Source organism: Lepidochelys kempii, chromosome 13 (genome assembly GCF_965140265.1).
Source record: "Lepidochelys kempii isolate rLepKem1 chromosome 13, rLepKem1.hap2, whole genome shotgun sequence".
Lineage (NCBI taxonomy): Eukaryota > Metazoa > Chordata > Testudines > Cheloniidae > Lepidochelys > Lepidochelys kempii.
This window is the reverse complement of record NC_133268.1, coordinates 7,746,715-7,818,803: the sequence shown is the minus strand read 5'-3', so window position 1 is coordinate 7,818,803 and position 72,089 is coordinate 7,746,715. Positions and strand designations below refer to the sequence as shown.

General features: G+C 44.4%; 1 protein-coding gene across 1 annotated transcript; it reads right to left on the bottom strand.

Annotated features, from left to right (window-relative positions):
* Positions 1-31,003: 31,003 nt before the first annotated feature.
* GATA5 (GATA binding protein 5) lies at positions 31,004-53,770 on the bottom strand. The gene is made up of 6 exons (XM_073308984.1): positions 53,245-53,770; positions 48,923-49,098; positions 35,250-35,375; positions 33,808-33,895; positions 32,582-32,706; positions 31,004-31,159 (listed from the first exon to the last, which is right to left on the bottom strand). Exons 1-6 carry the CDS (start codon positions 53,768-53,770, stop codon positions 31,004-31,006), a joined length of 1,197 nt encoding a protein of 398 aa, XP_073165085.1.
* Between the last annotated feature and the right edge of the window lie 18,319 nt (positions 53,771-72,089).

Below are 72,089 nucleotides of genomic sequence, written 5' to 3'. Positions count from 1 at the left end.
CGGCACTTGGAACAAACCCCCCAGGTACAAAATAATCCTTTAACCACTTTCAGGAATAAGTCACTTAGCAGCTGCCCTTTCTCTGGTAGATCAAGTATTTGGAGTACCTGAATCTAATACCTCTATATACCTATTGAAAAGAGGAAGATCAAGAGACCAACAGAAGGAGAGAAAGTCCATCAGAACTTCAAAACAGGTGGATTTGAGTGTATTTGCCTACCCCTTCCAATGCTGACTCCCACTGTGTGTGCCCCTTCATCACTGTCATGAACTCTTATGCCCCTGTGTTAGCTTTAGTCCTCCTCTTGTTTGTCTGGGGTCATTGGCTCACCTGTTTACCTACAATAGCTTTAAAAATACTGGCCAAAAAGACGGAAATATAGAACAGATGATATAATCAAGTAAGCCCTAGGTGTGTTCCATCTTCCTTTTATTATTACATGTATGTTTTTATTATGCTGTCAAGAAGAAGGGTTATTGCCCTTTTCTCTAGGTTATTTGTTCTCTGTCTTTTTCTAAAATTGGACTTTTTTTTCCCAAACAATTTGGGGGAGAGGGAATTTGACTTTTTCTGCCTTTCAGCCAAGAGCACAAATGTCTTCTCCAAGCTCACAGATCCACGTAGGATTCAAAAGAGAAATGGGCTTTACAACGCAAGTGTTGGTACCAGTATTTTTGCATACAAGGTATGATGATCCAGAATACTATATTATTATACAAGGTCACTTTAGCCAGCAATGTGCTGCAGTTTCACACACAACAACAGCAACAGTGAAGTGGTCCAAGCTTCACACAGCATATATTTCTCTGTTAAATATTGCAAACATCTTAGTGTGAGGTCTGGCTCTGAATTTCAGAGTCCAGGTTAAATATTACTGTATGCGATGGGGCATGTGATAAGGTGCTATAGGGAACAGACTGCAATGTATAAACACCTTGTATTCTCAACAGCTGGCAAAACCTGCAGCCCACACTCAGGCTCCGATCCTGCAAAGGCTTATGCATGTTAGCTTTACGTGCTGTAAGTAGTCCCATTGACTACTCTACTTAGTATAATGACAGGTTTCAGAGTAGCAGCTGTGTTAGTCTGTATACGCAAAAAGAAAAGGAGGACTTGTGGCACCTTAGAGACTAACCAATTTATTTGAGCATAAGCTTTTATGAGCTACAGCTCACTGCATCCAATGAAGTGAGCTGTGGCTCACAAAAGCTTATGCTCAGATAAATTGGTTCGTCTCTAAGGTGCCACAAGTACTCCTTTTCTTTCTACTTAGTATGTGTAAAATCAAGCATGTGCTTAAGTTTTTGCAGGATCAGGGCCTCGGTCAAAAGTCTCAATGAAATCAGTGGGAATTTTGCTTGGGTAGAGTCTGTATGATCTGGCCTATCGCTTTTACTGCAAAGAACTGTGATAACAATTCAACAATTGCTGCCAACGTTTTTGCTTTAAGAGTTACACATTTCTCTCTAAATGGCTTGAGGTAACACCAGCAAACCATTTATAATGAAGCAAGTGGCCCTTAAAATAGAGCAAACACAATTCTAGAAGCTGTTAGCCATCTATAACTGTAATAAACCATTCCTAATAAATTTCACCAACATATAAATATTATAGAACTCTTTAATAAGCCATTAACAATAAAATGTGTAACTCTTAAGCTCAAGTAAAATCACTAGCTGTGTGGCACCATTGTCTTTTCCTGATTTGTTGTTAGGTAACCCTTAAATTCAGGCATTATTCCAGTAGAAGAGGCTATTAAAGAGGCTGCAACAGCTATCACCACTTAACCCTCAAAGTGTGACACCTTCTTGGATATTGGTACCTTACCTCCCAAATTATGACTGGGTACTGGGCAGTAAAGGACAGAGATGAGCCAAATCTCAATACCTAAACACCTCGGTCTATGGGAAAGTCTGTATGAGTCTGAACTTCACATACAGTCTTCCCCATCTCTCGGACCTAATATTATTGTGTGGTTTTCAGATCAGATCCCTTTTTGATCCTTGAGTCCCATTTCTATGTGTAGGGGCCACACCTTCATTCTTTATCCAGTGCTCCCTTCTATACAAGACTGGGCTAATATTGGATAATTGCCCTGGGTCTTCACTCTCCACTGTGTGAAGGGAGGGGAGAAAAATAAGTAAACAGAAGCAAAACGGTCCCTGAAGCTTCAGCAAGAGAGGAGCAGAGTTAACACTGAATGCTACCCCACTTCCATAGGCGTCTACAGAAGACCCTCCATATGGCCACCACATGGCCAAGTCTCTGTGGGTATGGGGAGGCACGTAGGGGTGGGAGGAGGCTAGAACCAGGGGAGCAGCCCTTCTAGTCTACAGATATCTTGGTGGCTATCCAAGCAGAAATTCATGCTGCTCCTATTAGCATGTTATCAGGCTTAATTAATTCTTCTTTATAAAGCACTCTGAAATCCTCAGGTGGAAGGAGCTATAGAAGTGCACATTTGTTACTGGCTTGGTGAAATCTAATTATAGAACACATTACCAGTTTGGGGTGTCTTCCCTGCTTGGACCGTCTGCCCTGAGGTTGGTACTCATGGCTGTGAGCTGCTCCAGACAGCATGACAGAAGCATCCTTGATTCTTCAGTGGCATAGACTAGTTATAGGGGCTCCTAGGTCACCCACCTTCCTGTTGATGGCGGAAGGGGCTTGGATGGACTGAAGGAGACATGGCTTCCTTTTGTCCCTTGACTGCTCTTGTGACCCCTTACACGCTCACAAGTCAGACACTCACAAATTTACACTTTTAGGGTTCCGATCCTGAGAGAAGTTGGGTGCCTTTTATCTCTCGTTAATATCAGCTTAATTAAACTTACCTCCTTTGTCAAGTGCTTGAAGATCTACAGCTGAAAGGGGCTCTGGAAGAGCTAGGTATTATTGTATTATCATTATTATTATTATTATGCAGTGGGCTCTCAGCCCTTTTCCAAACCCTAGATGAACTACAACGTGAACCAAATGATCAGGGGTCAGTACATCCCACTAGCTCTCTCATTCCATATGGAGGTGGATGTTTACATCTTGACCTGTTTGCATGGGCTTATTTAGTCCACTAACACAGGCGATTGCTTTGCCTGTAAGGTGGTATATAAAATGACAAGACTGGTATCCTAAGTGGTAAATACATTGCACATAACTGTTTTCGTAACTCCCATATATCTGCAAGTGAATGGAATGGCTGCAACTCTAGTGGCTCTGTGGATATTTATTGTGAAAAAACAGCAGGGGAACAATCAAAGTAATTGCTCTGGGCTGATGTACATGTTTCTAATGAGTTCTGCTGCAGAGGGACTGACTCAGTGTGTCTCCATTATTTACACAAGACACCCATTATCAGTAAGAGGCCTTATTAGCTACTTTATATTGGTTTCTATATCTTTCAGCTCAGGGAGTTTTTGGATTTTCTTTCTTTCTTCTCAGTTAGTGATATGATCTTGTAGTCAATAAAAATCCTTATCCATTTGGTCCTTATCCATCAGATTCTGCTGGCTGCACTATTCATATTTCTGAAAATGCCTCCAAGCAAATATAAAAGTCTGTTTGAATCAATTGGGTTTAGTATTGCCATATGTACTGCCATTCATTAGGAAATAAAATAAGCTCCATTTTATATCACTCATAATCAAAATGTTACAGTCTGAACACAAAGCTTTCCAAATGGGGAGCCTGAAATTGGACTCTTCTTTTTTGATAGGCACAGCAGAAAAGGAATTAGGAGATTTTAATTCAAAAATCATGGCCCAGATCTTCACCCATATATTCATGAGTCTAAACTGTGAGCATAGTCACCATGACCATGCATGCAGTCACAGTGATTTCACATGCAATTTTGTAGCTAGATATCTAACTGGGCATTCACACGTTTCTGCTGCAATTGCATAATCACACTAATTATGGTAGTTGACCAACCTGTAATTATTAGTTCAGTTCCTAGTTTATCACAAACACCACTCCCGCAGCTGGTATTAAATGATGCCCTTTTAAGTAGAGCTGATTAATAGATTTCAATTTAAAGTTTGTTGTTTTTTTCACCACTGTGGAGAATGGCTTTTAGATTAAATGGCAATTTTTGCCCCAAAAATTTTGTGTTACCAGAAAACAAAATTGTATTGAAAAAAGAAAACAAAATCTGCAGTTTTTTTTTATTTTTTTTCAGTGAAAAGCCAAACTATTTCCAAGCAAATTTTCAATGAGGGCCAAAATAATTTTTTTCAGGGGGAAAAGGCATTCCCTAACCAGCTCTATTTAAAGAATCCAAGGAATGAATGAGCCATTATGGTTAAACTATCTTTTTACCCTCTTAGAATGCTGGTAAGATGCTTTGTGCTATTGTTAACCCAGAACTAGTCTGTAGATAAACAGAGCTCTCCAGTTACCAGTGCTGAGTATGGGATATGTTTCATGAGCACTGCATTGACTTTAAATATAAAAGCAAGACAAGAGAGGGCAAATCAGCTTGTATGTTTCGTTTGGATTCAGGGGCCAGATTTACAAAGGGATTTAGGCACCTAAAGATGCAGATAAGTGTCTAGCAGAGCTTACAAAAGCTCCTAAGCAAGGTAATCTGGCGAGGTGCTTTTGTGAATCGTACAGGGTGCTTATTTGTCTCTTTAGGTGCCTAAATCCCTTTGCAAATCTGGCCCATACGAACAAATTGGTGGTGGAAACATTTTAGAAGAACATTTGCCATCTGCATGATTCAGATACCCAGACATGTACATAACCGAAGCAAAGATTAACCATGTCTGACGGAGCTGATGTGTCTCCAGCTTTGTGTATGTATAAGCGATAATGAATCAAAACTCTGTTTGCCTTCGAATAATGCATAGCATGATTAATTATATGGAGGAGCGTGAGTAATAACAACAATATTGTATGCTCCACCATAATGGAAACCTGCTCTCTTCTTGCTTTGTTCCTCTAATCTTTGAGAGCCAAATATCCACAGGGTGTTGCTGATTGAGTGGCAAGGAGATTGCAGATGGCTACAGTTTATAAGGAGTATTTCTCTTCCATTGTGTTCTCACGCTGAGTGGATTTAGACAAAAGCTTTTTAGAAAACACAGATTGTTGCTAAAGGATTAAAGGGATCTATAGAAAAAATACAAAGAACCGAGCTAGACATTATGAGCTTGAAAAAAGAAAAGGAGTACTTGTGGCACCTTAGAGACTAACCAATTTATTTGAACATAAGCTTTCGTGAGCTACAGCTCACTTCATCGGATGCAGTATGAAGTGAGCTGTAGCTCACGAAAGCTTATGCTCAGATAAATTGGTTAGTCTCTAAGGTGCCACGAGTACTCCTTTTCTTTTTGCGAATACAGACTAACACGGCTGCTACTCTGAAACCTATGAGCTTGAACTTACCCCTAATAAACGCAGTGGCAAAACTCCCATTGATATCAATGGTACTGTGCTGGACCATAGTTGATCATTATTGATTGGCATTGGGACACTCTCAGGTAAATATCTATCACTTTGTCACTAAGAGACTTTTAAAAAACCTCTGTAGGCAGGTTAATCATCTCCTCCTAAGACAGGCAAAATCGCACCTTATGAAAACCTAACACAGTGTTCAACAGTAATAGCCTCCAACCCAAAGGTAACAGCTGCAGCAATTTGAACTGCTTCTGTAGGTTACTCCAGCAATCTTTCCAAAGAAGCCCAACACTTACTTCAGTGGGCGCAGGGAGGGTACCGGCAGAAGACCTGCAGGGTGAAATTGTGAAAGACTGGGGCCTCATTTGCAGGCTGCAATAAGCACAGGCTGCTCATTGTGCATGTGTGAGCAAATCTAGTACATGCTTGCGAAGCCATTCGCACACACGGATGGCCTGACTGGCATGGGCATATGTTGCACCTGCGATTTAGGCCTCATTCATGTGGAATTTGCCCCTTGCAATTTCACTCTTTCAGACAGAGTCAGCAGAGGGAGCCGTAGACCCTGTTTGGTTGGTTCATTTTTTGTCCATGGGATTCTCCTGTGTTTCCAGCTAAGCATCCAACGCTTGCTGAAGGCTGAAAGGTGAGTCCAGTCCACAAGACTTGCTGTACGTGCTGTGGGGCAGAAAGGAAAGGAAGTGGAACAGCTAAGAAATCTGAACTGGGAAGAGAAATGAGTCTGAGTGACACATCCTCGTCGAAGTTTCCTGACTTGCTTTCAGAATCAAAGTCCTGGGCACCCCCTTCTCCCACACAATTAAATGGGAACTACAGAGGGGGCTAAGGGAGGGAAAATACTTCCAATTAACAGGTCAGTTCCCCTTGGAATTATATTAGTGTTTTCCTCTATTTATCCTTGTGGATGTCTGTCATAAATATAAAGGGAAGGGTAAACACCTTTAAATCCCTCCTGGCCAGAGGAAAAACCCTTTCACCTGTAAAGGGTTAAGAAGCTAGGATAACCTCGCTGGCACCTGACCAAAATGACCAATGAGGAGACAAGATACTTTCAAAGCTGGAGGTGGGGGAGAAACAAAGGTTCTCTCTGTCTGTGTGATGCTTTTGCCGGGAACAGAAAAGGAATGGAGACTTAGAACTTAGTAAGTAATCTAGCTAGATATGCGTTAGATTCTGTTTCGTTTAAATGGCTGATAAAACAAGTTGTGCTGAATGGAATGTATATTCCTGTTTTTGTGTCTTTTTGTAACTTACAGTTTTGCCTAGAGGGATTCTCTATGTTTTGAATCTGATTACCCTGTAAGGTATTTACCATCCTGATTTTACAGAGGTGATTCTTTTACTTTTTCTTCAATTAAAATTATTCTTTTAAGAACCTGATTGGTTTTTCATTGTTCTTAAGATCCAAGGGTTTGGGTCTGTGTTCACCGATGCAAATTGGTGAGGATGTTTATCACGCCTTGCCCAGGAAAGGGGGTGTAGGGTTTGGGAGGATTTTGGGGGGAAAGATGTTTCCAAGCGGGCTCTTTCCCTGTTATATATTTGTTAGATGCTTGGTGGTGGCAGCAATAAAGTCCAAGGGCAAAAGGTAAAATAGTTTGTACCTTGGGGAAGTTTTAACCTAAGGTGGTAAAAATAAGCTTAGGGGGTTTTTCATGCAGGTCCCCACATCTGTACCCTAGAGTTCAGAGTGGGGAAGGAACCTTGACAATGTCTATAGAGAAATCCTATAGAAATCTTGCACAATGTACTTAACACATACAGCACCATGGAGCTTCCACAGGAATCTTTAGAAATCCCTCAGGAGATACTTCCCAAAAGCACATGGAGGAGGTGTAGTGCACAGCAATAAATATTTGTGTTAACTAGTTTAACCTATTTAAAATTTTATCTGGCAAAATGTTGCTAAAAATATGAGTTTCATTCATATAACTAATCCCATTTGCCTGTATATACTATATATAACTTATCCATCTACCGAGCTTAAAAATATTACTGGCAAATTCCTGTCTTTGGGATATTTTTAGTTGCTATTGTCTCCTCTGTCATTTTGGTGGATAGTATTGACGAGGACGTGAAAAGGTTTAGCAAAGCTTTTAGAATGAATGATTTTCAGTAGGAAATGAATGTGGAATGTTAACCGTGATATATTTTTGCATTTTATTTCATGAGTTAATTAGAACTCAATTCAAAAAGAGCTATTATATGCTAGTAAGATATGCACTTTATCTCCTTCTTTAAAGTTCCTTTGGTTTTAATGGAATTACAAAGCAGAATTAATGTATCAGTTCCACTAACTATGCACCAAAAAATCATTGTATTGTGAGTAGAGCTGGGCAAAGAATACATAAGGAATAATTTATCAAGGATTTTGCCTCTTTTGCCAATATTCTGAAATGTCTTTTACTATTCAAAATTATGCCCCATATAATTTCTGCAAATAAGCCTTGGTTTATGGATTGCTTGTGAGTTGTTCACACCCCCGGTGCATCTACCAAGCTCCCCTACATGTTTCATGGTGCCCTAGGGGCTCCTGCTCCACAAAAGGAGTTTCATTTCTGTGCTCCAGCTGTACTATTTGCACATGGGCTCCTATAACTGACCTCTCTAGAGTGAGAGTCTGATGCAGAAGGGAAAATATTCCCTTCACTTGACATACCGTACGTGTTAAAATGAAACGGACTGGTACAGAAAAAAGTCTCCCCTTATCAGTGACACATTATACTGTGTAATGACCATAATCCAATATTAGCGTAAGATAGCGATCCTGGCGTTTGTACAGAAGGTGCTGGAGGTGAGGCTGCACCTTGGGAGTGACCTCTTCTCTGCCCCCACGTTTCCTTTCACCTACTATAATGATTCTTAACACTTTCCAGCTCTGGTCTACACTGTCTGACTGGGCTATTTTGGGGGGGCAGGGGGAGGAGTTTGTACCCCAGTAATTCTCCCTCCGAGTTTTGCATATGGATAAATGGTGCACATGTTTTCCCTAACGAGAGAAAGGAGCAGTCCAGCAAGAACTAGCCAGATGCTGGCTTCATAGAAGAATGACCAAGAAGGCCAACAAGAGGGGGAAAGCGCCTTGCTGGGGAATTGCAGAGCTGCCTAGGGGGAGGAGATGTGTGTAAATGAATTCTCCTATATCTCACCACACCGTCTTCTACATCTCCCTCACTCTTCCTTTTCCCTTGCTGAGTCTCAATGGAGCTCCTGCTATCTATCTTTGGTACTTATGTGGCCCCCTATTACCATAGTACCTGAGCACAACCCAAATCTTTTACTGGATTTATCCGCACAGCCCTCATGTGCGATAGGAAGTGATTTTATCACTGTTTTTTTTAATAGTTGGGGAACTGAGGCTCAGAGGGGCTAAATGACTTACCCACAGTCACAGAGGGAGTCTGTGGGGGAAGCGGAGACTTGAACCCAGATCCCCCCGGGTCTTAGCCTAGTGTCTTAACCAGTGGATGGTCCTTCCCATTACCACAGTAGGACCCCTGCCTAGCGTCAAGAAGGCCTGCCCTACAGTGATCTCTCTCTCTCTCTCTCCCCGTACCACTGCTGCCCCTTTAAATTAAAAGCAAGAGAACAAAGAAAATAAACATTGATGTTGGAGGAGCCTTTTCCCACTCATTCCAATCCTCACTAATTAGGGACGGGGGAAGTCTTCTGCCCAATAGAGCACTAGCTTCATCTCCTTCAGTGCCAAGAGGCCTGCTGTCAGGAAGGGAGATCCGGCTGCACCAAGGATTCCTGCCACCCATATGGAAGCCTCCGGGGGCATAATGACGTTCCCCCCCATGGTCATTCCGATGCGTCTGGCTTATCAGGCTGAGTGTGAAACTTTGGGCCACGCTCTGCTTTCACACTGGTGTACGACAAGAAGGGATTGCTAACCTCGGGTGTTCAAAGATCATGCGCCACCTGCCAGAAAGAACAGCAGCCCTACTCCAGCATCCAGCCTCCCGGCCAACGAGGCATGGTGGAAGGATGCTGAGATATATATTTTTTAATATATAAAGCTATCTGTCAAAGTGTTGTATTTGGACATGAATCCAAAATATCCCACGCCGCATGATGAACTTATAAACATTAAAGCCATATGCCCCGGTGAGGGACGCCGGCAGCCAGCTCATTGCTGCATTCCAGCCCCAGCCTCGTTTACCCAGGGAGCTCTGCTTTAGAATTGGCAGCCAGAGCAGAGAGCGGCAGCACTGGTGACCTTCTGTGCATCGTTAGCTGAGCAGCAGGGTCGGGGAAGGAAATCCAAACCATTTACATGTGCCTTTTAATATTTATCATCCTATAATCTCTCTGGCTCAAGTCAGGATATTTAACGTGTCAGTCACATTACTGTAGCTATTCATTATTACAGTGGAATGAATGCTGAAGAAACTCGTGGCCGGGCAGGGAAAGCAGTGTGGGTTGCACAAGGCTAATTCACTCTGCTGGGTTTTTTTACTTTTAATTCAAGTAAAATTTAATCAAATTGGCCAAGCATTTCTAACCAGAAAGTGAAATATGTCAGGTGCTGATATACTGCAGGAGTGGATGGAGGGGGACTAAAGATGGATCAGAACTGCAGTAAGGAGAACCAAAACTGGATCTGAATTCTTCCAAAGGTTGGGTGAGGGGAACTGAAATGCTTAGGAACTGGCTGGTGTCCCTTACAATAGTTATGACCCCTTAGTGAACCTATGCACCACTTGAGCCCTATTGTGAAGGCTTAATGGGAGGTAAGCAGTGCATAGGCCTCATGGATAAATGTCACCCTAAATGCATTTTTGGGGCTTCTGAGCTTTAGCTTGTGTCTGCCTGTGAAACAGAGAAACCCTCCCCTGAAATACTGCAACATCTCTGAGCCAGCACTGTAAAATATTTGCAATGAAACTCACCCATTTCCACTGCATGCATCCGATGAAATGGGCTGTAACCCACGAAAGCTTATGCTCAAATAAATTTGTTGGTCTCTAAGGTGCTACAAGTACTCCTGTTCTTTTCACCCATTTTCGTGTGTCAGCATAAACTTGAAAATCAGACTTGTTCCTTGAAAGGCCTGTTGGTAAGGGTCAGCTAGAGCCCAGTCCACGTGCTATGTACCAGCTGAAGTACTTACTAGCAGGTGTGCTTACCGCTGGCTATTGAGCTGACTACCAATTAAAGACTTCTCAGAGAGGTAACAGCTACACCTGGGATTAAGGGTTTGCAGGATTGGGTGAGTGCATGATAAGCTTATTGGGAAAAGAGATGCTGTCTCTGTTTATATTTGTCTCTCTCTCTATATATATGCCCTTATAGAAATGATAAATATGTGATAACAAAGTCAACAACATTTGGCTTAACATAAAAATTATGTTAAATTCATGATCTCCTGTGACTGCCATATAAAACCAGGTAAAACTCAGTCGTCTTGACTCTATTTAGATTTGTGGCCATTTGCACCCCAATTGCAAAATGAGATCAAAGGGTGTGAATCTCATATGGGAGGGACTGGAAGAAGACACGTAACTCACTCTACTAGGTTGTGGCTCCTTGTCCCCCTCTAGTGGCTACACCTTGAAGGTGTAACTGCCATGTCCTCAACCCCTGAAAGCAACATCATCATTCGTCGCAGGACTCTTAACAGGAGCCTCATGTTAAGATGTTGCAGAGAACACCAAGTTAAGGCAGAGGGACCATGGGGATCTTAGCACTATGTAAAGGTTTTTTTAGGTCATAAATTTTATTTAAAGGCTCTTTCAAGACGACAAGAAAATTTAAGAGGGCAGTTAGCTTCTGGCACGTAGCTGCATAACTTTATTTGAGTATTTCACTTCCTCCCTCGTTCATAAAGTAAACATCTCTGATTTATCTGAAAGTGGTTGTACCCTCCTGCAGTGTTTTCTTAAAAGAGTCAATAGGAGCAAAGAGACATAAAATGATTCAGAGAGCTTGACCCAGGAAAGCATAGGTTTTTCAATTATACACATTCAGGAAACGGTTGAATTCAGCATTTTAGATGGAAAGGTTAAAATGTTTGTGCTGAATTGTATTAAGTCTTTCACCAATAAATCCTGTAGGAAGCTGAAGGAACCTACTCATTCTCAGAACCACGGAAAGACTCCCATAGTTTCAAAGGAAAATGTCCATTAATCACACTGGACAAGTGCACTCTAATAAAAGCTGTTGTTAAATTAAGGCAACTTTTGTTATTAAACATTTTCCAAATTTAGTCTACTTTTTTTTTATAAAATCTCCTTTTTTTGCTACAAAATGATGGAGGATCTTTGTTGCCTTTTAACCTGAAACAGTATTTTTAGAAAGAAAGAGTGCCTGGCTGAGCATCAGGAAATCTAACAGCTTCATTTTTGACAGGGATTTCTTTGCTGCCAGTATGTTGGGGGTGTTTTAATAAGAACAGAATAGAACTTGACCTAAACATCACCTTTGTGTTTTTGAAACAACCCAAGGCACAGTAAGGGCCATGGAGAACTCCTGGTTTTTAAGCAGATCTCCCCATTCAGTCCAGGGAGAGTTCTGCTCCACAGCTGTTGGTACTAGGATAGGCTCCGGAGATACATGGGCTATAGGCCACTGACTGTACTGAGCAACAGCTCATACCCTGCATTCTAGAACAGTTTTTTGCCCTAAGGCAATGGGATTATTCCAGGCTCTTTGCTTGGCTGCTGAACTTCCATGTGCACAACTATGAACTGCAAAGCATTGAGCCCGTCCTAGCGCACCCCTGGAGCTATGCACCACCTCCTACTGTAGGCTGCGTGCTTTTCAGAGCTCTTCTGGCCTGAGTCTTTGATTCAGTGCCCGGAACACAGCAACAGGCAAACTGAGCTCTGTTCCAATTCCTGCCACTGACTTACTGTTTGACCTTGGACAAGTCACTTAACCTCTCTGTGCCTCAGTTTACCTACCAGTAAAACACAGATATGATCGAGAACTGTCTGTGTCAGAAGGGTCTTGTGGCAAAACTCTGACTACAGTAGGGTCAGGATTTCATCCCTTGTGTGAAAGGTACTGGCCATCTCAAATTTTGGAGCTTGCTTTGAATTTTGAATGTCCCCCCAACTTTGGGGTGTGTTTAGAGATGGGGGTGTGGTTCAGGCCCATCTAGTCAGATACTGTGGTGGTGGGCTGCAATAGCAGAACCTGGACAGACAGGCAGGCAGAATGGAATTCTAGTGACATTTCACTTTTTTTCTTGCCAGATGCTTAATTTCTTGCCAAGAATTCAAAATTCCCTTGCAAACCCCACTCTGAAATTATGGTGTCCAGGGCTGTGCAGAACACGGGGTTCTAGGGGAAAGTAATTGACTTTGACACTGTTATGTACCTTTGGCCTTGGGTAAAGCTGTCTAACTCACATCATGGTCATTTACCTCAGGCCAGAGCCCTTGATGGTGGGACCATTGTGATAAAAATCTGATGCTCAGAAGTGAGTTATTCACATTTAATATTTTAAATGGCTAATTATTTATAGCTGTATTTTCATATGAGGCAAAATTTCCTGGTTTAAAACTGCTGCCAGTTACACTCCTTGGTGTTGGAGTGGCTTGGGAACAAAAGCTGAGGGCTGGAATTCTGAAAAGAGTAAGATGGTAACTTTGGACCCAGGTCTGCAAGGTGCTGAGCATCTCTTAAAAGGTGCTGAGGGCCTTCACTCACTCCACTGGCTGCAGTGGGAATGGAGGGTTCTCCATGACTAACAGGGCTGGGCCCTTTGAAATTCTACCTTTATTACCACTAGAATGTGGAAATTCCTCTGTGGAGTTAATGGGGTCTGCTCTCCTCAGTCACTCTTGACTTGCCCAAGATTCTTACTGTATTTCAGAAAGAAGACAAACAAGAATAACTCAGTGCTGGGAACAGAGAATCAACCTATCCTGGTTCCTGATTCCTGAGAAGGTCTGAGAACCTGCAACCCCAGCTAAAGGCAAAGAGGTTTGTGGGTGCCCCTGGCTTGGAGGAGCTTGCAGATGGAACGATGATGAGCCTAAACCTCCAAGTTAAGATCCAAACCTGGGTCTATGTCTGCATTCGGACTTTGTTTAGTTTCAGATCTGGGGTTCTGGTTTTGATCCAGAATTGAGATATTCTGGGTCTGGCTTTGAGCCGTTACAGAGTTGCTATGGTCTGTGGCTCCAGAACTATTCCTAATTTAAAAGCAGGAGGGTTTTTTCCCAGCTGCTCCAGAACCATCAAGTAAATCCAGTTCAGATGGATGGAAAATTTTGCTATATTCCTCAGCTCAGCCTGCTGAGAACATTCAGCTCCTTTTCTAGCCAGGCATGGTACTGTGCATCCCAGTGTCTCCTGTCCATGGGGTGCCTGAAGTCACTCAAGAGACCACTGTCCTTGGAGCTGTAGAGGCACTAAGGCCCAGATCCTGAGAGGTATTTCGGCACCTAACTCCCATTGATTTTACTAGGCCTAATCCACATTATCTATCGCATGCACCAATCGAAGGCCAAATCCAGTGGTGTTCCATCAGCTGGCAAGTGCCAATGCAGCCATGGCCAACTGACTAGCGATGGGTTGCTTAATGGCCCTTAATCGCTGATGATATAATAGTTTTTAAATGCTCTCAGACAGCAGAAAAACAAACTTCTGCTCTTCTCAGTGAATTCCCGGGCAAGCTGGGAGGCTAAGAGGAGCACTACCATTTATTTTTGAATGCACGACATTAACAATCATCTACTGTAGAAATCTTCCACCCCTGTTTATTGCTGGAGAGTTACTAATCAGGGAAGAAAGATGACAAGGTCAGGCTCTGTGATCACATTCACACTGTGATCTCTGCATATAAATAATCACACTTTCTATAGACACAGCAGTGCGGGCTGGCACACAACAGAGTATTACCAGCAGCATACAGGTTATTCTCAGTGTCAATAGCACTCACAGGCCTATATTCGCCTACAAAACAAACAAAGGTGGATCCGAATGCGCTGCTCCCCCAAAAAGGCCAATTTATGGTGCCATATAAGCATTGGTTTTCCACATTTAAGGCTATATGCTTGTAGATCCTTATGCATACACCGCTTCTATTGCAGCCACTGTCCCAGACAGGGTAAATGATTAACCCCTTAACCCACCCCACCCCCACCCCCGATCATAGATTTGACCTGTCTATTTCAACCTAGTCTTTCTGATAAAGTAAAGAGGGGTGTGCTTTTCCCTATCAATTATTTTAATATCAATACTCTGTAAGGAAATATCACTTAAAGGCATTTAAACACAGATCACAAGTCAGCTGTTACACTTAATTCCTGTAGTTAAATGCTTACCATTTACATTAATGTCACAATCAGGAGCCATTCGTTTTTATTACACAAGAAGAGAGAACAGATGGAAAGTGATATTTACACCTGAAATAACAATAGCTTTAGGGCTGTTTTCCCCACCCCCTTTCTTTCCTTAATTGATCTTTCAGGCGGCTCTGCAGGGGTGTTCGCTGCATGCAATCTTGCCCTGCAGCAGGGTGGAATACTAATTTAAGCATGGGATAGGGACACAGGCTAGAAATTTCCTCCATGGTCTTGTTTTTAGGTTATAAAAAGGCTAAGTCTTAAGCTGCAAGATTCAGAACAGGATGCTGAACTTCTCAAAAATATAGGGAGGTTTCTTTTGGGTGGTGGTGGAGTTTGATTGGGGCCCATATCTAAGCACAAGTCAAAATCTGAGCAGGGACGATACTATAACAAATCAGAATAAAGTCTGAATTTCTTCCAGAGATAGTTTGGGCCAGTTTTGTTTGCTCTTCATGGACAGTTGGCTGAGAAAAATTTTCCCTGCAAGGTGTTCAACAAGGAAAAGTGCTGAGAACACTCATGAAAATATGTTTTGGCACATAAATGCTTGGGTGAATAGGGATTTACATAAGTGTACAGCCATCCTGCCAAGGCTTTATGGGATTGGGATTAAGGCCACATCTACACTAGTTAAATTGACTTAAATTACGTTGACGAACATAAACCACTGTAGTTACATTGCTTGTGCATGTTCACACAATGTTCCTTGTGTCGGCGGAGCACGGCCACAGCTTTTAAACCACCATCTCTGCCTGAAAGCATGGATCCTGCACTGCTCACCAGTCTTGTGATAAGCATTATGAACACAACACAGCTGATCCTGCAGTATGTCATGAGCTACAAATCTGAACAGGAATCTGTGCTGTCTGCCCTGCTGTGTGCCATAGAAAGGAACAATTCAGGACGGATGTTGGCATTCACAGAGCAGCTGCGCACAGTGGACTGTCACTACTGGGCTCGGGAAACGAGCACCAAGTGGTAGAATTGGATTGTAATGCAGTTATGGGATGATGAGCAATGACTGCAGCACTTCCGTACGTGCAAAGCCATCTTCCTTGAACTGTATGTGGGACTTGCCTCTGCCCTGCAGCACAAGGACACCAAAATGAGAGCTGCCCTAATGATGGAAAAGTGAGTGGAGATCACTGTGTGGTAGCTGGCAACTCCAGACTGCTGTCCATCAGTCACAAATCAGTTTGGAGTTGGGAAGTCCACCATTGGGGCTGCATTAAAGCAAGTGTGCAGGGCCATTAATCACATCCTGCTACAAAGCACTGTGACTCTGGGCAATGTGAGGAAAATAGCGGGTGGCTTTGCAGCAATGGGATTCCCTAACTGTGGCGGGGTGATAGATTGCATGCATATCCCAATTTTGACCTTAGGCCATCTTGCGATGGAGTACATCAATGGAAAGGGCCACTCCATTGTATTGCAGGTGCTGGTGATTCACCGGGGTCATTTCACTGACATCAATGCGGGGTGGTCAGGGAAGGTGCACGACACACGCATCTTCGGGAATACTGGCCTGTATAGAAAGCTGCATGCAAGGACTTTCTTTCCAGACCAGAAGATTTCAACAGGGGATGTAGAAATGCCCATAGTGATCCTGGGAGACGCAGCCTACTCCTTACTCCCATGGCTCACAAAGCCTTACACCAGAAACCTTGACAACAGCAAGGAGCGCTTCAACAACAGGCTCAGCAGGTGCAGAATGACCATAGAATGTGCGTTTGGCAGATTAAAGGGTAGCTGTTGCTGCTTTTTCGGCATGTTAGACCTCAATGAGGAGAATATTCCCATGGTCATAGCAGCCTGCTGTGCTCTGCATAACATTTGTGAAGCCAAGGGGGAAAGGTTTCCCTAGAGATGGAGCGCTGAGGTGGATCACCTGGTATCTGATTTTGAGCAGCCAAACACCAGGGCTATTAGAGGGGCTCAGTGTGTGTGTGTGTGTGTATTTGTGTGTGTGAGCTATTCGAATCAGGGAGGCTTTGAAGCAGCATTTTGACAATAAGTCCCAGTAATGTGTCTTTCTGTAATGATTTGAGCCAGGCACTGCTTACTTGCCACCTTGAATGACCTTGTAATGATTTCTGTCTGAGTGTTAACTGCAGTCTGCAAATGTGGCAATTGCCTCTGAGTTGCAACCAGAATTTATGTTGCAACCACCCCATGTAGATCACAAATAAAGAATCACTGTCTTTGTAAGACTCAATTTTTATTAAACAGCAATACAGAGATGAACATTTCTTACAAGGGACATGACAATGAGTAGCACTCTCTGAAATGAGGATCTCACCGCTGTGTGTAAGTCCAGCTGTCATTATGGAAAATGTCCCTAAGGGTGAAGTGCAAGGGGTACTGCAGTGGGCCAAGAACATGAGAGGAATGTTTGGGGGTAGTTTAGGGAGGGCAAGGAAGGTCATACTGTAGGAGCTGCAGGGGGAGTTGAGCATGCATGTGTTCTGCCTGCAGTACAATCAGGGACCTCAGTATCATAGAATCATAGAATCATAGAATATCAGGGTTGGAAGGGACCCCAGAAGGTCATCTAGTCCAACCCCCTGCTCGAAGCAGGACCAATTCCCAGTTAAATCATCCCAGCCAGGGCTTTATCAAGCCTGACCTTAAAAACCTCTAAGGAAGGACATTCTACCACCTCCCTAGGTAACGCATTCCAGTGTTTCACCACCCTCTTAGTGAAAAAGTTTTTCCTAATATCCAACCTAAACCTCCCCCACTGCAACTTGAGACCATTACTCCTCGTTCTGTCATCTGCTACCATTGAGAACAGTCTAGAGCCATCCTCTTTGGAACCCCCTTTCAGGTAGTTGAAAGCAGCTATCAAATCCCCCCTCATTCTTCTCTTCTGCAGGCTAAACAATCCCAGCTCCCTCAGCCTCTCCTCATAAGTCATGTGTTCCAGACCCCTAATCATTTTTGTTGCCCTTCGCTGGAATCATTTTTGTTGCCCTTGTATCTCTGTTTGGTTCTCCATGAGATTTACTATCCACTCCTGATCCTGTCTGCTCCCCCAGCTATCCATTTGTAATTTCTCAGTTATTGTCTCTCTCCATGCTTGGTGCTCACTATCATCCTGATCCAACGATTGCAGCAATTCCAGAGAAATGTCCTCCTTACTCCTTCTCGTTCACCTCCTGATCTGATGGAGGCGCTCTGCTGGTGTGTAGAAGCTGACCCTCAAGGGCACATCTGCGGAAGCAAAAGAAACAGTACACAGGGTCAGTATTGTGTGGGCACTCATGGTCTTGAATCATAAAAGTTACATGCACTTCTTTCTCATTTTTCCTTGGCAAATGCTCAACACGGTCAGAGCACTAAACATGGTGAGTTTGGCCCGAGTGTGTGTGCGTCCGTGTGTGTGCGCACATGTGCAAGACAGGACAAAGGCTCTGAGTGGTTTCAGAAGGGGATCAGTACAAGCACCTAGGGACACCATTCTGAATACTGGCACCGTTTTCCACAGATAGGGATGATCGAAGCTGAAATCACACTACTGAGGGTAATTGAAGATGCAAGGGTGCATCTCCTGCATATGTGTGACTTCAGACTGGGTCTGTATGGTGCTTGCCTGTGTGCTGCTTTGGTTCCTGCAGAAGTACTTGCCGATTGGCGCAGGAAAGTTTCCTATAATGGGGGAAGAAACAAAGCAGCTCTGCCAAGGAATCTTCGGCAGAGAATTGCAGAGTATCTGCAGGAAAGTTTCCTAGAGATCTCTGTGGAGAATTTCTTGGAGATCTTAGTGTGCATTAACAACTTTTCTGCAGGGGCCCCCACTGCGTAGCTGCACAGGGGAATGTGAAACATGCAAAAAGTACTTAGTGTTGTTTATTTCGATCCCTTCTCCCATGTGCACCATGTAACAAAATAAAGGGCACCTCTATCTCATGTAACTGTGCACTATCAAATTAAAATGATTACTTACTGGAGCTCCCTTCTCCTGCTTCAAGCATGCCAGAGACAGACTGCTGGCACTGGCTAGACCCTTCCAGAGTCAGAAAGAGGTCCTGTCTTGCCAAGTCACCAGACGAGCCTGTCCCACATCCTGCTCCAACTGGACTTACTCATCCATCACTTTGTCCAGTCCTCCCGAAGGATCCACAGGGCTCTTGGCAGCGGAGATGGGGTGGCTGCTGAGGATGGCATGCAGCTTCTTGTAGAAGTGGCATGGTTTTGGGCACCGCACCAGAGCAACAGTCGGCGTCTCTTGCCTTCTGGTACACCGGCCTCGGCTCCTTTATCTTAGCACACACTGCTGTATGTTCCTTTCATGCCTCTTCTCATCTATGCCATGAGCAATCTGCTCATACATGTACGATTGGATTGGAGCTGTGACTACACAGCCTCCCCTCTCCACAGCCCCAACAGCTCCAGCAACTGCAGCGCCCTCCGTACGGGAGCCTGTTTGCTGCAGCAAGCCGGCCTGGTCAGCTGGGAAGATGTGATGTGAGATGTCCACGCTGAGCAAAAAAATTTCCGCTGCTTCCCAGAGGAAGGGGTGTATGCCTGTGTACCTAGCTGCAGGGCAGCGGAGTAGAAACTGCTTACCAGAGTGGTCATGATGGGCATTGTGGGACACCTCCTGGAGGCCACTTAGGGCGACATGAGCAAGCGCAGTGTCTACACTGACACTATGTCGCTCGGACTTTGTCACAAAAAGCTTTATGGCACTTGTCGAGCTGGTAGCAGGAGAGTTCAATCGGCATGAGGAGCATTGTGTGTACACCTCCACTGTTTTGTCGACGAAACCTGACTTCTGTGGACAAAACTGTGTAGGGTAGACAAGTCCTTACCCTCTGAAACAACAGTAAATAAGCACTGGTGAGTGCTGAAGTCAATACATTTGAAGCCATAGTCAGGATGAATAGTCCAGGGACAATCCATAGGCTGAAACACATTTGCATAAACCATTTATCAGCTCATTTCAAGTAACAATTTTCTCCTCCTGGCACTTCCCTTCAACAGTGAGGACAAATCTAGCTCCAGAAGTTTCAATTCAATGAGACTTTATCACCATGTCAAGCTATTCAAGTGTCGCCAAAGTGTAAAAGAGACAGACCCTCAGATATCTGTCAGAGGTAGAAAAGAACTGCCCAGCATAGGGCTACACACTGGTGCTGCAAATGCTTAAGTACGTGTGTAACATTACTCACATGAGTAATCCCATTAAGTCAACAGGACTGCTCATAGTGCAGACAGTTAAACATGTGCACAAGTCTTTGCAGGATCAGGCCCTTACTTTGGAATCTGATCTCCTGTGTCCAGTTGTCAGCAGTGTCTGTTCCTGATCTGCTGGCAGGTTGCTACCCACTGCTATACCATCTCTGCCTTCCCCAAAGATGAGGAACGTGGAATACTCCTGAGCGTGGTGCCTGGCATATTACAAGAACACGGAGGTGGAGATAGAAAAATTTTTCTTGCTCTGTCCGCATTAAATATACTGGTGGGGGAAAAAAATCATTCCAAAAGATCTTTCCACTTGTCTTTTTCTTTCTTCCTGTCTACCTATATATGCTTCTATATTGCACATAATATTTGAATGCCTCCCTAAAGCTTTCAAAACCCAGAAAAGGTCAGTGGTTTAATATTTCTCTCTACTTCCCCTGAGACAATCGGGACTCTGCTTTTTAATCGTTTAATTCTTTATCCCTTTCCCTTTCATCCTCTATTCTTTTTCTCCCTCTCTCATCTCCCACAATCTTGAACAACACACACACAAAAGGACAAGATTAGATATTCGCTTCAGAGCAACATCCATTTACACTGGCCTCCCTTTAGGATTCTTATCAGAAGGTGAGATTTTCCAAAGCCCACAGGGTTGGTCTAACTGTGCTCCCAACTGAAAGGGAAATACAGAGCGTCTTTCAAAATCCCACTGTGCCTATGGAAATCAGTCTAACGCCTATGCCTCCCTGGCCTTGATTGAGATTCCAACACTAATTTGTCCTTATTACACTGAAAAAATCCTACAAGAACAGCTTACCCATGCAAAAATATGGCCCTGTAACACTGTCAGGTTCAGTGAGACCAGCATGCCCTGTGTCCGAGATATCTGTATGTAGGTAATTGGGCACTTTCTCCCTTTTCCTAGTTTGCTTTAGATATATGTTACCTTAGGGGCATAGTAACTATCTGCTACACCACTCTTTTGGTTGAAAATAAACAAAAACCCAGGATCCTGAATACAGTAGGAAGGCAGAGCAGGGCTCTTCAGTGTGTACGACCTCTAGCAAATTTCCACTGGAGAAAGCTCAGGCTTGAAATAAAAGCACTTTTCTTAAGGTGCTGTGCGTGAACACACCTTCACTAAGTGCTTTCTGGGCAATTCAATGTAAATTCATGGCAAACAAGAGGTTCTTGGAGAAACACCCCCAGGAAAAAACAACAGTTGGTAAGAAGAATCCCGCCCCTTGCGGTAAAAGGACAATGCTGTTTATCTTCCTCAGCAGTGCATACAATGGCAGGAGTAAATATTCCCTTCAGGTTTATCAACAGCAGAAATAAATAGCTCTGACTCCTAATGGAGCCAATGCATTGGTTTAGAATGTAATGCTGCCTATTTTGCTTTCTTCCTCTCTTTTTGTGTGTGTTGTTTTTAGTTTTTTTGTTTAGCATAATATCCAGTTGAATAGTAAAAGCATCGGGGAAGAACAAGTCCACTGGGGGCTTTGGAAAGCAGGACACAGGCAACAGGAACACAGACCTTCTGGAACTGTCCTTTCTTTCGGACTTGCAGGGAATGAACCTTGGCATAAGTGCATATGTGAAGGCAGTGTGTGGATTTACAAACCATTCTTTTAGCAAAGTTAGGGAACGCGTATGTTAAAGCCCCAGCTCAGACACGCGTTTAAAACAGCAGGGGCTCAGTCCAGCTGTGGTGGCCTGACATGAAAGATCTGCTCTCGCACCTATCACACAGGGTGATTGATTCATAATCAGGGCTGGCCTCTGTCTCTTTCCTGGAGCTGACAGAGGCTGAGGTGATGATGTATAGCCCTGTAGGAGATGATCAACAAATAATTAAGCCAAAAGAAAAGGAGGACTTGTGGCACCTGAGAGACTAACAAATTTATTTGAGCATAAGCTTTCGTGAGCTACAGCTCACTTCATCGGATGCAGTCAGTGGAAAATACAGTGGGGAGATTTATATACACAGAGAACATGAAACAATGGGTGTTACCATACACACTGTAACAAGAGTGATCACTTAAGGTCACTTAAGAGGATATTCCAGCAAGGGGGGGGGGGGGGGAAATGGGACATGACCTTTTGTAGTGATAATCAAGGTGTGCCATTTGGAGGGGCATTAGGATCTAAAAGGCAGGTTCATCCCGTGTAATGAGGGCTTCAGGTGAAAGAGGAATTAAAGTGTGAGTGTGTTGCGGGGGGGGGGGGGGGAGAATTGGACAGGGCCATCAGAACTCCATGCGGGGTAGACAGCCCCATCAGAGAAATGGATATGCAGTGTAGGTTCAGTATAGACAAACAGGTGGCAACTAGCAATACTAACCTTTGAGCTCTGAGATCCTCTTAGGTCCCTGGAAGTCTTGGGTTCATCAGGCCTCATCCATAGGCCACTGAAACCAATGCAAAGACTCCCACTGACTTCACTGGGCTTTGGATCAGGCCTGTAGTGCAAAAGGAAGTTGGGTGCCATGGTTTGGAATGGAATCCTGGCCCCACTGAAGTTGCTGTAACTTTTGCCGTTGACTTCAGAGTGGAGTCAGGATTTCTCCCAGGGCTGCTCTCGTCCATCTTTCTCAAACCTGCTGTAGTGTGAAAGACAGTTTGCCGGGTTTGTGCAACTTAACATTTCTGGCCTCCTCCTTGATGCCTGGCTTCGATGCCCCCATAACCCGATGCCTGGCCCCCTCTGAGTTTCTACAGACATTTGTCCAATTACAGCCCCACAGCAGAATGATGTCAGGAGAAGCCCAGACTAGGTGCTGCTGGGCAGTGAGAGAGCCGGGTGGGGCAGACTCTCCTGGGCCTGGCTGAGCTGTTCGGGCCCTGAGTCAGGCCCATTAATTCTGCCTTTCAAAACTGGCATGAAAATGTATCAGCAGAGATAGAAAAGTCCAGCTCCTTTGCCGGCTCTTTGCAGTTCAGAGGATGGGAATAAACACACCAAGCAGAGGATATTCCACTCACCTGTCCAGAACCAAAAAGCCTGGCCCAAGGAATGGTGGTTCAGGATTTGACAAGGCTGCATTAGCCCCTGATTTGGCACCCAGCTCCTAGGCTGAATAGCCGGGGAGAGGTGAATGAGCCGTGACAGAAGAAATTCATCTCTCTGTGCCACAGAGCAGCTCTGGAGCTATTCGGCAGCTGCTACTGTACCCTTGAGACAACTCCAGCCCCGCGGCACTAGTAAGCCCGTCCACCCTGCAGGGAGGGAGTGGCTATGGGGCCAATGGCCCTACTCCTTCCCCTCCCATGTTCATTGCTGGGAGAGGCCTCTGGAGATGACTCCAGCTCATACATGGGGCTGCACCTGGTTGTTTAACTCTCCCAAAGCCTGCACCTCTTGCCCAGCATGGCTCCTCTGGTCCCACTGCTAGGGACACCTCTGTAGCTGCAGAAGCCACTAAGCTAACCCACTTTGGAATATTATGGGCCAGATTCTCAGATGGTATAAATGACCATAACTCTCTTGTCTTCCATGGAGCTACACCTATTTACACCAACTGAGGATCTGGCCCTATTGATTAAATAAAGGCTGTCTAACGAGGAGCAAGTTTAACCATGCTTGTTTGTTGGCTAAGTCATATTCTAAGTGCCATAGCCCTCAGACAGGTGTTGATTTACATTTGAACTGCCATACAGCTTGCAGTAAAGGGCTTCCTGATGCAAAGCAGTGAGATCATGAACCTCTAGGCCCATTGTAAAAAGTACACCCAATTAGAAAGTGGAAGGGAGTAAACCTTCCAATCAGAAATTTAGTGGCAACTTTCCATTTTCCACACAGAAGAATAAAGGAAACAATTAAAAGAAAGCAACCGCGCTGGTTAGCAATGATTTTATTGTGCTATTCATATGACCCTAAACAAGAACAACATGTGTTTAGCAGCTCGAGCGTGTCATTAGTTACTTGCTGACTTGGTGAAAACACCACGGCATCTGCAGCAAGTGCAAAATGAAACGGATTGTTGCAGTCGTGTTGTAAACGCATCTGGCCAGGTGACCTTTGGACAATGGCAAGTGATAGCTCAAAAGCAGCTGTGCAACAACACTCAAACAGATGGTTACACACAGGATGACAGGCACACTGCAGTGCAGACACTCTCGCTGCCTACCTCTTGGCTACAGCCCAAGCCAGCCAGGGGAATCAGCGATGCTTGTTTAAGAAAGGAAAAACCTACCTCTCAGGTGACTCACTGCACCATTGCAGGCTGGATTAAAATTAGACCATGGGACATGAGTGCCATGGGATAAGGAATAGATTTGCAACGCTTATTTTTGGTGGCATTACACAATGGTCTGGAGTCCTCAGCCAGGACTGGAGCCCCATCGAGTTAGACGCGGTACATACCTAGTAAGAAAATATCCCTGCCCTGAAGAGATTACAATCCAAACAGAAAATACGGATGGGGAATTTCAGGGGAAACAGCAGGAGAGAAGGGGGATGAGGCTTGTCCAAGGGCACACAGCATCAGAACTGGGACTGGAACTCCAGTCATCCTGCAAAGGCCAGCCCCAAATCCACGGGATAGGAGCAACATGCCCCATGGATCTTTAGCTGCATTGAATTCCAATGCCTGGCTCCTGCTCCCTCTGGGCGGCTGCAAACCCCTCCCACTGAAGCAGCAACTCTTCAAAGGTGAACTCCTGGTGAGATTCCTGCTTTTCCACTGGTGGAGATGGCTGTTTTTGACATCATCCACTGGCAACACCCAGGCCCAGACTCTCAAAGAAATCAAAGGGAACTACTTACCGTTGAGGACCTGGGCCTCATAATCCTCCTCCAAACTGGCCCTGTCCTGCCCACAATCCTCCACCATCTTCCATGGTCTGATGGAGAGAGCTACCATGACACACTGCCCCACGGTCTGCATAGAGCATGGGTCTCTCTGGAGCATTTCCATGACCTTGTGCCCTCAATGCAGTGGCACAGAGCTGGCTGTGCTGCATTTCAGGTCTTGGCCCCCAGGCCTTTGACTTGGTGGCAGTTTTGCGTGCAGAAGGACTGCAGGACCAATTCCGCAAACACTCTGTGCAGGAGCAATTCTCTGACCAAAAGATCTGTTGTCAATGGAGAAAAAAATGTTAAGCTCAGCTTAACATAAGCTCATCACTTATGAGGAGAGGCTGAGGGAACTGGGATTGTTTAGTCTGCAGAAGAGAAGAATGAGGGGGGATTTGATAGCTGCTTTCAACTACCTGAGAGGTGGTTCCAGAGAGGATGGTTCTAGACTATTCTCAGTGGTAGAAGAGGACAGGACAAGGAGTAATGGTCTCAAGTTGCAGTGTGGGAGGTTTAGGTTGGATATTAGGAAAAACTTCTTCACTAGGAGGGTGGTGAAACACTGGAATGCGTTACCTAGGGAGGTGGTGGAATCTCCTTCCTTAGAAGTTTTTAAGGTCAGGCTTGACAAAGCCCTGGCTGGGATGATTTGATTGGGGATTGGTCCTGCTTTGAGCAGGGGGTTGGACTAGATGACCTGCTGAGGTCCCTTCCAACCCTGATATTCTGTGATTCTATGATTCTATGAAATGTGACAAGGGAGCCTTGTGGAAGGTGTGCATCATTAAGTGCAGGGGACCAGCAGGAAAGGAAAGTTATATCGCACATCACAATTACTTAATTCTTGTCATATCATCTCATTTTGTCAGCCATCAAGCCAGAGAATATCCAGGCTTACGGTCAAAATTTACTGACAAGCAGGCAATAAATAACATTGCTGGAGCCATCGGTGTCAACATCTTGGCATTGTTCGGGTTCCCTTGCCTGCCTTTCAAGTGACACCCACTCGGGGTCTCACATGCACTCCAGCAAAAGCAAGAACCCCTTTGCTATTGTCTGTAGAAGTTATCCTCTCGCAACGTCTCTTCAGATACCCCTCTTTTGTATACAGCTCAGGATTTAATTGGTGGTTTGACCATGTTACTAATTTTGCATATGGTGTTTTTTCCACTTGCTGCTTTCAATCAATGCCCAGCCAAATGCATTAGTTTGGGATCAGGAGTGCCTCCATTTTGTCTGAGGCAGGGCCATATGGGCAGTTTGCCAGGAGTCTGAAGGAAACTTTTAGGACTGGTGTAAATTAATTTAGCTGGTGTAAATTAACATAACGCCATTGACTTCAATTATACTGATTTACAGCAGCTGCGGCTATGCTCCATGCTGTGTGAAACTGACCAGATTGCTTCATTCTGTCCCCCTCTTTAACAGGGAAGTAGGACTCTTGCAGATCACAGCTCAGAGCACCAGTTCTCCCTTTTCATAGGAGCGCTTGGGTCAAGATCACAGAATCATAGAAGATTAGGGTTGGAAGAGACCTCAGGAGGTCATCTAGTCCAACCCCCTGCTCAAAGCAGGACCAACACCAACTAAATCATCCCAGCCAGGGCTTGTCAAGCTGGGCCTTAAAAACCTCTACGGACCAAGATTCCACCACCTCCCTAGGTAACCCATTCCAGTGCTTCACCACCCTCCTAGTGAAATAGTGTTTTCAAATATCCAAGATAGAACATTGCATGTTGGGAATCATAGAGTCAGTGGGTCATTGATCGAATGGTAGAATCCTGTCCACCAAACTTTGGCCGCCCCTCTGTTTGCAGTTTATCCAAGCTGCAGTGAAGACCGTCTCACCTACTTGCACGTGAGGGAGAGGGCGAACTTGCAGGGTTGGTACAACTCATCAGGTGAACTCTTCCTCCATCGCCAGGGGGAAGACGGAATCAATGGAAGCTCATGCCATTGGGTCAGTGGGCAATGTCATGAATGGTGAAGTACAAAAAAGTTTTGTGGGGAAGAGGATATTTTTCTGAACACAACTGGCCAGTGCTGAGGTCAAGGGAGTTGGGCTGGTGTTAATGAGAGCAAAAGCTCGCCAAACATTTCTGGGGAGAGGATAGTGGTGAGGAACCGTGGGCACAGCCTAGCAAGTGAGTTAGCCAGAGAGAGAGATAGGAACCATGGATAACGCTAAGGATCAAATTCTGACTTGGTGCAATGCCAGTGACTTCAGATGCCATGCACCTGCTCACACCAGGGCTCAAGCTGATGCTGATACTGCTCTGCCACCAAAAAGCCTCTTTCAGACCAAGAGGAGGCAAAGCAGCAGGAGAGGGAGCAGAAGGCCGCATCGTAGGTGTTTCAAAATGCATACAGACAGATACCCGTGAAAAGTGGGGGAGCTGCAAACAAGAAAATCAGGAATGGGAAGGCGCGTCTGATTTTCATAACTCCATCTCGGTGCTCCACAAGAGGAGGTGGGATCAGTGAGTGTGAGTGAGATAGGGCTCACGCGAGGGCGAGTGAGTGCAGGTGGGCATATGCACAAGTGAAATGGTGAGATCTGAGCCGCTCACAGGAAGGTGCATGAGAAGCCCTGGTAGAACACTTAGAAGAGCCCAGTGGGCCTGGCCCTCCTCTCTCACACATCAGGGTTACATCAGTCTGATGTCATGGAGCTGAGTGCAATTGCCACTAGCTCACGCTACTGCAAGTGAGCAGAGACGCAAGCCCACTGAAAGGGGAACTCTTTGGCCCAGTCTGCGAGCTGAGTGAAACCAATCAAAAAAGACTAAAGCCTCTTGTGAGCCACACCCTGCTTTTACTGAGCCTCTGGGATCAGTTGGGGTCGGCCACTGGGTCACCTCTCGATTCTGAAATTGGACCAAAGACCAGCCATTACAAAGTCCAACCAGTGATGACCCATTCCTGCCGATAGTGTGGGCAAGGTGTGTGGGGGTGGAGGCAGAGTGAGGGCAGCTGGCTTCGGCAGTGTGACTGAGCATGCTCAGTGCAAACCAACCAGCAAATCAGGAGGGGGCATGTGACCCAGCATTCCACCCTGCTCCCATCGCCTCTGACTCCCAACACAAAATAAATGACGCTTTGGGCCTATTGCACTTGAAAGCAGAGACCCAGAGATAGCTCACCATCACCACTTGCTCCTCAGCAGATAGAGTAAAACCCTGGATAGACTGGAGAATCAGATTCCCAGCAGGGATCAGGGCTTAGAAAGACACCAGCTCTGCAGACAAGTGAAAGCAGCATTGACTGGTGGGGACCAACGAGCAGGGAAAATTTGGGGAGGCTTGTCTGGCATATATCTCAATAGAGAGTCCACTGTGTTTAATGCCAAGCTCAGCAAAGCGCTAAGAGATTGAGGGCCACGTCATTAGGTGTAAATCAGAACAGATGCACTGCTGTCAAGGGTGCTGCACAGATTTACACCAACTGAGGATGTCACGCAGACGGTCTGTTTGGAGCATATTCTTAACTCACTGTAAGAAAGGAGTGTTACAAAGGGGGAAAGAGACTCTTCCAGCCGCTATGCAGCACTGAAGTTTCACCTGATCTGAGACGCTAATAAGACTTTTGAGTTACACTAAAACAAACTGCAAAATATTTTTCACTTAGGGTTTTAGATAAAAGGCTGGATTGAAATCCCTAGTCTCTTTAAATGATAGTTAAGGGCAAAGCCAATGTAAGCCTGCAGCTATTTAGCTTCCTAGAGGGAATGGGTATTTATGTCACTTTTGAAGTTAAGCAAAGTTGAAAGGGGACTAATGTTCCCCAAGTTGCTTGGAGCATCTGCTTTCTCTCGAACATGGATTAAATGGAGGAAAAGTTCCATACTCCATTTCAGATGAGACATGATTTGATGCCAGATCTCACTCTCCCCCGATTGTATTTATCCTGTTGTTTATAATAAAAATCGAGTGATCCATTTCTTCTGACAGGAGGAAGAGCGGCTTCAGGAAGCCTTGTACCAGTCTGTTTCTATATTAAGGGACTATTACTTGACAGCTTCCTGACCATAAATAGCTATTCAGCTAGGCAGAGTTTTAATTTAGACGTGAGAAATAAGAGAGTCTGGAAAAGTAATTGTATGATGTTACTCAACTTCTGCCCCCCCTCTTTTTTTTTGCTTTTCAAAAATGGGGTGTCTCTGATCACCCCACAGCACTCACTCTGCTCCACCTGAGCTCACCCCCAACCAAGCACATCCCCTGTGTTCACAAAAGCTGCAAAGGGGAAGTTAGGCAGCTCCCAGCTGCTAAGTGTGTTACAAACGTTACAGGGGTGGCCAACCTGAGAAGGAGCCAGAATTTACCAATGTACATTGCCAAAGAGCCACAGTAATATGTCAGCAGCCCCTCATTAGCTCCCCGCCCCCTGCTCCCAGCGCCTCCCGCCCACCGGCAGCCCCGCCAATCAGCACCTCCCTCTCTCTCCCCGCACCTCCCGATCAGCTGTTTTGTGGTGTGCAGGAGGCTCTGGGTTGGGGGGAGAGGAGCGAGGGCACGGCAGGCTCAGGGGAGGGAGCGGGAAGGGATGTAGTGGGGGCAGGGCTAGTGGCAGAGCCAGGGGTTGAGCCGTGAGCACCCCCGGCACACAGGAAAGTTGGCCCCTGTAGCTCCAGCCCCGGAGTCGGTGCTTGTACAAGGAGCCGCATGTTAACCTCTGAAGAGCCGCATGTGGCTCCGGAGCCCCAGGTTGGCCACCCCTGGACCAGAGAGCTCAAACAGGACATGGTGCATTGACTGGCTCTTCCCTCACTCCTTTCCCCGGGGCCTGGCGGAGGCAAGGCAGCTGTAGGGGGCAAAGAGAGGCGACGCACTGGGGTGAATGTCACTATGTAGCTCCCTACCGCCTCCATGAGGTCCCACCAACATCATTTCCATGGGTTCATGGCAATTTGACTTGTCTCGCTGTTGCACGATCAAGGGCAATACAGAACCCTATCAAAAACAATGAAGAGTACTAGTGGCACCTTAGAGACTAACAAATTTATCTGGGCATAAGCTTTCAAGATCACGTGATCTAAGGAGCTGATCCAAAAGCGCAGGCAAGCTAATTGAAAGGGCTCCCACTGAAGTCAAAGGCAGTCTTTCATTGACGTCAATGCGCCTGTAACTGCATGGGTTCTCCATTGCTGGCAGGAATAAAGAGTAGGAACAATTTATTTTCTCCCTAAAGTTATGACTCAGGATGCAGGCCGTAAATAGACCTGTTGTAGACAAGGCTGCCATTTTACACAGCCAATTCCCAGATCATAATCCCAGCTCTGAGTTCTCCATGTAGGAGTCTGTAAGCCATGCCCATACTTCAGATAAAAGCTTGAAAACATGAACTCTAAACAGTCTAACACCAGAAGGCAAACAAAAAGAACCACACATTTATTAGGGTTAAAAAAAAATCTCATGAATTTAAGCTGAGCTCATGATTTTTAGGCGCTTTACTTGTGATTTTTGAATGCGTGGAGTTGGCAATACTGGAAACGACAACAAAATAACCCAAAAGAAAAAGGACATTTCAAAGGTTTCTTTTATTTTATTATCGGAATCTTTTTTGACCATTTTTGTCACATGGTTTGCCTAAAAAGAAAAAGAAATTCTTTCTTTGGATATAGAACTGGAAGAGCAGCGTGTTTATGTCATGAATGACTCATGGGATCAGTGTTGAGAGACTAAATGCTTCAGAAGCGAATGCTCTATAGAGATGATTGTTTTTAATATAAAACAGCATACGTTTAAAACAACAGGGTCTTTTTTTCCTTTCCTGCTGTGGCCAGTAAACATAAGGAAGGCAACACAGTTTACGTGTTAATAGAATTAAGTTACTTGGTGCTATATTATCACAGTCTTTTGGAAAGTGGAAGAAATTGCACACAGAAGAGTCAGAAAAGGGAGAAATAATCGTGAATAAACATAGATTCTGGGATGTATTTATTTGTTTCATCTCAGGAAGATAAAGGATTCCTCATGAAAAGAGAGACATCCCCTTTTCTTTTGCTTTGGGGAGGCGTCTCCAGTTCAGTTCTGCAGAGTGAAAGCTTTTAGAGGCGTGAGTACCACAGAACAAGTCAGTCAGGAAGAATGAACTTGGCCAAGTATAGCCAACATTTTCTAAGCTTTCACTTCCAGCCTCTGAGAGAAATCTGTCTTTGAACTCAGAATCATATATGGACTACTTGAAACCTTTCAGTCCCAAAGCTCTAAGGCAGCCATTTCTTTTGCCTCTTATCCGTTAGTTGGGAAGGTAGAAAGGTTGGTCCAGAGTGTTTTATTGGAAGCCTTCTTTCTAGGCCAATGCCAGTGCGCACCAAGAGTCCTGACGGAGGGGAATGCTTAGTCCTGACTGTTGAGTCATGGTAGCAGAAGTGAAGGCGTAATCCTCAGGTTCAAATTTGAACTCAGAATGGCCGCTGGCCAGTGTGTCATCCGACTGGCTTTGAGCCTATGAAGATTACGATAAGGAGAATTATTATAAAGCCACAGATGTATTTTAATATATATTTAAAGCAGAAGTTTCAAAATGAGAACACTGAGTTAGAGTTACTTTTATTTATTTGTATTTGTCTTTGATCAGTGATGCAATAATCGAGCTCTAAAATCGTCTAGCTAATCACTTAGGATGGGATTTCTGAAGAAACCTAACGGAATTGGGTGTCTGACTTCCATTGAAATGTAATGGGAATTCGATGCCTATCTTCCTTAGGCTCTATTGAAAACCCCAGCAATTTAGCTGATAGTGTTCCAATTCTGAATGAAGGGAATGTAAGATAAACCCATTACTCGCATCATGTCATTAGCAAAAGAATAGTCAGATTTGTCATAATTTAGTAGTATGAATATGAGAGATTATGAATATGATAGATTAGACCCTAGCAGAATTGTATGCTCAAGAGAACCCCAGAACTAGACAAGAGGATTGCTTCATTCTAAGACTAAAGTGCCTTAGCAGAGCTCTCTGGAAGAAGCCTGTGCTATACCTGGCTCTACTGATTGATTGATTGATAGATAGATTGAATGTGTCCAGTTTGGAGATCTCTGGGCACACGTATGTTCTTTATAACCATAACACCAATCACATTTATCAATGTCAACCAAGAACCTCTACTATAACTAGAGAGGGCACCAAGTCTCACAGATGGGATCTCAGTCGGAACTTCCCTTAAATTCAGACATATTCAGATTCAGAGGCTTGGTTAGGCCCAATATAAAGACGATGCATAGTCAGAACATTTTGATTTAGAGCCATCTCTTCCATCAGATAAACAAAGCACCAATCCGTGCACCCAATGCAACCCATCCAGACAAACTCGTGAGACAGGAAATGGGTCTGACACCCAATGATCTCTAGAGAACACTCTTTGCGCTGCACTTTCATGAGTGTTAGATACACCTCTAATTGCCAGCAGAACAATAAAGAGAATGCCATACAGGTAAGTATATACCTGTCTGATTAGAAAGCTGTCAAGAACTCTGCAAGTTCCTAATCTCACTTACACTGGTTTTCAATTGACTCCATTGTGTTATTCCTGATTTACAACAGAGCAAGATCAGAATCAAGCCCAGCTACATGGACATAACGCCCATTGCCATCAGTGCAAGTTGAAGCTGTGTACTCTGTAGAAGGGTAGAACTGGACTCTATGCAAATTATAAAACTTGTGGCCACCCTTTATATCTGTGCCTAATACTTTTCAGAGCAAAAGGTGCATTTAGGGATAGAAGACAGGTTGAGGTGTGGATGGGAGAGTCTAATTATGAAACTGGCTTGTTGTAGCAACAGACAGTTAAACTACTTAGTCCGGTACCGGCTAGTCAAAAAAATCAATGCGAACAAATACAAATAGCTCTCTGATCTCAAGCTTTACCTGGGAGACTGACACTATGGTTTGTCCTGGGTACTGTGATGTCACATTGGGTTCGGTTTTTAAAGTGACGGTGCTGTCCGAGTTTGTAATGGAAGAAGGGGAGTTAGTGGCTGAAGTTGTAGACCCTGAAAAATAACGGTTACCAGTTGATAAAGTAGCAGACACATAAGTCAGTTCTCAGAGAAACAGTCATTTATATTTTAATAGCTCCCTGAACTTTTTTAGGGGAGAATCTCCTATCTCATGGCATTGTTGAAACATGAGAGTACTTTTTGTGTGGTAGTTTGTTTGTTTGTTTGTTTCTCAGATAAAACATGGAAAAAACAGAACTGATTGGTAAGTGACATGCTAGAGGTACTTGGGAGGGAGGGAGACACGTGATAGACATGAACGTTATTCTTCCTGGGTGGCCCTTCCTGTCAGAGCCCTGAGACGAGTCCACTCATTTGCTCCCCACCTTAACACCCATCACACTAAAGGCCCCACAGCCTGGCTCTCATCATGCATTTGACTGAAGAGGGCTGGAATGGTTTCAGAGTCCATCAGCCCCACTCTTAAACCAGCAAGAGGGTTGCTGCTGAGTGCAACACAAGGCATTCCCCTCACTGGCTCAGCAGACCATCTGAGGCACTCCCGGCCCCCACCTTTCCCCTTTACACCAGTTACATCCTTGCTGCTGAAGCTGCAGTTCAGGAACCCTTTGCGCAGCATGGAGGCGTATAGCAGCAAAGTGAAATTGACAAGATCTCTCTCAAGTGCTTCTGAGGGGAATTTTTTAAATCCTCTCTTAACCTTTCCTACCTCCCTCTGCCCCAGCAACTCTTGAAAATACCCGGCTGCCCTACTGCTCCCACCCCTATATACTCCATCCATCCAACAGCCAGGGATACAGTGTCTGCATGTGTCTTCTAAAATGCCCAGCAGTGAGATAGCTAACAGCACTGCCGTTTACATCGCCAACATGAGTGGACACCCCAATGAGAAGAATGGGACTCTCGTCTGAGGCTCAGGGAAACAACACTGCATCAGCTTGCATCTGCAGGGTTTTCTTTCCAGTCATAAAGACTAAAAGACACTCTGTTTTCTTGTAGGAAAGATTAGATTCTGCAGGCGTATTCTGTAGCAGGAATTAACTTTTTAGCCAATTTCATAGCTGTAGAATCACTGACAACACTAGGCCCTACTTAGAGTCTAAGCCATAGGGAGGAATAATAAAAGAACCATACCTGTTGAGGTTTTGCCTTTGGTAATGTTTTTAGGCTTCCTTTTCCTTGTCTGGATGCTTTCCTTTTTCATTGCCAGAGGTCGTGGCACCTTGACACCCACAAAGTTTGGAATCATTAATAGTGTATTGTACTGAGCTCTGCCATGTGTGTTACTTTTATATTTACATACTGTAGCTCATGCAAAGACCTTGTCCTTCACTAAGTGCTATTTTTCTCCACAACAGGCCTTGGCTGGAAGATGTATAAGGCTGAACAGTTGAGGCTTTCACACAAATTTTGTTCTTTTCCATTATTTCCTATTTTCCTTTTCCTGATTTATTAGTGACCTTTGCAACTGTGTCTTATTAAATTACACCCGTGTGTGGGGCACTGGATGTCTCCCAGGGAATGGTCATGGGATAGAGAGATGTTAACCTCTAGGGCACTGGCTCAAATTGGCCCAGGCTGAAGCACAAAGTCTGCTTTGTGGCCTATGGACAATTCACTAGAGGTTCCTGCCCTGAGTGGATAAACATCATCAAACCATCTCCACAACTTGGCGCTAACTGCCCTTCTTACTAGAAACCAAGAATCGAATGGGCGTGGAGACTAAACCATCCTGTCTCCTCTAGACATGCCCCTGCCAGGTCTGGGCAGGTGCATAGTCCTGGTCTGGGAAACTTTGCCCTGCTGCTACCTTGGAGGTACCTGTTCTATGGAAACAGGGAACTCCAGGCTAGCAATCACATCTTTCTTATCTACTACATTCATATTAAAATGTTAGCAGAAACAGAATCACACTTGTGCCCCTGAGATAATGGAAAGGAAAGACATATTGCCGCCTTTAAAATGAATAGATTTTAAGGCCAGAAGGGTCTGTTATAACCATCTACTCTGACCTCCTGCATCACACAGGCTAGAGAACCTCACCCAGTAGTTTCTGCATCAGGCCCATAACTTCTGTTTGATTTACAGCAGATCTTTTAGAAAGACAGCAAACCTTGAATTAAAGACTTCAAGTGATGGAGAATCCACCACGTCCACAGGTAAATTGTTCCAATAGTTAATTATCATCACCGTTAAACGTGCACATTATTTCCAGTCTGAATTTATCTAGCTTCTGCTCCTAACCACTGAATTTCATTATGCCTTTTCCTGCTAGGTTAAAGAGCCATCTACTATCAGAAATGTCTTCCCCATGTATGTTCTTGTAGAGCATGATAAAAATCACCTTTTAACTTTCTCTTTGATAAATGAAACAGACTGAGTTTCTTAAGTCCCTCACTATAAGACGTGTTTTCCAGACTTAGACCATTCCTTTAGCTCTTTTCTGAATTCTTTCCAATTCTTGGACTGGATAAAGCTGCCCCTTCCAATAGGAAGTGAAGGCAGGATATTTTAAACCTGGTGGGAAATGATTAAAGACAATATGGTTTCCTCTGGAGGATAAATTAGCGCCTTACCCCATGGAGTTTCATGTATAATCCACAGGCATTGCAGACTGGCTCTCCTTCTGCATTCCGTCTCCAGAGGGTAGTATTAGTTGTGTGACAGTTAGTGCAACAAAGGCCAGCGCGTCTCGATGAAGACTAAAAAAAACCCCACACACATGAAAAAAAGAAAAGTAAGAGTTTGCATGCAGGGGGAAAAGGAAAAATCTCAAATTACACTGATTTCCTGGACGATGAAAAATGCTGACTAAATGCACAAGATAACAAAATTCACATCAAAGAAATAGCCGTCCAGTGAGCTCATTTGATTTGCAAACGTTCTTTTATGGAGCTTGATAAACCTTGCAAACATCCTTTTAATCCCTTCCACTAATGTTAAATAAATATGTTCCGAGAAATAATATTTCATAACATGGTGCGATAATTTCCAAGTGATCCACTCGGAGGGAGACGAGTCTTATAAGAATTATTATCCATGTTTTGAAAGTAGAAATTTTGCGAACTCCATAGAAAAATGCTGTTGATTTAAATTAACTGTTAAAGTTAATGGGGGCCAGACTGATCTCTGGTGTAAATCATCAGTGGTGTTTGGGCTTGGAACGGGTTCATAAAAAAAGAATGATCCTTTGCACTTCCTGCATCTCCCGCCTCTCATCTAAAGAGCCCAAAGCACTTTCCAAACACTAATTAATTCCAATTTTTGTGGGTGGCTTGACTGCAGGACAAGTCCCAAAGCTAATGTTTCTTTAGCTGGAAGCAGAAACACTTTGTAGAAGCAGCAGGCCTGTCTCTGTCAATCGTGTTCTCAGCTAGTGGGAAATTCAGAGCTCTCAACACAGGGTTTTAGCTTGTCAACTTATGGGCGTTTCATTTTAATGTCTCTTAGCGCTAGGCATTCCAACTATTTGAACAGGACTCTTCAGTAAGTGTAAAGATACTGGTGCCATATTTAATATCATGGACTATCACCACATTCAGGTGTTTGAGTGATGTTCTTCAGCCTGGGGACAAAAATGTCAATTCATCACGGAGATAGATGTTGGGTGATGCAAGTAACAAAGAATTCCACATCTGTTTTGTTTTCCCATTATTGCGTCACATCATTACTAAGCATTGTGATAAATTGGGTAAGGGGAGAAGGAACAAAAATGAAACGTTTTACAAAGTTAGTTGTTAAGTGCAGATCAGATTTGAGTTTCAGAAGACAGGGAGGGCAAAGTGACAGAAAGCTCTTTGAGTCACTGGTTGCTAAGTGAAGCAGCTTCAGCAACTTGTTGCAGATCATTATATTCCTTTATACATTATTTATTTTTCAAAAAACAACCTGCCAAAACATAACCCTGAGATGCAAGCGGATTAACTTTTGCACAGAAAAGAATCTGATGATGTTCAAAATCTTTCCCTAGCAATTTCTGTCCTGAGCAGGAGGGATGGGGTCATGGATATACCTGGTATAGCTAACCTGGTATAGCTAACCCGGGCAAAATCCTACCCTCAGATATGCCTCCTTAACTGCTATCGGGCCCCATTTGCTTAGCTCACATCTTGTGTCGAGCTGAGCATCCTCAGGTAACTCAGCTAGAGAAGAAGGAGATCAGCACCTTGCAGAATTGGCACAACCTAGCCTGAAAACAGTCCCATAGTCTCTCCTATCATCAATAGTCCCATGGAAGCAGCACATACTGCAAGCCAATGGGCCTACTCACAGTCGTAAGGACCACATCTGGTATTAAGAGGAGGTGCTTGGTTTTGGCCTAGCTGTCCCCGCTGAAGACTGGGGGACTTCTACCACTGACTGGATGTAGAGTAAGGCCAGTGCTGAGACCTTTGGAAAGTACCACCCTTAAGTGTTATAGCAGGATAACCTATCCAGTACTACCTGAGAGGCTGGACCCACCGCCCCGGATGATCAAGCAGGTCTCATGACATGAGGTCAGACTTGCTGAAATTGTGCTCCTGACCACTGAATTCCAATACTAGGCCTGGCACCAAAGTGGTCTTCCTATCTAGATACTTCTACAGCCTTCATCACCCTCGTATTTGAGGGCCTCAAATCCCTAATGGATTTTATTCTCTCCCCAACACTGCGAGACAGGAAAGTGCTATTTCCACTAAACAAATGGGGAACTGGGACACATGGTAGATTAAATGACTTCTCCAAGGTCAGACATAAAGGGTTTGTCTACACAGCACTCTAGTCCACACCATACGGGGGTAAATTTTAGGCTGTGCTAGGGTGTCGTGCACTAAATGGCCCGTGTAGACCGTGCTGGTGTGCACTAAAATTTCCCTGGTGCACGTTAATGTGGTCCCATTTCAAACTGTACTACATTACTGTGCATCAGCAGGGTCCACCCGAGTCATTTAGTGTGTGACAGCCTAGCACAGACTAAAAGTTACACCCTCTTGTGTGGACTAAAGCACCATGTAGACAAGTCAGGGGCTGAGCTGGGAATAGAAACCACATCTCCTCAGTTCCAGTTCAGTGCCTAACTCAGTAGAAAATCCTTCCTACTCTGTAATCTTTGCATCATCAGTCACCTAGCAGTTTTGTGACAGAAGAGTGAGTAATATGCAACTGACGGCATTTCAGAACCAACTATAAGATAGTTTTAATACACTGTTGTTTCAAATACTTTTACAGACCATGGAACCATCTCCTTCTCCTAGGGAAGTCACTGGGAGCGTGATCAGGCCCAGGGTTACCAAAACACTGGGTCTAAAAAACTTTAAACATTCTCTGAAGTTGCCCATTGTGATTTAACTTTCCACTGCAGCAAGAAAGACACAGTCAAGGCTACTTTTGCTTACTGAAGGACAAAAGGTACAAAATATTATTACTAATTTCCCAGCAGTTTACTTAAAAGAAAGAGCGTTCTTGCCCTTCCCCACCCCCAATGCAAAGTCCGCCATTGTAGCATTCTGACCTTGTCTAGGAAGTTGTTGACTTCAACATTGTACTCCAGTGTTTATTTATATAAATGTAGCATACACTTAAACAAAAAGCCCTTCATGGGCTGCACTTGACAGCCAACTGCTGCTGATAAAGCTCTTGGAATCATTCGTCTGAGCATATTTAATAAAATGTACGCTAAAGTTAGCTACATGAAGGTCTAACAGAGCTACTGACCCAAGAAACTCAGAATTAACAGAGGATGGTCTCTCTGTGGAGCTGGCTGACTGTTTGAAGAAAATCACAAAGCCATCAGAAACTCAGAACATGGAAATGAAAGCAGAGGCGTTTCATAGAAAATACCTTTGAACCCCCAGAACATCTCATCAAAACTTGTTGCCACTTTAGATGGGCATGACTGTTGGGGAACTGGGTCATTAGACAGATTGCTACAGGTGGGCAAATGGTAGGTCTTCTTGGTCAAATGAACCTTTGTGAAACCTCTGAAATCTGGATCACTGAGATGTCTCATGAAACCATACAAACCCAGATGCAAGGCAGAGTGTTGCAAAACACACAAGTCTGAAATCTGCTGATGAAAAACGCTATATAGGAGCTGGGGATTATTAATTTGAGTTCCTTTGCCATTCTAGCTTCGAATGAGCCTAAAACTCAAGGGGTGGTAAATCACATGAACTGAAACCAATGAAATAGTAAATCAAAACACACCATACATTTTGCACAGATCTAGATACCCATCAGTTAACATGGTATTTAAGCTCAAACCCCAAGTCAAGGTCCTCAAAGGATGTTATAAGTGGCATTACCTACGCACGAAGAGTTAAATAATGGCTATAGTTACTCTTTTCTGAAACCTCTCTATCGAATGAACATGCTTTCTCAGCTCAGAATGTGATTGGTGTTATAGATTTTCATGAGAACATTGTTCTTATTATAAGAACAATTTAATCATTTTAATTCCTTTTTTGTTCTTTGTTGGGGTTTTTTGCTAACAGTGCAATAACTTGCACGGAACATATCCATGTGGATATTCATGCTCTACTAAAATTATTTCATGAGGTGCTGCAGTAACCATGTGGTATATTTCTGTGCCACCGTGCAGTGGAAAGTTCTATGTTTGCCTTAAAAAAAAAATTACAACCTCAGTAACTTGGAAAATAGTTGAGTCCTCAGAAAGGGCCCAATCTTACAATTAGTGGATGTTTTCACTGAATAAGAACCAAGTTAAGAATAGAGCCATCAGAGAATTGATTTTTTTGGTTTGGCAGCCAAACCAAAAGAATCTGAAAAATATTTTGTTTCATTTGACCAAAACCAATCCCCCCCCCCCCATTTTGTTTTGTTTCATTTTGGGTGTTTTTACCCTTTTAAAAAAATCTAGCTACATTTCTAAACAAAACATCCTATTTTATTTTGAAAATGTCAAAACAAGACAGTTTGACTTTTCAGGGGAAAAATTCTCTGTTTCTTTTTTTGGGTGAAACTGTTCACCAAATTTGACTTGGATTTGCAAATAGTTTTGGTTAACCCAAAACTGCATTATTAGAGGCCTGCATCCAGCCTTTCTGCTGTGGGGACTGACAGATATCAGGCGTGTCCTGAGCGTGCTGCAGGATTGTGCCCTGCTGGAGAGACAGAGATTCCTCCACCTAGGCTGAGAATCCTGCTTCAGGGATTCCAGGGCTTCGGCTTGAGCCAGGGCTCCGAGCTGCTTGTTAGCTGTGGGACAGCATCACAACTTCTGCATTAGCTTAATATTAAAATCAATGGGACTACTCACGTATGCACAATTACATGTGCTTTCAGGATCAGGGCCTAATTTATTATTTTGTAAAGTGCTTCAAGATATCTTGACTATGAAAGATGCTCTATAAAACAAAATTCCGTCCCAGCCCATCACTAAGTAATATAGCTTTCTATGGAAATCAGTAGGCTTGCATTCTGTTCATGTCAAAGATAAAAAAGGATAAGTCGCAAAACTGCTGCTTACAGAACATTGCCGTATCGTATAAAAGGGGCTAGCAACTGTATTATTCTTACTTACCGTAACTTCATATACATGACTACACTGCTGTATACAGCACTGCTAAGTATCGTTCCTGCTGTACTACTGTGCAGTCACATTGAAATCTCTAGTGCAAAATATGCCTTTTATTTTAATGCAATTTTGCATAGTAAAAGCAGCATACCCAGCAGGCAAAATAATACATAGTGAAATATCTGTCTAGGCTGGTTACAGAATGAAGCTCATAAGATAAAGAGAACAGAGCATTATTTTACTACAAAGTATATATTTCTATGCACTGTAAGGGAGTGTAATTCAACGGTTCCTCATCTTAACGAGACTTTAGTGTTTCATTGAATTCACTGGTTCAAGTACAGCACTCTTTTACTACCAACCAACTAGTGAAGACTGTACGCAGGGATATTGCTCAGAAAATTTCTGTGCAGAAAACTTTTTTTTTTTTTTTAAAGTCTAGGACTTAGCAAAATCAAAGCAAATGTGAAACCCTGAAGCTCGACTTTTTTTTTTTTTTTAAAGCTTTGGGGGTTTAAACAATGGTTTTATGGAGGGCAGGGGGAAATCAGACCTAGGATGGCAACATGCATCTTGAAAATTAATCCTTGTGGAATTTGTTCAGCTCAGATATTTCAAAGTTAATTAAACAACAACAACCACAAGGACCAAGCCTGTTGTGAGACTTTAAATAGGAACAAAGGGAAAACAATAGGGATAAACTGGACAAGAAGACATGGGTCCTTTTCCTGGAGTGTACTGAGAGCTCACTCCAGCTCCCTTTACTCAACTATTGGTAACTAATGTAAACTAATGTAGACTCAGTGTTGTTAACAATTGCTTAGGACACATTTCCACAGAGCTTATATCAGTGGAAGGTCTGTTACATAGGGATGGCAATACTGGGCCCCTTAGGCCTGGTTTATTCTTGGAGGTTAGATCAACCTAGCTATGTCGCTCAAGGCTGTGAAAAATTTTATGTCCTGCTGAGTAATGTAGTTAGGTTGACATAATCCCCTGTGTAGACACGGCTAGTTTGATGGAATAATTCTTCAGTCAACCTAGCTACCTCCTTCTGAGGGGTGGATTAACTACATGGATGGGGAAAAAACCTTCCATCCTCGAAGGAAGTGTCCACGCTACAGTGGCACGGCTGCAGCGTCGTAACTGTGCCGTTGAAGCGGCTATAGTGTAGACATGCCCTTAGAACCAGAGCACAGCCATCCTCAGTTTCACCTCTTTTTGGCCTCCCACTTCTGCCTTATTCCTTGGGGTTGAAACCGGTTTCCCAGGTGGTCCTGATCCTGACTCCAGTGAAGACAATGAGAGTTTTGCTACTGATTGAATGGGAGCAGAACCGAATTCTTTTTTCAAGTGATCTTGCTTATGGAGACGAGAGACTGGCATGCTGCATGTTGCATGCTGGCGGAGCCATTTCCCCATTTGGAGACTGGATTTCGTAACTGCAGCAGGAAGTGGTCGTCCAGCTATCGGCCTGCTGAAGGGCCAGTCACTTTGTTTTTAAATCACCAGAACAACCAGTTTTTTGTATGATGACAGGATTCAAATACCAGTAAAAAAATGCCAGTGTGAATCTGACATTAAGGGCTAGATTTTCCAGTGCTCAGTGCCAATCAGCTCCCATTGTGACGCTAATGGCTTGATTTTCAAAAAAGCGCTGCGTGCCTGAATTACCCTGAAAGGCACTTCCAGTGCCTAAATGGGAGCTAAGTCCCTCTGAAAATCTGCCCCCTTAGGGCCAAAGCACTGTGCAGGGGACTCCCACTGAAGTCAATGCGAATTGTACATAAGAACATAAGAATGGCCATACTGGGTCAGACCAAAGATCCATCCAGCCCAGTATCCTGTCTGCCAACAGTGGCCAATGCCAGGTGCCCCAGAGGGAGTGAACCTAACAGGTAATGATCAAGTGATCTCTCTCCTGCCATCCATCTCCACCCTCTGACAAACAGAGGCTAGGGACACCATTCCTTACCCATCCTGGTTAATACCCATTAATGACTTAACATCCATGGATTTATCCAGTTCTCTTTTAAACCCTGTAATAGTCCTAGCCTCACAACCTCCTCAAGCAAGGAGTTCCACAGGTTGACTGTGCGCTGAGTGAAGAAGAACATCCTTTTATTTGTTTTAAACCTGCTACCCATTAATTTGATTCAGTGGCCGCTAGTTCTTATATTATGGGAATAAGTAAATAATGTGAGTTGTGAGTTTCCATAGACCAGGCCCTGATCTTGCAATCAGATACTTTGGTTCACAGGCCTCCAGGTGGGTACAAGTGTCTGCCTACATGGAGTTGATTACAGGGGCTGGTCCCAATGTTTTCGCTTTCCAGCTCACAGCATTGAATCGTGTGTGAATAATTGCTTAAAAATTATGAAAAATAGTTCCTGGGCATGTATAGCCCTCTGGGGAATGGGTGTTACACGCTCAGTGGCTCGTTAAAATGTAAATATATCAAACCTGACCATTTATTTTCCTGACAAATCCAAATGATATTAGTCTGTAGTAGCCTCCTTGCTCAGCCAAGATTCCTGTTGACTTCAGCTGGAGAAAAATGCACTAGGAATTGCTGCAGCAAAAAGAGCAGCTGTCATGAGCAGCTTGTGTTTTCAAGTGTCCTAAACTGCAGAGATGCACGAGGTTCGCTTCACTAGGAGCTTGACCCCGCAGTGCTTAAATCAATAAGAACTTTGCCATTGACTTCAATGGATGACAAATCAGACCTTATAGGTGTAAAACCCTGTCCCTACCAGGGCCTGCCATGGCCAGAGAAAATCCTTCACATGGTCGTGAATGTTGACGTGAATAGGATACTGCCTGGACTCTAAAAATGAGAGGCTATGCATGCATGTGTCTGATAAAGGGAGTCTTTGGGATGTAGGAGTGAGGGAGAGGAGCTGTGTGAGAGCTTGCCAGACAGGCTAAGGGCTTGTCTACACTTGTCTACCGGGGGATCAACGAGCGGCGATTGATGCATCAGTGGTCGATTTAGCAGATCTAATGAAGACCCGCTTAATCGACCACAGATTGCTCTCCTGTCGTCTCCTGAACTCCACCGGATCGAGAAGGGTAGGGGGAGTCGATGGGAGAGCGTCTCCTGTCGACATTGCGTAGCTTAGATCGAATTTCCCCTGTAGTGTAGACAAGGCCTAAGACACACACCTGGCCTGCGTGCAGTACCGTTTGCACATGGCCGTAGACCTCTACAGCTTGAGATTTGGGGCTGGTCAGAAGAAAGATTGCTTGTACACATCAGAGTTTATCTAAACATTAGATTAGTTCCATTTGTCAGTCCTAGCTGTTACATCTCTAAAAACTGGCAATTTAAAGTATTTAGTCAGTAATGATTCCCCAGTGCTAGGCAGATGGCCTGTACCAGGAAAGCCCCTACAATGAATAAGTCCTAATACTTCAACAAAATACCTTAGTAGCATATCCCAATGTGGCAAGGCCTGGAGCTTTGAATATATACATATGTAAATACATTACATCCCCCAGCTTGGAAATACCATCAGTAATAACAACCTAAAAACAGTTCCTCCTGGTCTGGGGTGGAGGATTATGGTAGGTAAGTGATGCTGGACATATCAAATGGCTGTTACACATCTGTGTTTTGAGCTCAGAACATGCAATAAGTGGGACTGAGCTCTGAAACCATCCCTAACTTGATCATTTTTCCTCTTATGGGGAGAGCTGGTTGAAAAATTGAATTTCCATCCCATGGGAAATTCTGGGATTTTTAATTTGGTTTTGTCTCAAATCAGGACAAAAAGTCTAAATCTCTGAATGTTCATATCACAAAATATTCTGAGATATTTCATTTCAACCTTATTGAACCCTTTAGTTTTGATAAGATCGAAATTTTTTTTTACTTTATCATTTCAACTATATGCTAGTATATTATTGTCAAAATGAAGCATTTTGATGATTTCCTACTGGATTTTTTGGTGAAATTGATACATTCTAGTGAAATAGTTTAGATTTTGTTGAATCATCATTTTCCAATGGAAAACCATAGCATCAGAAAATTTTTGACCAGCTCTACCGATGAGGCTGTTGCATAAAGGATGGGTGATCAGTGATCAGGCCTAACCCCCTGCAGCATAGGAAATAGCCCTGGCATCCTTAGGCAGCCTGGACATAGTACACAAGTGGGAAGGTGTGAGAGTTAGCCTTCCCTAACTCTATGAACCCTTAATAATGGTGCAACCTATTTGTCTCCATTTCATCTGCTATATGTATTGAAAGGACTCTGAGAAACATCTGCTGTGAAGTCAGTTACACAGTTCTCTCAACAAAAAAGGTCTTCAAAATCAGTGGAGTTGCTCTGGATTTACATCAGTATACCTGAGATCAGAATCTGCCCCAGTATACAGACACTATTCACATTACAGCTGGTTGGAAGTTTTCTGACAGAATGTTTTTCCATCAGAAAATGCTGATTCACTGGAAGCAAAACGTTCCGGGGAAACGTGTGGATTTTAATGAAACTATGTTTTAAAATAATGGGATGGAGCATTCTGATGATGGCAAAATGTTCCATTTTGAGAATGCAACATTTTAATTTCCTGGTTTGAAACAACATTTTGTTTTGATATTACATTATGTGTAATGTAAAAAAGCAAAATCAGAAGGAAATATTTCATTTTTATCAAAACGAAACATTTTCATTCACCTGAAATTAATGTTTTTAAATGTTCATTTAATGGGAAATTTCACATTTTGGGGGGTTTGTTCCATTTTGGAATGGGAAGAACTGAAATCACGGAATTTTCTGTGAAACCGAAAATCCAGTTCCTGCCCCGCTCTAATTCAGACACAAGCATCTTTACTATTTCCAGTAACTGACTTTGAAGATATCAATAAATACCAGAAAGCAAAACACAGCAAGGCGGACAGAAGAATTACATTTTAAAACAGTTGTTTTTCTTAAGAAATTGGTTATAATAAGAAGTTGGAATCCATTAAAAATCTTATTAAAAATTGGCACTAGACTTCTAAATCAGTTTAACTGATACATGTTAGTTTTAATTTTAAAATAAATCTCATCTGCCTAGATAACTTGTAAACAAAGCTTCAAAGGCAATATGACAGAAAACAGACAATTTACACTGAGGCTCACTAAGCACAAATGTTGCACAGAGATTGTAATTGTTCATAGAAGTATTCTGTTAAAAGCCAAAGTCCCTGCATAGTGACCTCAGTAAGACTTATCATCATGCAAAGGAAAATGGGCTCCTTAGGGATCCCTGAGCTATATGGATCTGATCCTGTAAATTCTTGGTCAAAGCTGTCCATTGACATCCAATGAGAGTTTTACCTGAGTAATGAGTGTAGTATCCTATTCATATTGTTACATTATATCTATAACAGTATCTTTAATACCAAACTACTAGGGTCTTCACCAAATTATTTATCGATAAACCCTAATTCTGCACACACTTGCACACAGGCTTTACTTTACACACATGCACAGATTACGTACACAGTTAAAGTGCAAATATCTTTGCAGCTTTTTGGAGACATACGTGTAAAAATTAGGGATTTTACATTAGCATTCATACCCTAAGCTCTTGCAAAAAAATCTATTTCCAACTGAAACTTTATATTTACTGGTGTGATATTCCCTAATTTTGGTGGGAGGACTTGACTGATTAAGAGTTTGAGGGATCGAGCCCTGAGCTCTGTTTCCAATCACTGCAGTGTGAAAAGGTGAAACTTTTTACAACTAAATTCAAATATCAAAGGTGAATTTACATGAAAAAGACACACCTTCTCCCCCTTGCAAGGAGATCCAACTGTGATGGAATCCAATGTATAATACCTGTAAGATTAATATTTTAATCTGAAAAGATACAGCAACTAATGAACACAATAACCATAACCTATCCTTCAGCCAATGCCGACAGCCAGAAATGCACCAGTGACTGTATGAGATTCCAGCCTACAGTATTTATTTAACCGGGGACAATTATGCTCCCATTTAAATCAGTGGCAAAGCTCCCATTGACTTCAAAGAAGTAAGGCTAGATCAGTGTTAACTTGTTGTTCCATATTCAGCCCAGCCTAAAAAGTAAATTAGAAAGAGGTGATAACATGCATTCTAGTAGATAGATAATCAGCTTGTCTGTCTAGATGCATGCACTACTATATATTAACCTGATACTATGCCTATTCTATGTGTTTGTGATCATCGAAATGGTTGGAAATGGTGAGGCACATTTAATCTGAAAATACTGCTTAGTAGCATGTCATTTAATTTAATTTAATGTCCTGAGGGCATTTACACTATGGAGAGTAATTGTTAAGATATACTCGTTATTTCAATCTATTAAAGGCCTGATGGTCTTTAGTGGAAGTTGGGTCTGGTCCTAAATTGAGATCCTAGGCATTTGATCCTTGAGCACAGGCTATTCATTCCCCTGAATCAGAATTGCAAGATCAGCCCCTCCACTGAACACACAAATAGCTAGTGTCCAACAGGCAATGCCTTTGTTTTGGTCAAGGTTTTCACAAGGACAGGCACATGCCGCACCACTAGTAACTCCCCAGTTGCATTTTTCAGCTGGCTAATTTAAACATCCCTCAGCCACAAGCTGTCAAAGTGGTTCCTGACTTTGTACGGGGCCCACGCATCCGGTAAACACTCTACTGCCCATGTTTTTATGGTGCTCGCTTGAAAAAAGGCTCCTCTCAGTTCACACCGCGGTAGCCATGATTTCTGACCAGCCTCTTCGCAGAGCCACGCTCAAACAACACACCCACTGACTTCAGCACTGTGGAAGCATCACAGGAAGGTGGGAGCTGGTGACCTGCGTGAAGGGCAGAACTCAAACCTCTTTCTTGGGGAGCCTACATGGGAAAACTTTTCTGCAAACCCAGAAATGCACACAAGGAGCTTTGGACCGGTGATATGCACACTTAGAGCTCTATGCACAGAACCAGGCCTTTCCTGTTTGAGAGCAATATTAAAAATATCCTCAGCGTTCATACATGTTTGTAATTGATCAGCTTGTATCCACCAATGTGTCCGGAGCTGTGAATTCCTGCATTCAATAACAAGCAAGTTAAGTAACTAGGAGGGTCCTAATAGATCTCTGCCTGTCATTGGAAGGGGTCCTTATACACTGGAGGGAGAAAACCACAGCTACTCATCTTAGCATTTAAATGTAAATACAGTCCCATGACACTGAGCCTTTATTCCCATTAATATCTATTTTTTTATTCTCTAGCTAACCTGGCTGTATTTTCCTTTGGTAGATTCTTAGTTGTCTACTCCTTACCTCTAAGAGAGCAATGCATACATGTGCCCGCATGTATTTATCTCAATAAAATACACTCAAAGTGATCAAAAACCCAACAGAGGGTCAATCAGACACTCTATAGATCATTTTAATCTATCTTTGGTAGCCTTCCAAAATATGGTGTGTGTTTTTTTGCTAGGCATTATAGCAGAAAATTTCAGGGGCCTCAAGAGGCAAAACTTTGGAAAGATAATTTTATTATTGACATGAAAAGCAAATTCACTTCTTCTGCACTATAAACACACAATATTCTCTCCCACACAATATTGTTTTAACTGGCCACTGTACACTAGAATCCCAACTAAGCTCAGGGCTTTTTCTTTTCTTTTTAAAGAACAATGTCAAAATATGTCAAACGAACATTGAATAACTTCCCCTGAATTTAAACACAGACTTTTTGTTGATAGAGGGGATAAAAAATATTTAGAGAAAGGCCAGTTCCCGGGTAATGATAAGGTGGTCATATTAAAAACAAAACAAAAAAAGACATGACATAGTTTGCTTCTCTCTTTAGATTCTGTTTTATACAGCCCCAAACATTAAAGATTTCCCCCCGACTGGCAAGAAACCCTGTCATTTGTTTGAAATACGAGGCAAGTGGACTGAGAGAGGAAAGAGGACAAGACAACCCGCGCTTATCAATGTGAATTTCATCCTACCTTGCAAAACGAAAGCACCCAACTGCTCTCAGCTCTAGATTTCGATTAAGGGGTGACACCTCTGTATTCCAGTGTCAAAGACTATGTTTGTAAAAATCAAGCCACTGGATTTCTCTTTGTGGGAACGACTGAGGGGAGAGCATGTCACTCTATTCAGATTCGATAAATCATCTGCCCGAGGAAACATACAAATATGTAAACCTTTGGTTTCTTAGCCTATCGCTTTCTCTCCTTTCAAATCAGTCCCGTAGGACTACCACCAGTGCTGCAGTAGCTGTGTAAATAGCTAGTTAGTTTCCTTGCAAACTTGCACAGAAGTCTCCGTTTGTAACGAGCTGGTGTCATTTCATCCTTCCACCTTTACCTGCTGAACAGGTCAGGCTGGGCGGGTGGGGTGGGCGCGCTGTTTTCACACCAGCGAATAATAGCTAACGACTCAGGAACAATGATTCTCATCGTCATCATCATGCGTGACCGACCGCCAGCGACCGACGGCACAAATATGGCTGGGATGATTGCTTAGCACTCACGAGTTCACTTCTCAGCTGGATTCCTCAGAGCTGCAACATCTCAGGGGCCAGACCTTTAATTCTCCAAGCCCCAGAAGAAAGCTCCGAGGCACCTCACTCGCCTCTCCCCCCCGCCCCGGAGCGCACAGACCACCCCCTCTAGCCAGAGCCTGGCGCCGGCACAGATCCCCCACTTCCCTAGCGCGCCGCGGGAGAGAGGGGGAAAGAGATGGGCGGTTTGGGGGCTGCCAGCCTTACCAGCCTCTTCTGTGGCTTGATGAGCGGTCGGTTGATGCCATTCATTTTGTGATAGAGACCGCAGGCGTTGCACAGATAGTGCCCGGTGCCATCCTTTCTCCAGAGCGGGGTGGACATCGCCCCGCAGTTCACACACTCTCGGCCATCCCCGGGGAATTCTTCCAAGTACTCTGAAACTGACCCAAACGCAGCTGGTTAGGCGCTCGCTCCCTTCCCCGGACAAGGTCACTTCCCCCCGGGGATCCCAAGCGACCGGGCTAGGCAGAGCCAGCGCGCCTGTCCTCAAAGGAACCCAGTTTTGTCTTAAGAGAAACAAAAGGCAAAACGGCATTCCCTAGCCCTTTAAGCACCGATTGCTCTGGGGGACGCTGTGGGAGAGCATTTGGCTGCTGCGCATTCAGGTGCCGCTGAAATTTACCTTTAACTGCCTTTCCCCCCCCGGGCTACTTTCCTAAATACGATTCTTTGCAAGAGCAAACAGCCCCGGGACACCAAGTGTCAGACACACCGGGGCGTCCGGCTTCTCTTCGGCCAAAGAATCTGCAGAACTTTTCTCCAGCCTTGAGGCTTTTGTCAGCCATCTCCTGGCTCCAGCAAAGGACCGTGCTCTGTGTCTCTGGCTTACCAGGATCCGGCCAGCTTGTTTTCCCTAAACGGCAAATAGTTGTAACATCACTACTGAAAATACCACACCAGTGCGCCACGGATACCGTGATTCGGGAAGAAACTCCGCTGGAAGAAGGGATACGGCCCTGTGTGGTGTGGGGCGAGGGAATCACTACATGGGAGCAAGTATCAGAGGGGTAGCCGGCATGGGAAGTGACTGAGAGCGATGGTAAATAAGGATCAGAAATAAGATGTTATGGGAAGATCCCTCCCTAACAGGACTCCCACTGGAGTCACTGACAGTTTTGCCCACCTCCAGATCGCAGGTGAAAACACCACACGTGAAATCCTGGCCTCGTGGAAGTCAAAGGGAGTTTTGCTACTGACTTCAATGATTTCTCCTCACCGCACTGCATTGGATTGCCCCAGTATGAAATAAATCATAGGCGGAAATAGCTGAGGGCCCTGTCCCAGGGCTATGAAGAGGGGAGTTCTGCTTAAGCAGAGATGGCAGCAGATAGCCCGGTCGGTTTGCCCATCCCGTCAATCAGCCGGTCTCCCACTTTTCATGCCCTCGAGAAGTGTCAGACCCAGGGGTGTCAGCTGCAAAACTCCCATTGACTCCAGCCGCAGCGGGGTCGAGAGAGAGAGAAAGAAATCCAGGCGAATATGTCAGACCAAGTTCTTTTCTGCCGACTCTCATGGGAGCCTGGATTCTGAAGCAGGACCCTTCCCATCGGCTTCACTGGGCTGAGGATCAAGTTCTCTCCATTGCAAAGCACCAGAGGGGACCTGCTCGCAAGGACCTATTTCAGTTACACCCCATCCCTGCTTTTAGCAGCGCTCTAACCTGTCTCCACGATCTGCTAAGAAGGAGAAAGAAGCCCCCGCCCCCTCCCCTGTTTTCTTTTTTACTTAACCTTTTAATGTATCATTTAATGATTTTTTAAAAAAAATAAATATCCCCGACAAGGGGCGATAATGAAGATTGATTTGATTTCATTTCCCTGCGGACTCCCCAGAAACCGCTTCTCATGTGGCTGGAAGCGGGCTGGGTGCAGCCCAGCTCGGTTGTAAAAATAAATGATCGCTATGATGTTATTGTAAGATGATAAAAGGAGGAGGGGGGGAGGGAGGGAACTGGAAGACTTTCCTGATTTCAATCAAATGGTGTTGGTTGCTGACTGGTGGCGACAAGCAGGCTGGGGAAGGCCTGGTGGAATGTCTATGGCTGATGTACAACTTCGGGGGATGCTGGCCTGTGGGTATCAATCACATCTAGAGCTCCGAGCTGACAAATGACAGACTCACAGGGGAAGGGGGGGGGGGAGTCAGCTTTCTCGAGTCAATCTTACAGCTCCCAGGACCATCGCTGGAGGAGTCTGAAGTTGTGTATGGCTGTAGACACCACACATCTAATTGGATTACATATCCATACTATGTGGCTATAGAACATACACGTAAAATAAAATGAATATAAAATCAATGTGCTGTGTGTGTACACACGTATATACCCACATACATTCACATCTTTTACACACACACACAAAGATGACATGGGTTTTACACACACACCCATATTTTGCACATGGGTACACATGTATACTTTCCCCTAAGTCCCAAATATTATATATTCATGGGGCACTTAACTAGACATGTCAGAGTGAGATCTGACCCCCTTCTTCCAGAAATCAGAAGGGAAAGTGAAACGTTTTGTTTGCCTGACTGGCTTTGTGTATCTCCCAGCTATGTATTTTTGCTTCAGTTATTTTACAAGCAGGCGATACAGAGCAACCCCTATTATTTCAGTCTTAGTATGAGTTGATTTAAAGCCTCTTCCCCCCCCCCCCCGAAATAACTCCCTCCCTCCCACTCTGGAAGAAGCTGTTCTTCGCGGTTTGAAAATTGCCTGTTTTCTTTCCAAATCAAAATGCACTCCTGGTTTAACCTCCTTTGGACCTATTGAAGAAGCGATCCTTAAAAAAGAAAAAAAGTTTGGACTTGTTGTTGTGTTAAGGCGCTTCACACTCGCTCACATGATCTAAGAGCAAAAATAAATAACTAAAAGAGATTCTTGAACACTGCATTTTGGAAGGCCAATAGCATACACAATGCATGGCACAGAGAATGACTTTGCAAGGAATCCACATCTCTCAACAGAAAAGAGGGTGGTTTATAAACTGGGGTGATTTCTATGGGATTAATGTTTGCTTTAGGAGCATTGAAGAATTACATTCAACTCATCAGGGGATCCAACTAATGCAGTGGGGGAAAAGATTGTACATTACTTTCAAAGGCAAATAAAAAAGATTCCCAGAAATCATAAAGAAGCAGCTGTTTAACGTGCAATAAAAGAAAGTGGGACCCGCAATTTGGAAAAGTTCGTAAGAAACATGGAGTGGAGGCATGTTTCCTAGTTTACTTTGTTCTTACTAGAGAGATAAGATAATTCGATTCTCCGCAGTAAAGATAATAAGAAGGATGAGATCCTGAAGTGGATTTTAAAGTACTTTTCAAAACATAATCTTAGGAGAAGAATAGACCCATAAGTTATAAACCAGAGCTGGTCCTATTTATTTAGCAGACCGGGAAGGGTCAGGGGGAGGAGGGGGAGAAGCTGGAAAGTTGGCTAGGACCTTGATTTAAAAGGGCTCTCCGTGTGGATAAAAACGAATTGAAGTGGGTTTTATTGTTCAACGCCTGACTAGATTTCACTGTCTCTCCAGAGGCAGCAGATTGATGCAATTGGGGAATTGTTTGGGTGAAGGCGAATTAGGAGACCAAGAGTCTGTTCAAATATAAACTAATTTACCACAATAAATTACTTAAAAGGGAAGGAGCTATAAATCTGCTCTCCTAATTCAAACACAAGGGCAAGTATTGAGGCGAAGGCATAGAGTCGATATTGTAGAAAGGAGAGATCATTTGGGGTAAAGGGCAAGGCGTTTAAACTACCTCCATTTTCCTGTCCTCCAGGGAAATCACTCTCCTTTTTAAACGTGTTCTTTCCCCTTCTTGAGATTATATATATATATATACACACACACACTGGCATTCATGTGGCAACAACCCAGTTCCTGCCTGGAGAGGGGAGGGAACAGCTGATTCCACTACCTGACCCTTCATAGGGTTAAAGACACAGGAGGTCTTTCTAGAGAACCATCTTTTCCTTAAGGTTCACTTCAAACTCAGGGGTCAGATTCTCCTGCCTCATTGCGCCCATTACCTGACTCCCCATTTAGTCCCATTAGCTCCAGCGGGGCAGAGCCAGGAGCTACTTTGATCACAAGAACCGGGCCATGCACGAACACGCTGGGTTCTTTTTTGTCAGTTTTCCATTTCCATGAGGCTCCTGGCAGCACTTTAGGGAGCGGATCCTGCTGCCCACTGAAGCGTCCATTGGCTCCAGCGGGAGACAGGGTAGACCCCACTCAAAAAGTGGATTGCCCCCCCCCCCAGGAAACGTGCAATGGGTTGGAAAAACAAACCGGCGTGGGTCCAAGCCCTCCCCCCCCTCAAGCCCCCGTCTTCCTCTGCTAGAGACGTGGGTGCCTTACAAATCATTTGCATTTTTAAAAATAGTTAAACCTACCCCAGGGCCTCCAGAAGGGAGGGCTCCTGGGAGCCGGGAAGGGGGCGCAGAGGTACCGGGACCCGCGTGCGGCTCAGCCGGGCTGGGCTCTGCGGTGCACCAGGGCCCAGGTGCGGTCACCTACCGAAAGTGGATCTCCTGCCCGGCAAGGCAGCCTGCCTCGTCTGGAGACTGTGCAGGACGCTGCTTTCAAAGTGTCCCGCGGTCCAGGAGGGAGGCATCTCCGGGCTCACGTAGGCAGGGTAGGGGCTGGAGTAGGATCCATTGACCGAGCGCACCAAGGCATTGCCGTACTGCTCCCTGGCCCCGCTGCCCAGGAGCAGCGGGCTCTGGTAGGCTCCCTCCCGGCCGGCGTTGTTGCTGACGGGCGGACTGTGCGAGTAGGGGAAGCCCGAAGACGGATGAGGGCTGCTCGGGTTGAAGGCCGATGCCTCGCCGCCGGTCTGCGCCCAGCCCGGGTGGTTGCCCAGGGGGTGGCTCTGGTGGGCTGTCTCGCAGCCTTGCAGATAAGGCAGGGTCTGCAGCATGGAGGGCACCCGGGTGGTGGGCACGTACACCGGGGAGCTGGCCGACGAGTGCAGGAAGTTGCTGGAGTCGTGGGAATAAGCCGATTGCCCATGGTTGGGGGCTAGGGCTAAACTCTGATACATTTTATATCCTCCAAAGTGGGACCAAGGCCCGGGGCAGCCGTGGGTCGGGGAAAGCGGCCGCTCAGTTGGCGCAGAAGTTTTCTGTGGCGTGAGGCTTCAGGATTCCTATGTCCAGGGCTGGGAGTTTGACATGAGAAGCCGGGCTGCTCCCTTGCAGCTGTCTCCAGATGTTCGGGCTCAGGTCAGTAACAGTTCCAGGCACCTGAAACATGAAAGCAGACAGGTATGACTTTTTTTTTAATGGCACAACTATTAGATCATAAAAAAACTAAACCCGTGTTGGTTCGCAGCAGCCTCTTGCACCTGCCCTTCCACACGGACACTGGTGAAGAGGAGGGATGTTTTAACACGTCTTCACGGAAGGAGATCGCAGCTAAACACGACGAAACGAATGAGGATGGGAAGAAGCACCGGGAGAGAATTAAAGGTTTGGATTATTGCCAGATGCAGATCTTTATTTCAGAACTGAGTCCCCTTTTAGTTATTCAGTTTGCCAGTATTATCCATAATAATTCACTCTACAGAGAAAATTCACTATATTGGGTATTATTATATTGCATAAAATCAACACACATATCCAACATATCTAATATACAAAACATACAATTATATACATATGCACGATCATATACAAGTATAGCACACATACAAATATATCCAAATGCACGATCATATGCAACATATATAATTTATGTGTATTGTGTATATTTCGCATCATATGTATTGAAATATACAGTGTTACTTATATAAAATACTGGCTTTGCAGGTGATAATGCATATTCTGGAGTTTGCTTTACAGTATCTATAGAAACGCCACTCAAAGTCCCAAAGTTACATTTAGGCTAGATACAATAACACAGTATTTTAAACGGGGTACTTCTGTGTTTTAAACAAATGCTCTCAACTTTTGTTAGTACGATTTTTTTAAAGAATGTCTTCACGAATGTTCTGCTTTCCATGTAAATTTCGCGAAGTTCTCTAATGGGATTTGCTTTTTCTTTACAACACCGATTTGGACAAATAAAAACCCTGCAGTCGTTTTAAACATTTAATATGTTCCTGAAACTGATTCTTGGTTTATTTATTTTTGTGAAGATACATTTTGCAACCGATGAAATAATAGGAATAATCGTTCTATAACGAACACAAAACACAACACATAAAATCAACACTTTTCGAAAAGACTTTCCTGCCATATAAATAACGCCATTTGCGTTTAACCCTGCCAGGAAGAGAGATTCCTGTTCGCTTTCAGCCATCACAGTCTATTCAGGAGCCACAGTAAGAAGTCGCAACACAACCCTACAACTTCCTCGGTGATTTTAAGAAGTCAGCAAATTCGGTGTCTTTTTAAAAACAACTCAGCAATCGTGGCCGCGCTGTAAATAATGGGCCTCGGTGAAAAGATAACGAGCGCGGCTGCTGCACACAGGAGCAACAGAAAGCGTGGCATTAAACCGATCTTTTGGAATGAGAAAGCAAAGCGAAGAATGCGAAGTGTTGTTAATTCCCCCGGCCGGCCTGCTGCGTAGGGGTGGCAGGGAAGGCTCCTTTCCACATCAGGATTTTGCTGCTTCATCGGTAAACAGCAAAATAATCCTAATCTGGCCCCTCTATAAAAGGACCATCTGAAAATGGGATTTTTTTTTTTTCCAAATCGGAGACCACGTAAATCACGGAGCACTTGCAAAGCTAACAGAATCCCATCGGGAAACCTCCCGACTCCCGAGGCATTATCTCCGAGATAAGGGCAGCTGGCAGATAAATTCGCAGAACAGTACTTACAGTGCAGCGGGGAAGGAGCAAAACCGTGCATGGCTGGGTGGGAATTAAGAAGCAGCTGAATCCAAATCCTCGGGGAAATTCCAGCAAAAAGAGGGACTGGCTTGCCCCCCCACCTTTTTCCCCAGTAAAGAATCGGTGACTTTAGCCCCCCTCCCCCCCTGCGCCGCCTTCCCCTTTGAAGGGAGTGGTATCGCTGTGATAGGGTTTGACCCAGCTCCCCTATCGGCTTTAACTGGCTCCTTTCTCTGCTAATCTCGAAGTTAAAGTGGTTCCCTTCGCTTTACAGCAGGGCAATTGTATGGCCCGGATCACGTGACCCCCCCCCCCCCCGGCTAGGTAGGCCGTTGTGTTCTCTAAGGATTGGGTGTCTCCCAAAACCAACCTCCAGCGACCAACTTTCCAGGGGAGGGGGAGGCGAGAGACTCCCGGGGAGTGAATCGCCCCTTTAACTCGCAGGGCTGCACAAGGGGCATGTGTTTTAGGTATTTATTTCTTCTTGGAGTCCCTTTTGTCGGCAGGAATTTTGCTGCACTGTTAGTGGAAGGGGGGGGGGGAGAGCGATCCCCTGGCTGAGTCGATTGACTGGCTGGGGGCTATTGGTACGATTAAATAATTAATTCACTTTTTTTATTTTATTTTATTCGTATTATTTTATTAGTATTTATTAAGAACCGGAGCGTTTTAGAGAGCTAGACCCTGCCTTTGCCTAATGCTCCGCGGTGCTCACTACACCTGGGTGTCTCCAAAAGCCATGGGTTTAGAGGGCAGTTTGTTTGTTTGTTTGATCTGGCGCTGAATAGAAGGACAAGCCACCTTCTTCCTCACAACCCCCCCGCACACTCACTCACTCACTCACCTTTCAGATCTGAAAAGGAAGGAGCTGTTTTGCTTAACATGTATCCGCTCTCAGGCATTCGAGTGAAAATACGCGTGGGGTTTATAGCCAGAAAAGATCGCAGGGTCTGGACATTACTTTGAAACCGGTGTATATCTATGCTGAAGTTTCTGTTTCCCGCAGAAATGCGATCAAACGCGCAAGGTTCCCTGTCCTGGTGCCCTCAGTTTAAAGTGCCAGAGGCGAGATGATTTCCCCTCCCTCACCCCACGTCAAAGCACTTTGGTTTTCAGAGTCACTTTGTATATGATCAAGTCTGAAAACAATCTAAAACTTTCCTACCGAGCTAAGAATTCTTCACTGAAATATAGGAAGCTGTGAAGTGGTTTCTGCCTTAACAACAACTTCTATTTAAAAAAAACCCACAACATAATAAAGAAAAGGGGGGAGCCCGGCTACCAGCTTACAAAATCACTCAAAACAACGGCTGAACTAAAGCTTCACAAGTTCCAGATCCGGATAAAGATGTAGCCATATTTTATTCGCAGCGCCTGTGGGGAGAAGCTGGCAGAGCCGAGATTCTTATAGGGCCCTGGGTCATTCCTAAATTTATTTCTAAAACTTGACAATTTCAATAAAGTACAGAACAAACCGTTCAGTAAACTCTTTACCGAAGACCAGGAGTAACCAAGGCCAGAATGTAGCTCTAAGTAACAAGCCCGGATTGTTTATTATTATCGTTTTTAGTATGAAATAATTTCGAAAACCAGAATTTTAACATGCGTTTGCTCAGTACTTGAAAACATCCCTCTTCTTCTTAGGGACTTGTGGTTAAAGGTGTCGCTGTTTGAAAGAGGTTAAAAGAGCAAGGAGCTATTATTGTAAGGAAAAAAATAAAACAAAATCAGAAACCAGTTTATTGGGAGTGTATTATCAAGTTGGATTTTCAGCCACCTTTTATTTAATACACACAGTTATAAATATTCTAGATTTTCTCTCTTAAGGAACAAGGCTCTTAAATACATATAAATCCAAGTTATAGCTTGTACCTGCTTAACAACATTTTAATTAGTATAGTTATTAATTATTACGGTGAATATTAAAACAGCTCAAAGCTATCACCTGGATTTTGTCCTATAAAGAGACAATGCAGAGTTGATTCGGATCGTATGTAATAAGCAAGGGGTGGCAGGAAATGAAACTTGATTTTATATTCAACATTTTAAGCCCTTTGGCAGAGATTGGTTAAACAGAACCAAGTCCCTTTTCTGTCTCCATCGCTGGGCAGGTTCTCAGCCAGCTTTACCTGAGCGAAACTAGCAAAATTAATCTCGGGAGTCAAGGGGTCTCTGATTATTTCGACTGCCTTGAAATACCTGTGAAATTCTTTCCCTTCTATGGACAAGGAATTACACCTTAGTTAGCCAAGGCAGCCAGAGCTCATGGTGGGCAACGAGTCCTACCAACGCCATTAGAATCTGTTTGAGACTCTCCCGCCTAACCCCTTTTGCGCAAATTGAAAAAAAAAATCGGAGTTTAATTCCTTATCCCCCACTAGACCCCATTGTTTACTGCTTCCCAACAAACTAGGGACCCGATCTTGCAGTCTCTGCACAGGCAAAACGCCCACTGACTACAGTGGGAAGCCCCACTGCATGCAGGATCGGGCTCCACCCCCCCCCCCCGTTTCAATCTGTTCAATTCCTGCATTGGAATTTATTGCTAACATCCTATAATAAAAATTAAATATTAGGCAGCTTTTTAAAAAAATGCGAGTATGAATAACTAGAAAAGAGACACAAATCGACAGCAGGGAAGTAATAAGCCCTGGACGTTATTTCTCCAGTTTGGTTTATTGTGTACTTTTAACTGGGATATTTTATAGTAACAAAAAATATGTTGGAGGCATAAAAAAATCTCCTGTTAAAAATGAATTTGTATAAGAGTGCGAGCTATTTACCACGGAATAATACTGGCGAAACGTGCGTATTTATTTACTTGTTACATTCTAGCTGATTCAGATAAGATTCTGCAGTTTACTACTTATAATATATTCTCAGTACACAGAAAAGCAATTCAAGAAAAAACAACGTATAGAAGATTCAGATCTTTAGCCTGTGTTTCTCATATACACAGCAGTTACGAAAACCCTTTGAAAACACCCTTCCATTAGCCTTTACGGCAAAACGGTAGAATTCGAAGAGAACTGAAAATATTTCAATTTTCTGATTTTACTATTAAAACTAAAAACATTATTTAATAATATTTTAATTTAAAATCTTTTTGGAAGATTTCTAGGGTAAGCATGATTATAAAATAATATTAAAACATGTTATATATATATTTACTATTATAGTTTATATATATATATAAGTTTATATTGTACATATTGACATCTATCTATAGCTATATCTAGAGAGAGATAGATGTCAATATGTACAATACAAGCTTTATATTATATATATATATAAATATAAAGCTTGTATTATATATATATATTATATATTATATTATTATTATATACATATATAATATGTGTATATATATATATATATAATCTTTACCATAAAGGAAACTTACATAAAGTGTTCTAAACTCAAACAAACATACACATATAACCCCCCCCCACACACATATATACTCACTCATACATGTGGACGTATATATAGATATAAATACACATTCATACATTATAGATATTAATCTTATGCCTAAACTTAAATCTTGCTGTACTTTTAATTAGATTACTTGTAGATGGCTTTAAGTACCCTCCTTGCTTACACAATTCTATTTTTTGCAGAAGAAGGTTATATTTCCATAAACAAGAGTGGTCTAATGCTCGTGTGTGCGCGTTTAAAGCTCTGGGACGCTTATTCATTATATTGAAGACACACTGGTAGCCATTACAATGGGCAGAAGCAGGTCTACTGTGGTTCTCCATAACTGGTATCAAGTGCAACACAATGTCCTTAAAACTGTGGTCACTTTAAGCACCAAATCATTATAAAAAACACCAGATAGGAACCCACATTTTAAAAGTTTTCTCTCCATGTCTTTCTAGGCAGAAAATATTTTCTATGGAAAATAATTCCTTTGCAAACCCCAAATTGTTTCCATCAGCCTTTCCTAAACGCTCATAATTTCAGTGGTTTAATACGATCCTAAAGGAAAAGAGGTTCATTCACATAGTGTAAGCTACAAAAGTGTGTCATTTGTCAACGGTATATACACATCACCGCATATATGCATACGGAGTACTCACATGTATGAGCATATATACATTACACATGCATGTTCCACACACATTATATGTATAATATACGCGTGTGTATATGCAGATGTGTATATACTTGTGGATAATTTACATGAGTTTGTGTATGTGTGTGTATTATATATGGATACGTCCCTGTAAGTGTACACAGCGTTAGTATTATGTAAGTTTGTGTGTAGATGTGCGCGTATTATGTATGTTTATACCTGTCTATACACAGTGTTAGAATTATGTTTGTGTAGATGTGCGCGTATTATGCATATACCCGTGTACAAGTGTGTATACACAGTGTGTTGGTATTGTTTGTGTATATATCTGTGCGTATTATGGACGCAACGCATATATGATATCCGTATGTTTGTCTATATTGTTAGTATGATTTAAGTTAGTGTATGTATGTGTTTAAATAATGCATATACACACGTGGTCGCTATGTATTTCTATGTGCACGTTACTTTGTGGGTATATAGCGAGTCTATTTTTGAGACTGTGCTGTCCCTGTCTCTTTAAAAGCCAGCTGCGATTTTAAGTCTCAAGCGTTATTGTACTTTTAGAAACCGGTCTTTGCAAATGTTTCGGACCATCCGCTTGCTGAAAACTGCAAACGCCTCAAACTTCAACCAACCAACCAACCACCCCCACCCAGAAGGAGCCCTGGGACGTGTGGCGCTCATATTGACCACATAAAGATCTTGTTCTGCTAGGTGGTCCGTAATCGCCGGGACAGGACAGAGCTGAGATACAGTCAGCCAAGGGTCTGCAGGATCTGTCCCAGGTTACATGGGGGGAGGGGGGGCGCTTTTAAAAAAGTCTCGAAATATTGCTGAAGGAGGAGGGTTCTGGATCCTTGTCAGAATTCGTCTGCGACCCCCCAGTCCGTAGCCCACGCGTCTGCCTCAGATGTGGTGCAGACTCCCGGTCTCTTCCCAGGAGTCGAGGCTTTCGGAAGTTGCAAGAAAAAGAGCACCGGCCCGTGTGCTTCCTCGAAATTCACGGGGTCCCCTGTACAATGGCCCGCTAGGAAAGAGAAGCTGGGCGCACGGAAAGGTAGAAGGAGCTCGGGTGCTGGGAACAGAGCCCGGGGCTTGACCAGACAAACTTCTGCAGGGTCCAGTTCTCTTTAAGATCTTGCCATCCTTACTAATGGGACTGACCCCACTGGCTTCCGTGGGACAATCTGTGGGAATAAGGATTATTCAGGCTAGGAATGGTTTGCAGGGCCACTGTCAAAATCCCAATGGAGCTGAAATCAAGAACCTCTCCGAGCGCAGACCTCACTGTTCCCAATGAGGTTTGCTTGTCTGGGCTCGAATCCATGTTAGGGTTTAAACGGAAATCGGTACCGTTTCCAAGCTAACCAGTTTGCACCAAACTCAGATACCCTCAATCCTGAATTTCTGGGGGGGGGGGGGATGCAAGGGCCCAGCACATCTGGAAAGAGGAAAGCACATAGGGGCTAGCACAGACGTGTGAGCCAACACAGGGTCCCTTCACTGGGATATCTTGTAACCGCAATGGTTTATAATGTAATAGCAGTAAGGCACCTGGCAGGAGAGATCAAATAGCTGTTTTATGGATCTCGAAAGTGAAGTTCAGCGTGACAGCTAGATCCCACGTGCATCGACCCTGTCCCCTAAGCAAACATGGACTGGAACTTGGCAAGGCTAACACAGGGTTCAGGATATTTCACACTCGTGTGCCTGGATGGATAGAGAGATTCCAGACCGGGCGCTCCTAGCGAAACCTAGGGGGACCTGTCCGTACAAATAGGCAGCGGACACAGAGGGTCAGGCTGATGGGCTCTAGAGCAGTAACAATCCCCATTTCCGCCCCACCATTACCGCTAGAGCCCAATTCTCCCAATCGCTCTATAAGGATGCAGCAGGCTGCCCTAGCCAAAGGCACCTGATCAGACAGAGTAGTGTCAAAAGAAGACATGACTCTAAAGAAACAATGAATGGTCGGAGGGGGACAGGGCAAACGGACACTTTTCCAGGGGAGGCAATCTCCTCTCTCTGTGTGTCTCTGTATTTCTTCCGCACCCCGTTGCTTCCACCCAGCTGGCTTTGGGAGAAGCAAAGACTCATATGAACGTAACTGTCGGATTCAAACACACTCCTAAAAAAGGGTGACACCAGGGCGCCACCCCGGGCTAATTCCGCGCTACTCTGGAAAGGGCGAGGCGACTCAATGCCAGGCTAACTCCCCCCTGCGTGTTCTTTGCTTGTCTGAGAACCAAGCGCTTTTCCGAGCTCCTGTCCGTGGCCCTGGCTTGCGACCAGGGACCCCCACGCGGTCCCAGCTGAACACTGCCCCCCCCTGCGAAGCAGCGGCCCGGAGAGACGGGGTGCTGCCCTTGTCACTGGAAAGAGGCGAGGCGCTGGGTTGCCTGACAATTGGCTTTCTCTCCCTCCCCTGTGCGGGCACATCCAAACGAAGACAAGATCTGCCCGGGGCACGCGCTTTGCAAGGCTGCCTGGAAAGGCGCAGGGCTGGAGCCTACCTTCCCGGGGCAGTCAATGGGAGTTTTGCCCCAGCAAGGGTTGGAGCGTGAGGATTTCCAGCCTTGCTCCTTCCCCGAGCTCACGACGGTTGGTGAAACAGCTTTCGGGCTGGCGGTGAGACCCCTCACAACAGGAGCCCCGAGAGAGCTCCCCCGTGTCAGGGTGTATCTGAGAGTGGGGGTGGGCAGAACAAATGTATAGATCCTGTCCAGATCTTCTTATAACCGCCCGGGGAAGGAATCGACAGCGGATTGGCGAGGGTCCGGATCCGGAGTGGGTTCAGTTCAGTGCCAGGACAGGGTCCTTGATGACAATGTTCCCCCAGAGCTGGCACCTTTGTGCTCATGGAAGGGATCCAAGCTCAGGAATGGGCCTGCGGTTCCGCTCGGCTCATCAGCATCCACTGGGCTGTTGTACTTCGCAGCCAGGGCTTCATTGCGGGGGTGCTAGATCAGAGGAGAGAGAGAGAGAGAGGGAAACGACCCGGCTAATGCGGGGCTTTGTCCTCCCCTGTCCGTCGAGCAGGGCAGGGTCTAGGGAAGGCAGTTTGTGTAGCTGGATATGGTCTATGGGGTATTTAAGAGCGGGTCATTTGGACCTGAAAACAATTGCCCTGTTAACCGCTATGGAAGCAGCGTGCGAAGCAATCGCAGCTCATCCAGCGGGGATGTCACAGCTCATTGGATGTCAAAGGAGAGACAATTCAGGCTCGGGCTGGGGCAGGCTGCTGGTTAAACACCAGACAATACCTGTGGGGACTCCCTCGGCCAGCCAGTCGTGCTCAGGAACCCAACCCGATCGTGTCATGCAGGGATCGACACGGATCTGTGCTGACTTCTCTCTAATGAGAGCAGGATCGGGGCCTCGGGTGGCGGAGATATTCCCGGACCCGTGTCACACTTGCTAGGGGTAGAAACACCTTTGGGGGCCGCTCCTCAGATGGTGGAAATGGTCAGAGCTGAAGTCAATGTCAATTCACACCAGCTGAGGCTCGCCCGCTCCTTTCCTTTGGTCTTTTTGCAGAGCGATCAGAGCAGCCAAAGATGCGGGGGGGCGGTACCCAAACGCCTTAAAATGCAGCCCTGTTAGCAAAAGAGCATCCAGTAACTCGTGCGGATTATTGTCTAGCTGCGGTAAAAAAAAAAACCCAAACCAAACCCATCCCCAGCATTAAGTGTAATTCACAGCTGCTTGGATGCAAATCCCACTAGTGTTGAGGAAGAGGAGAGAGAGATTTAGGAGCTGAACTGTCCAGGTGAGTTTTTTTCAAGGCTCTGGGACAGACTGAGTGGCGCCCCCAGACCCCGTTGTCCTAATCCCCCCCACCCCCACTTCCCTGTTGATTTGTAGGATATTTTCTGACCCTAGACACCTGAGGCATCCGCTACAGGAGTAGGTCACTGGAAGGAGGGTGGTGATGGGAAAGCGGGGACGGGGGGGTGGAGGTCAGGGGACATTCCTTCCAATTAAGGTGAAAGGGAAAGACATCAGGAGCCTTTTACCGAAAGGAGAGAGAAGCGGGGGAAAGAAACACTGGTGGGTTTTAGATTTTAAGGAGTCAAACTCTCTGATCTCGCTTCAAGTCTGGGTTGGAGGGGCATGCGCTGAATGAAGAGCAAATGCAAAAGAGATTTTCCTTTCATAAGAGAAGTCACCCCCAATAAACCAAGTAACGAATACAAGCCCCCTCTTTCTTTAGAACCGAAGAGATGCCCTTGGAATGAGGTTAGGGAGTCAGCATCAGCCATGGCTGAGCAAAGTGGAAAACAACGCAAATCAGGTGATGTGCCCTACTGATCCATACGGTTTCATTCCACGCAGCTGCCCAATGAAACGGAAAATCCTTCAACGCGGAGCGAGATTAACCCGCCGTTCGCTCCGAATCTCAATTCACTTTAAACAGAAAGCCTTGCGTGCAGAATAGCGCGCCCCGTGTCTTTTAAACAAGTGAGAAATGGAGCAGCAGGAAGAGTGTTCCGAGCTGAAAATGCACCCAGCAATCCTCTCTGTGTCTGCTTTATCTAGAGCTCAAATAGTTCACTATTGGTTCCCTAATGTCACCCCAAAAAACCAAATTCAAATCCAAATCTACACCAGACCAACGGAGTATGTTGTCGCTCCACACTGAAAGACTTTGCAGGTTCCTTGAAAGGATTGTACACTTTTAAACCTTTCCCAAACTTTCCAAACCAACAGCCAGCGCTGTGTAGGGGACACACTGTACCTCGATCCGCTTTTCTCTTCCTGTCTAAATTAAGTGGAAGGGAAACAAACAGAAAGATGGCTTCAGGAAACACTTATTTTCAAAAATTCGTTAGCCAACTCTTGTTAAACTCCGAAATGCGCCCTCTCTTTTGCTACGTTGGCCTTCAATGAGATAAGGAGCATGCATGATCTTATTTCTCGTTTCTCTTGTACAGGAAAGCATTTCAACAGCTTTAAATAATAAAATAGGTATCTTTTCTCCAGCCCCCCGAGCAGTGATCAAATATCAATTAAAGAAACGGGAACCAACATTTTCCCAACAGGGTAAAGCCGCAGAGAAAGAGTTACCTTTCGATCTGTTTAGAGCGAATTCTTTGTCTTTTTCACACGGTGTCGATCTCATTAGGTGCCAGAGTAGCAGCTGTGTTAGTCTGTATCCGCAAACAGAACAGGAGGACTTGTGGCACCTTTAGAGACTAACACATTTATTTGAGTATAAGCTTTCCTGAGCTACAGCTCACTTCATCGGCTGCCTGCTCTTGATCTCAGGTGCCTAATGCAACCTGCAAGAGAGGTTAATTTCCGCAGGGAACACTGGAGAGAAAATCAAGACAAAAGGCTTGCTGGGAAGGAAGCCTGGTGGGATGGAGGAGAGCAGAGACTGGGCGAGGTGTGTGTGAGGACTAAGCTAAAGCAGCCCCATCAGCTGAAAGGGGAGATCATGGGTTTGTGGGGAGGAGATGCAGGACACTTAAGAGAAGCCCTGGAAAGGGTTAAACAAACAACAGGCTTAATGGGAAAATATTTATCTTATGTTCACTGCATGTAGCCAGGTCTCAGGGAGTGTGTGTGTGTGTCTCAAGTATTTGTATGTCCCTCAAAGATGCCTTTCCCCCCTTTCTAAGAAGCTTTTTCTCTCCTAGAATAAGTTCACATATATTCTTTCCTAATTCAGCAGAACTCCAATGGCAGGGGGGAAATGGGATCCTCCACAGGTTTCAAGCAGTTTATATCGTCTGCTTCTCCTCAGCTCCTGGCTACATTGTACACCAACACTTCCGCACCCCAAAGCGGGCGCTGGGTCACAGATAAAGGGGTAAAGCATTTTCCCAAGTAAGGACTACTTTAATTTTTAGAGAAACAAATTGCCTGCCAGGGACTAAGGATTTGTGGTTTGAATTACACATGGATCACGTGGCACAAAGTTATTCAAGCCTTTCCACACCTGGCCCTGGCTTGTAATTTGCATTAAGAATTTTGTTGATAAAGAATTTATGTAAGATTTCAAACGCATCTTTGCCCCACTCATGAGTGAATATCAGATAGAGACTTTCACAGCAATCAAGCTGTATACACCTAAGGGAAGTTGGGATGGAGTGTGAGCAGAGTGGGAGTCCGTTATGATCATTATTAAGGGAATACAATAAAATAAGTAAAAAGAACAGGAAGACTTGTGGCACCTTAAAGACTAACAAATGTATTTGAGCATAAGCTTTCGTGAGCTACAGCCCACTGCATCTGTTTGCGAATACAGACTAATATGGCTGCTACTCTGAAATCAAATAAGTGGTAGTGATAATCCTGCGCTTATCCCGACTGATTTTCATCTCGTAGAACTTTGCAAACATTATTGTAACTTTCCACTCTCCTGGTGAGATAGGTAAATACTCTTGTACCCATGCTCCAGCCAGGAAAATTGAGCTACAGTGAAAGGTGAAAATCATCACCCCCATTTTACAGACAGGGACACTGAGGCGGATTTGACCCTGGGAGCTGTTGAGCCCCTCAGCTTTGAGCAAAGTCATTGGTAGACATGGGCATGCAGCTCTTCTCAGTAGATGCTCGACATTGTGCAGAATTTGGCCCAGGCAGCTAAAGGAACTGATCCTGCTCCACTGAGGTCCATAGGAGCACTGCCATTAATTTCAAGGGGAACAGGATTGGGCCTTGGCCCTGCCAGCACTTAGATGTGAAAACTCAGTGGGACCTTTCTCTTGTGGCTAATGGTACCTCTAGGTATAAGGGCTTGTAGGGTTGGGGCCTTAAGGGCAGAGCAAGTTATTGACAAAGCTAGAAGTAGAATCCCGGAGTCCTGCACTCAAACCCCTCCTTTCCACCTGCCCACTCTACACCTTCCACCTGCGTGTGTATGTGGGGGGGGGGGGGGTGGAGGGGAATATTTCATGGTAGCAAAATGGAAAATACCAGACTTGTATCTGTTGAACCCTTCAGCTGGTGCTCAGGATCCTCCAGCGGCCCTTCTGCCCGGCAGAGCCAGCCCAGCGAGGCAGGGAGTTGTGGCTGCTCACTTTTAGTGCTGTTCCACTTACGTTTTGGTTTCCACCCTGCACAGTCTCCTCCCCCAACCCAAAGGCAATAAATGAAATGAAGAAAAAGGAAAAAAAAAAAAAAGGCTATTTTGGTATATTAGCCTCCTTGTGGCCAGGTGAAAGGTTAAATTCACATGATTCATTGGAGGCTGAGAGACAGCACTTTGTTGCTAGGATTTTGGGGAATGCGGAGGGCTCCAGTGCCGGAGTCTGAGTAATCTTTAAGGGAGAGAGCCAGGCTCCTGTCTGACGGCTGCAGGCCCAGCAGTTCTGTGTTTCATTTCAGACTGTCACTCTCCTATCTCTCAGCTCACTCCCAGCTCCAGCTTGCTGCCAGATCTTGGGAACTGTTAACTCAGACAAATTTATAGATGGAAAAAGAACAGTTAGCCATTGTTCAGTGGGGCGGGGGTGGGGGAGAGAGCAGGGCTCCAGTCACCTAAGTCATGATGTAACATGGTTATTACATGGCCCCAGGGAGACATGCCAAGGGTCTTTCTCCTCTCTGCCCCATCAGGGAAGCTGCCACCATTGCACAGCTCCTAAAAATGGGACTTGGGCTTTGAAGCCACTTAGGCGCTTTGGAAAATTCTGTTGTAAGTGACCAGTTTCTCCTTGCCTGGCGTCTTGGGGACAGGACTCAGAATTACTGATTCTCGCCAGTTTTATCATGATTTTTTTCGTAAAGTTTTAATCACTGGAGTCATGGGATTACCCCAGACTCCCAGCTTTCATGGAAACAAAAGATAAGTTTCTAGCCAGAATTGTTACAGAAAACAGCTTGACAGTGTGACACAGGCTCAAAAACTAGAAGGCAAATTTAAAGACCCCCAACAGGCAGGGTAGGTTAGTGGTTCTATCACTGGACCAGGAGACCTGGGTTGTATTTCTAGCTCTGCCCCTCCTGCTGGGTGACCTTGGGCAAATCACTTCACCCCTCTGTACCTCAGTTTCCCCACCTGTAAAATAGGGATAATGATACAAACCTCTCTGTAAAGGACTTTGAGAACTGTTGATGAAGTGCACAATATATTATCTTTTAAAGGTCTTATGATTTTTTGGGGGTGGGGTGGGGCCTGACTCATGACTCATGATTTATGAACAATTGGGCTTGGCAATGCTAGGATAGATCCCAGGCTAATGGGGGAAATTTTGGGAGTCTCGTGTTGGACTGTTTGCCTTGTGTCTCTGCCCCTTACTTTTGTTTGCATTTGTAGGTGAAAAGACACTTCTAATTCTAAACTCAATCAGGTGTCTGGAAAATGGAGCTACATTTTTTTCTATCTTTGTACATCATCTCCAGCCATGTAAGGTTATTCTCAACACAATTGTACATGTGAAGGGTCTGGCTTCGCTGCTTAACATGGGTGATTAACAGTCAGCTTGGCCTACCTCAGTGTGAACATTCGCACAGCAAAGCCCTACCCATGTTACTGGGTATTCACTGGTTCTGCACTCGCCCCAGGTGTGTCTGGGAGCATATTCCATAATTTTTTGGGCCAAGATGCTCTAGGATTCTTGCCCAGTCAATTGTGTCAATTGCAGAGAACGTGTCTGTCCTGCAGGGGAATTGTGGGAAGGCACTGGAGAACTGTCATCACTCAAGTGATTCAGCCTGCATCTGCTCTGTACAAGGGACAGGTTCCAGCCCAAATGAAGATGGAGCCTAGGTTCTAATTCACAGCCCAGCAGAGTAAGCTTGTCTGGGCTTAAAGTACCTACAAACCTGGGCCACTAGTTTGGGCTAAATCTTCTTCCAAATTGATGGTGACTCTGCACTGCTGAGAGTTGCAGAAACCTATATTCATCCAGAAACTAAGCAGATACGACTCTGAAGACACAGAAGGAGAAATTAAGTCCGCTCCCATTTTTACCATCACTTTCCTCAGCACATTTTAACTATCGTGTAGCTGGACACACACATGTTCACATTATAAAGCCTATCAGCTGTTATAGTAATGTTCATTCATTATCTAAAGCATTTGTCACATCCATTCCTAAGAGAATTAAAGCATTGACATTGCAGAGACCTACACACACACACACACAAACATACCCAGGTCTGAGTTCAAATCTGGTGCAAGTCCACTGATGTTACTGAAGATATCCCAGAGATGAATTTCAGCAATGTCTTTACCGTGGGCTAATTTTCAGTCTACACCTTTCTCCTCATTTATTTTACAAAAGATAGAAATAATTTTCCGTGAGGGAGAAGTGGCACCCTGACACCTCCTGAGCAAGATAAGGCTGAGATAAATATGCAGTGCAGCTATCCCTATCCATTGTAGCAAAATGTAACGTTCTTTGCAGTGCTTGGCCAGATGATTTTTATACCTCCATGTCTAACACGTTTTTCTGCCTTAGCTCCTTTACCTACATTCTCAGACTAATGGTTTTATTTCTCAGTTTCTCCAACACATCTCGGCTCCTCTGGCTTTGTCCAGCACATCCTCCAACCACATCTCTAAACCGTTCTCATGGCCTCACTACAGCTTTTTGGCTGCATCTCTCACCTGATCAAACCTCATTTTTCAGTCCCTCACCACTGACATCTCAACCTCACTGACTGCATTTTTCATCTCCTTTGGCAGAAAGACATAACTTCAAGGGGTCTGAACAGACTCCCATGGAGGGAGAACAGTTTGGGATGGCTATTCCATCTATACCAGTGATCTAAGTCTCTCTGGCTAGCCAGAGGAATATATCATCATGCAATGTGCTGTCTTATCCTCTTCTAGGCAAGCTATTGTTTTAGTGAAAACAATTTCATTCTGTCCCAAATTCTCTAGAGTGCACATACAAAACTTATGTTCATGCAAGTCAAGGTTCATGCCCATGGGACTGGCACTCTATGGCTGACACACTGGGGTACTGAAAAGGGGAACTCCAGTCATAAAAGCTTGAGCTGCTAGATCTTATGCTAAAGAGCCATGGCTCTGTAGCTGGGGACAGTAACAACTAATAGTCCATGTGGATCAGACTAGAGGAGGACCTGTAAAACACACTGACAGAGGGTTACACCCCCCCACACACATAACCTCTCAATTTGTGCACATGCTGTGGGCACTGGTTACACACAAGTCAGGAGCGTGCAAAAGTAAACATGTACCTTTGAACAACTGGAGCCCATAGTGGAGGTTCACCGCAGATGGAACTGCACCCCCTAACACAGTGGGGTTCTGTTCTCAGCAGGGGAGTCTAGGTGCTACCATAATACAACTGCTAAATAATAAACATTTGTCATGACAGAACGAGGATCCTCCCTGAAGAAAAGACCAGCCTTGTGTTTTAAAAACAGTGACAAAAGTCTTCCTACTGCTTATGCATCCCCACAGTCACGGAGCGATATCAGCCACAGCCAGTTGATACAGCGCTCGCCCATTTAGAGTAGCAACCTGTGTAAATAGCACACTAATGCCAAACACCACTCACTATGTGGCAGATGCCAATGTTTTAACGGTCACCCTGGCATGTACGAGGCACGGGTTCCAATATAGAAATAGTTCTGTTTATAGGTCCAAATCCAGACCCTAGCCCAGGCTGTGCACAGGGGAAAGAATCTTCTTCCAGGCCATAGAGGTGCTCCGTGATGGCTACTGTAGCTGTGAAACTGCAAATAGCCCATGTGGATCTAATTCAGCCATCTAGGGTTGGGACGAGGATGGAAAGATCAACCTGAACAGCAGATCCCCATGCCATCCCTGCATGCCGACATGCACAGATCTGCCGTGGAGCTGGGCTTTATAGCGGACAAGGTGGACACATACCTTAGGTGACTGTCCCTAAATCCTGCTTCCCCTATGTGTAGTAAAAAGAAAAGGAGGACTTGTGGCACCTTAGAGACTAACCAATTTATTTGAGCATAAACTTTTGTGAGCTACAGATCACTTCATGCATCCGATGAAGTGAGCTGTAGCTCACGAAAGCTTATGCTCAAATAAATTTATTAGTCTCTAAGGTGCCACAAGTCCTCCTGTTCTTTTTGCGGATACAAACTAACACGGCTGCTACTCTGAAACCTGTCTATATGTAGTGGAGCCACTAATTCAGTGGCCGGCGCACCTCTGTGGCTATGGAGGCAGGGCCAGGAACTGGCGCTTAGTGGACAACTTTTAACATCCAATAACTCCCTCCTGCAATTCCACAGAGCCAAACTGAAGAGAGTCATGTGTCATTAAGGGCCAATGGAACTACCTATGAACATGCTCAAGTGTTTGTAGGACCAGACCCTAATTCTGTTCCTCATGAAGGAAAAGAAAGTTAGTAACCTGTTTGTTCCATCCCACTTTAACTGGACCAGGCTTTGCTTTCAGCAGCCAAAACCCTCCGCCAGGTATTCAAAAATCTTCAGCTCAACATTTGGTTGGCCAATCATTTCTAAGAGCAAGGTGCTGGGGTCACTTATGCCAGAACCTTATGCTAATCTGCATACAATCATTACCGTGAGTTGAAGCTGAGGTCACCAATGAATAGTGTGTTTTAAGAGCTTGTTGATCAAACAGAATTTACAGACCAGGACAGTTATTGACAGGGCTGACAAACGTGCTGTTGCAATGATTTACAGTCCAGGTGTGTGTTGTCAGAGCAAGATATTTACCCGAGATTCCAAGAACAGTTAAATTTTAATCTTTAAAGACCTTTCCTAACTAGGGCTTTTCTGCAATGTCTTGGGAGGTTCACAACTTCTGGTCCATTTGCAAATTATCATAAAAGTGATCCTGAGTTTCAGAACTTTCAGGGGAAAATAATAGCAGATTTAGTCATTTACGATGTTTTTAACGGATATGAAACTTGTAAGGTGAATTGACAGAGGTGGCCTTACTCTCATTCCAAAAGTATAATTCACCATCATGCACTGCCTAGAATATATACCCATTAATCGGGATTATCTCTGAACATTTAGCAGGCTGAGAATATGGATCCTGGAGACGTCAGCAAGAGATTTCATTAGAAGAGACACCAAGTGCTTGGAAATGGGAAATGTATTCTATTCTAAACATCGGCTGCACTGAGGCTGACCCTAAGACTGCACAGAATTGACTGGAAAGACAAAGAAAGCTGAAAATGAAAACTCTGTTCATATGTAACAGACTCCATTTATTGCAACAAAATCTGGTTTAAAAGTCTCCTGTAGTTTTTTTAACATTCAGAATGGCAAGAACTCTTAACTCCGAATAGTCAATATTTATCTCTGCTGATGTGCAGAAGCTTGCTACATGACCAGAGCATTAACAAATTTCCTGTCACATATTGCAGAATATTTATTACTATCTCCTAGGCCTTACTAGATACTTCAGTTTTGCAAAACATGCCGTGGATGAGATTTTCTATTTAAAGTTAAAAGCTCCACTCCAAGAATATTTAGGGATTTTGTGCTAATTTTTTTTTT

Excerpts from the sequence above, each read along its gene's own strand:
- GATA5 (XM_073308984.1), bottom strand. The coding sequence starts at position 53,770 with ATGTATCAGAGTTTAGCCCTAGCCCCCAACCATGGGCAATCGGCTTAT. Across the intron at positions 49,099-53,244 it reads GGGCAGGAGATCCACTTTCG|TTTCAGAGTACTTGGAAGAA; the intron begins GTAGGTGACCGC and ends CGTTTGGGTCAG. Across the intron at positions 31,160-32,581 it reads CCATAGTGTCAGTCTCCCAG|GCTCAAAGCCAGTCGGATGA; the intron begins GTAAAGCTTGAG and ends TAATCTTCATAG.